Source organism: Pteropus vampyrus, unplaced genomic scaffold (genome assembly GCF_000151845.1).
Source record: "Pteropus vampyrus isolate Shadow unplaced genomic scaffold, Pvam_2.0 Scaffold739, whole genome shotgun sequence".
NCBI lineage: Eukaryota > Metazoa > Chordata > Mammalia > Chiroptera > Pteropodidae > Pteropus > Pteropus vampyrus.
Genome location: NW_011889520.1, coordinates 172090 through 234914, shown reverse-complemented (window position 1 = coordinate 234914; position 62825 = coordinate 172090). Strand labels below are relative to the sequence as shown.

The 62825-nt window shown below is 39.2% G+C and overlaps 3 protein-coding genes, 1 long non-coding RNA gene and 1 other non-coding gene across 20 annotated transcripts; 3 read left to right on the top strand and 2 right to left on the bottom strand.

Annotated features, from left to right (window-relative positions):
• The first annotated feature begins 2392 nt into the window (after nucleotides 1-2392).
• On the top strand, nucleotides 2393-17137 carry ZNF789 (zinc finger protein 789). 2 transcript variants are annotated; one of them, XM_011385598.2, is made up of 5 exons: nucleotides 2393-2534; nucleotides 4838-4915; nucleotides 8921-9047; nucleotides 13503-13616; nucleotides 14756-17137. In XM_011385598.2, the coding sequence occupies exons 1-5, from the start codon at nucleotides 2484-2486 to the stop codon at nucleotides 15766-15768; spliced, it is 1383 nt and encodes a 460-aa protein (XP_011383900.1). In that variant the 5' UTR covers nucleotides 2393-2483; the 3' UTR covers nucleotides 15769-17137. The 2 variants fall into 2 exon arrangements, with proteins under 2 accessions (XP_011383900.1, XP_023381972.1); XM_023526204.1 differs by lacking the exon at nucleotides 4838-4915.
• A 3625-nt stretch (nucleotides 17138-20762) lies between these two features.
• On the top strand, nucleotides 20763-22652 carry LOC111734044. The gene is made up of 2 exons (XR_002778284.1): nucleotides 20763-20819; nucleotides 22509-22652. It is a non-coding gene; the product is annotated as an uncharacterized LOC111734044 (long non-coding RNA).
• Nucleotides 22653-23529: 877 nt separating this feature from the next.
• Nucleotides 23530-32451, bottom strand: ZNF394 (zinc finger protein 394). Its single transcript, XM_011385596.2, has 3 exons — nucleotides 31822-32451; nucleotides 29655-29781; nucleotides 23530-24985 (listed from the first exon to the last, which is right to left on the bottom strand). Exons 1-3 carry the CDS (start codon nucleotides 32251-32253, stop codon nucleotides 24000-24002), a joined length of 1545 nt encoding a protein of 514 aa, XP_011383898.1. The 5' UTR covers nucleotides 32254-32451; the 3' UTR covers nucleotides 23530-23999.
• A 4844-nt stretch (nucleotides 32452-37295) lies between these two features.
• ZKSCAN5 (zinc finger with KRAB and SCAN domains 5) lies at nucleotides 37296-59832 on the top strand. Of its 15 annotated transcripts, none has more exons than XM_023526184.1 (7): nucleotides 37296-37364; nucleotides 38579-39092; nucleotides 42504-42642; nucleotides 46779-46861; nucleotides 47140-47275; nucleotides 51502-52110; nucleotides 57526-59832. In XM_023526184.1, the coding sequence occupies exons 2-7, from the start codon at nucleotides 38679-38681 to the stop codon at nucleotides 58626-58628; spliced, it is 2484 nt and encodes an 827-aa protein (XP_023381952.1). In that variant the 5' UTR covers nucleotides 37296-37364; nucleotides 38579-38678; the 3' UTR covers nucleotides 58629-59832. The 15 variants fall into 15 exon arrangements, with proteins under 15 accessions (XP_023381952.1, XP_023381951.1, XP_011383895.1 ...); XM_023526183.1 differs by having other exon boundaries at nucleotides 37308-37364; nucleotides 38576-39092; XM_011385593.2 differs by having other exon boundaries at nucleotides 37332-37353.
• Nucleotides 48583-48701, bottom strand: LOC111734045. The gene has a single exon (XR_002778285.1). It is a non-coding gene; the product is annotated as a 5S ribosomal RNA (ribosomal RNA).
• Nucleotides 59833-62825: the final 2993 nt, after the last annotated feature.

Below are 62825 nucleotides of genomic sequence, written 5' to 3'. Positions count from 1 at the left end.
GGGAAAGACAGGCCATTTAAACAAATGGTATTTCCACTATTGGATAACCTTTGAGAAAAGGTTAAATTTAAATCCACAACTTTCACCAAATACTAGGTTAAATTCCAAATGGATCAGGGTAGTATATATGAAAGAAGCAGAAGCAGCAGGAGCAGAACTGGAAACAGAAGCAACAAAAGCAGAAGCAGCAGGGGCAGAAGTAGAAGTAGGAGCAGGAGCAGAAGTAGGAGCAGAAGCAGAAGCGGCAGAAGAAGCAGAAGCAGAAGCAGAAGTAGGAGCAGAAGCAGAAGTAGGAGCAGAAGCAGAAGCGGCAGAAGGAGCAGAAGCAGAAGTAGGAGCAGAAGCAGAAGCAGAAGCAGCAGAAGCAGAGCAGAGGAGGAAGTGGAGGAAGAGGAGGAGGTTGGGGGGAGGAGAAGGAGAGGAAGGATAAGGAGGGAGAGGAGGAAGAAGAAGAAGAAGAAAGGACAAAATAAAAGGAAACCAAAAAAAGTACAAATTTATTTTTAATCTGAGAATGGAGAAATATTTCTAATGATGTCCATATAGACAGACTATATGAAGCAAAATGTTTTCAGACCTTGGACAACAGGCAGTGCAGAACTGCGATCCCTGAGAAAAAAGAAACAGATGAGGTAAGGCCTATAATTTTCCTTGCTTTCTAACTGGAAGCACTTTATAGACTATAGTGCAGAGGAGGAGAACTCAAAGAGACCATAGCAGGCTCTCTGAGATGAGGAGATAGATTGCAGTTCAAGGAGGCAGAGGTAGCTGGGAGAACTGAAAGCTACACAGAGAAAGAGTTCTAGAAATCTGCACAAGGGGTCCTCTTGAGGCTGTTCCTGGCTGACTCAATGGCTGGCAAAGACTGAATGGGAAGCTGTAAGTTGAATAATTCTCAGAGCTCACACAGAGCTGGGAGATGTTCATGTCCTGACCAGTCATAATGGAGAATTCTCACTGAACGCCCGAAGAATTCAGTAGAGATCCTAAGGATAACGCCTTAGTAAAAGTACTAAACTAGCCATAGAATACTTCAAGATCTGTTTACGCTTAAGCCAAGATCATACTCTTCTTGGGGCACTCACCCTTACAAAGCTTCAAACAAGCCTTTAAAGAATGAAGCTGATCTGAAAGTAATTTAAACTGTCTGCCAGAGAAAAAATATTTTTTAAAAAATTTATTGTGGTAAAATATACATAACATAAAAGTTAGCTTTTAAGTTATTTTAAGTGTACAGTTGTACAATTCAGGGGCATTCAGTACATTCACATTGTTGGGCAATCATCACCCCTCTCCATCTCCAGAAGTCTCTTTGTCTTCCCCTTCTGAAACTCTGTATGCATTAAATATTCTCCATTTTCCCCTCCCCTCAGCCCCTAGCAACCACCCATCTACTTTCTGAGTCTATGAATTTGACTACTCAAGGTATCTCATACAAGTGGAACCATACCATATTTATCCTTTTGTGTCTGGATTATTTTATTTAGCATAGTGACCTCAAGTTTCAGTCATGTCGTAGCATGTGTCAGAATTTCTTTCTTTGTTGTACAGTCATCTGTCCATGGGCACTTGGGTTGCTTCTACCTTTTGGCTATTGTAAGCAATATTATTATGAACATGGGCGTACATTGCTTTCAGTTTTTTGGAGTATTTATCCAGATATGAAATTTCTGGATCATATAGTTCCATACTTTTTAAAGGAAGACAACAAACTCTTAACACTCAATATAAAGTTTATAGTGTCTAGCAGCCAGTAAAAAAATTAATAGGAATGTAAATAAGCAGAAAAATATAATCCAAAACCAGGAAAATAGTCAATAGGAACATCCAGAAATGACAGAAATTATACAATTAGGAGACAAGGATTTTAAAACAATATGAATGTGTTCAAGGATTTAAAATAAAACAATGAACAGAAAAAATACAAGGTAATAAAAATAAATAAATGGAGCTTCCGGAGATTAAAAAAACCCCAACAATATCTGAAAAGATCAGTGAGCTTAAAGAGTAGCAATAGAAACTTGCTTATAGCAGCGGTTCCTAACCTTTTTGGCCCCAGGGACCCGTGGTCCTATGAGAATCTAATGCCTGATGATCTGAGGCGGAGCTGAGGCAGTGATGCTAGCACTGGGGAGTGGCTGCAAATACAAGCTTCACTGGCTCATTCACTGCTCACCTCCTGCTACCCTGCCCCGGGGTCGTAACAAGACACAGACTATATTAGTCCGTGGCCTGGGCGTTGGGGTCCTCTACTCTAGAGTTCACACCAGGTACCTGTAACGAGGATGAGGCACAACCATAGAGTTGCGAAGCCTCCGTGCTTCCTAGAAGGTACACTGGCGGGGACGCTCTGCTCGTGAGCGCTAGTGGGCGGGGGAAAGGCGGGGGAAACTTCCGTTTTAGCTGCCTAAGGTGGGGGTTGGCAAGGGGCGTAAGCACTCACTCGGGCTGGCTGGGAACCTGGAGAGGGGAGACCAGCCCACATGGTCGCTGCAAGTGGACAGTTAAGACTTCTCGGAGCAGGCGCCAAGCAGGTTTGGGGAGAAAGAAGCTAGTGTGATGAGAGGGGTGCATGCCGTACGGAAGCCACAGTAGCTCCGACACGAAAGGTGTCAGGGCTCGGGAGTCGCCCCCGCGCTTTCTGGCCTTCAGGGGAAGTCACAGGACGTTTACAGAGTGTCTTTCCGAAGACGCCAGCTTTTGAATATGTTACGCGCTGTCACGTCTTCAGCATTAAGGAAGAAGAATCCGATTCTTGATTGCCTGGTTGATACTATTGTTTGGTTTTGTTATAGGAGAAAACGAGATACGATTAAAAATTTGAGGGGTTCACATGATTGTGAAGTGGCATTTTAGATTCTGAGTTCCAGATGTATAGTATTCACAGTAGATAATATACCCGTCCTTTCCTCAATGTTGGGGCCATTATCAGGACGTTTTTTTGGAGCCCTTTCCTGCTTAAGAGGCAGAGTGTCTTTTCACACAATGTTTTTAGGGAACATGAACTGTGTGAGACTTTCTTAAACATGCACTTACAGAAAAAGCAAGGTTCACCGGTAGCCAGAAAAGCACAAGAAAAATTAAAATCATGTGCATCCCATCACGTGTACTCCTGGAGAGTAACAATATTGAATTTATATGTTAAAGAAAAGCTAAATTGGAGGCCACAGTTTGGATATAACCCTAGGCCAACCATTCATAGCTGGGGAACCCGAACTTAAATAGCTAATTTCCAGCAAATACTGACTTGGTCCTGAAATGAAAGTTAAGCTTTCTTGTGTGGTGACCTTGCATCTTCCTAGCCATTCCGCTGCGAAGAAGTAAGCTTGTACAGCACTGCTACTCTAAAGGAATATAAGTCTCTAATAACCAATCACAGTGGAAAAAAGGTGCTTCCTCATTTGTGTGTAAGGGGAAGAAAAATAATTTTCTCTCAACCCTTCTGAGTTCTTCACTAACACCCCTGCAATAGAAGATTAAGAGAAAAATAAGATTATTAACATTTATACCTCATGTATATATGAGAGATAACCAGGGAAAAGTGAGCAACTCCGGGCTTGGCTTAGAATTCAGGCCTAAATACCGTCTTAATAGGGAAAGGGGTGGGAGGGTGTATGCCTCTTAGAGGAGAGTAAAAGACGAAGGGGCCCTTAGAAGAAGAGATAAGAGGTCTGATAGTTTGTGACAAAATTTGGGTGTACTGTTGACTTCTATTCTTATCTCCTGTGACAAGAGTCAATCTTCCCTGGTTGATGAAACTCCCTGGAAGGGACTTAAGACAATTTTTAGTCCTTTTGGAGGATCTGTCTTTAGGCAGATAAGGGGAGTTCATAGAAAGGCTCTTTCTACATTTACTATTTTTCAAGTGCCTGCAGCTCAAAATAATATTCCAAAGGGACATATTTGGGGGTGGTGCATTCTGCTACCCTTCACATACTTTAAACTGCCTAGAGCCAAGCTTCTTAATGCTTATGAGTTTTGAGATCTCCTTGTTTGCAGTTTGTTTTTCACACAATAAAAAATTCATAGCAAGTAAAGCTGAATTTCTTTTGACAATAATTACCTCCTTGTATATAATAGGTAGCCTAAAGTCTCAGATTACTGCCCTAAAATCATTTTTACACTCCCTGAGCTGATTCTGTATGATATAGAAATAAATGAAGACCACCCAAAGAACAAACACTTTCATTCAGAACCTGCTATAAGCAAGGGAGTCAGTTAGCCACCATCACTTGTGTATTGCAGAGTCTCCAAGGGAGGAAAGGGAAAGCTTTATAGTGGTAAAAAGGGAAAGCTGAAATATGCTCAGTTTGGAATTTGTCATCTTGGGAAAGCCGGAGCACATTAGATTAATAGAATCAGAACATCCTAGCTGGTAGGATACTAGGGAGCATGTTTAGCTTTCTCTGTTGGTCCTAAATTGGAGGCTAAATATTAGCGATAAGTTTGCAGTTATTGACCGAGTCCTGATTTAGGGCATATTGCAGCATTGGTTGTAGTTTGAGTTTTGGCCTAGTTGCTTCAGGTTGCAGGTCAGAGTGCTGTTTTTATCTCTTTTTATTCCTTTATGTATTCAGTCTCTCAATGAATACAGAACATAATCTAGGGAGAAGGGGAGAACAAGGCCATAGATTCTTTTAGATATTGCTTTGGAAATTGATCAGCTTCAGAAATTACTAAAAAGACTATTCTAGTGGCTCCTTTCATTTTATCACATAGTCCAGCACCAAACAGCTGAGGTTTGTTGGCCCTGTTGGAATTCCTTGTCCCAGAGTTGCCTAGGGAGTGAGGTTCAACTTTGGTCTGGCCTTACTGGTTATCTTTTTTTTCCCTTCAGCCTAGCCTGGTAGCTGGGATCCTGCCCCATCTCAGAGATCAGGCCATGGAAGCTGTGTTCCTGACAGCCCCTTGGAAGGTGAGCTGGGTTCCTCCTCCACTTCCTCATTATAGCCTCATTAACATGGCTTTAACTCCTTTTTTATGGTTGAGCCATGTTTATCAATTTGGGGATTTTTCCTTCTTGGAAGGTGAGGTAAAGATCTTAAACTCTGGAGTTCAGACAGGTTCAAATCCGTGTTCCGTTTTAGGTGTATTACTTTCAGCAAGTTACATAGGTTCTCTGGGCCAGTTTCCTTATCTGTAAAATAAGATAATAGTAGTACCTATAGCATAGAGTTGTGAGGATTAAATGAAATAATGTACATACATACGTGGAGTACTTTGCTTAGTATCTAGTTACATTTTAATCACTCTGTATATTTAGCTATTGTTACCATAGTTGTTCATTGTTTCTATCAGTAAAAATTACTGTGTACCTGCTGTATACCAGATACCATACTTGGTGCTAGGAGATAAACTCTTAACTGAAGGAATTTACAAGATGTTTGGAGAGGTACATATGTAAGTTCTTTTAACACAGAAAGAAATTCAGATCTATTAGTATTTAAGGGTATAATGGAAACTTAGCTAATGAATTTGTAACATTATGATGGGTAATTATAAGAAGTTGAGTTTGAAAGTAAGGAGACAAGCTGGGACGCCATTGCAACAATTTTGAAAGAACAGTCTTGATCAGGAGGGAGGGAGTTGGAGTTGCAGCAGATGGACCATATTGCTTCGGCGTGTCTGCATGTTATGAAGCTCTGCCTGCCTTCTCGGCTTCATCTCCAGCCTTCCCCCACAGCCAGAGAATGTGCAATGTTATTCCATTCTTCCATTTCTTTATATTTCCTGTTCTCTTCCTCCACAGGCAAACTCACTTATTTATATTTTAAGACTCAACTCAAAAATCATATTCTCTATGAAATCCTCTGACTTCCTACATTAACTACATTACTCTTCCCTGTGTTTCCAACTAGGCCCTCACGGGGGGAGAGGGTGGTGGCTTAAAAGAATGGTTTCAGAGGAGCTATAGAGGCCTAATCCAGGTGCTGAGTTGTGGAGTGATTGGAAGTGAGTGTGCAGTTTTCTTTACAGAAGGTAGTCCAGTAAGGGAACGAGAGAGAGTAGAAACCAGAGGGGAAGGAAGGCACGAGAAACATCTTTTTAACAATAGGAGAGATTTTAGCAGTTTTGCTGGCTAAGGGGAGGGAGTTAGTAGAGGAATGAATGTTTAGGAAAAAACACTCCTGTGTTTCTCTACTTTCACACTTCACTTCACTTCTGATACCAGACGCAGGGTTTTTCCATCTATCAAGTAGTTCATGACACCAGCTAAGTGCCTTGCAATGTAATTCAATTCCGATGCTCTCTGCCTGGACTTAACTTAGGATCCTACAGGTTAGGGCCTCAGTCCCACAAGACTGCCCTTCTTAGATACCAATCACAAGTGTAGTTGGTCACCTGTGCTTCTGAAAGACTGGCTATAAGTTGGAGGTTCCCACGACCCTCTCCTTAGGTTCCATTAATTTGCTGCAGTGGCTCAAAGAACTCAGGAAAACAGTTTACTTACTGGATTATGAGTTTATTATAAAAGGATCTAACTCAGGAACAGTCAGATAGAAGAGATGCATAGGCCAAGATAAGTGGACAGAGATACAGAGCTTCCATTTTCTCTCTAGGCATGCCATTCCCAGCACCTCTGTGCAACCAAGTTTTCAGTTTTTATGGAGGTTCAATGCATAGGTTTGATTGATTAAATCATTGGCCTTGGTGGTAGGTTCCATCTTCAGCTCCTCTCTCTTCCTCTTAGTTGGGGTTGGGAGGGAGCCGAAAGTTCTTACCCTCTAATCTCATGATGGTTCTTCTGGAAGCCAGCTCCCATTTTTATGGACTTTCCAAAGGTCACCTCATTAACGTAAACTCAGATGTTGGAAGAGATTTATTATAGGTAATAAAACATTTCTTCACTTTTATGGCTCTGGAGCTATCTCAGAAACTGAGGACAAAAGACCAGATATTACTAGATAATGCTCATTTTCTGTTATTTAGGAAATTCTAAGGGTTTTAGGAGCTCTGTGCCAGAAACAGGGCAAATATACAAAGACCAGATAAACTTTTTTTTTTTTTTACTGTAAATCACAATATCACAAGGGGAAAGAAGGTAAAGGTATAGAAAAGAAAGACTCATTGGATTCAGACCTTGGAGGAGACAGCAGAGAATGGAATCAAAGGCAGAGGAGGAGGGATTAAAAGAAGGGCATCCTGAGGAAGAAGAAGAAGGATGAGTAAAAATGTAGGTACTGTCTGGAGGAGGTGGTGGGGAGTGTGAGAGGAGTTAAAGGGCATATGCCCAGGGCTATTATCTGGTCATAACTGCCATTGCCTTCTGAAAGGGAAAGTGAGCTACCTGTCTACACAGCCCCCTCTGATTACCTCCCACGGGGCATTGACCACTGGATTGTTACCATGTTGATTTCTCCATCTTCCTCCTATGGACCATTCACTCCCCGAGGCAGGGACCAGAGCTGCTATGGGGTTGTACAGTTGTGCACTTAGCAACTCTAGGAAGCCCTATTCACCCAGCTATGAATGGTTTCCTCAGAGTTGAGCAGTGCACAGCCTGAGTAGCTGTATTGTGTGACCTAAGCAGGAGCTGTAACCTTTATTTTTACTTGCCTATAGCATGAAGGCTAACAACTTATTGGTGCTCAGTAAATGTTTTTTGAAGAAACAAGAGTGATAAAGATGTAGAGTACCACTGGTTAGGAATATGAGAGCAAGAGTTGTTGGGAATCATTACGGACCCAACTGTAAAATTAAATATACAGAGATAACTCCATGGGAGGTTAAACCATTTTGTCCTCTAATGCTTGTTATCCTTTATGTAGATGCAGAGAATGCAGATGGCTAAATTGGTCAGGTTGAGACAGTAAAAGGAGAGATTTTCAGGATGGTGGTGAGAGAGAGGGCTGGAGGAAGGCAGGTTTGGTAGGGAAGAGAGAGAGGCCATGTAATTTGGGAGATTCCAATGTCTACTCCAGAAGGAGCTACAGGAAGCTTCTCAGGATGGGGGTGGGATTCCCTGGTCCCTGGTGCCAAGCACCCTTGTTTTGTAAAAATACTCCCTGAACCCACACAATGCCTTGTAAGAGAAGAGAGTATGCTGGTAGACAACCAGGCCTCTGCTCCAAGGGCTGCAATAGCATATGAATGAGACACCTTCCATTCTCGGCCCGCATGAGGTGAACACACAGTTGCAAATGGAAACTTCTACTGCATACATTGTGATGAACACTTTATCTCTCTGGATATACTCTCTACCTTTCCCCACTTTGGGCTGTGCCCTGGGAGACTGACCTTTACATTTACCATCAGTGGCTGCATTCCTCCAAGGGCCTGCCTCCAGCTTTGTACCCTCTCCAACAACTTTCTGGATTCCAATAACCCTTCCCCCTATCTTCCTCTTCCCCAGCATAGCCAGCCCCTGCATACTTCTGCAGGCCTTGTTGCTTTCCGGGAAGCTTCTCCATTTCTTTGTGACTAGTGGGCATACAAAGCTATCCTCAGTAACCTCATTTGTGTTTGCCACCTCTTCCCTATGAGGACCTGGGCAGAAGAAACATATTATTTATAAAAGTTAGTATTGTATAGAGCAGGGGTCAGCAAGCTGATATTGACCTGATAGTAAAGTTTTATTGGAACACAGCCATACCCATTCTCTTACCTGTCCTCCAATGGCTTTATTTTCTGCTGCAGCAGCAGGGCTGAATAATTGCAGCAGAGACCAAATGGCCTGAGAAGCTTAAAATATGTACCATCTGGCCCTCTAGAGAAAAAATTTGTCAACTCTAGTATAGAAGAAAGAATGTGCCTGCCTCGGGGTGAGAAGACTGGAGTTGATCCCTCCCTGAATCTACTTATTAATTGAATGAGCTTGGCTAAGTCACTTTACCTCATCAAATCTGACCCATAGAATAATGGTAATAGCTTCCAAAGTTATTGTCAGAATTGAAACTATAATTAGTCGCTGTGTTTTCAGGAGATGCTGTCCTTTGAGGATGTGGCTATGTACTTCACCAGAGAAGAGTGGAACAAACTTGACTGGACTCAAAAGGACCTCTACAGAGATGTGATGCTGGAGAATTACAGAAACATGATCTTATTGGGTAATGACTCTGCTTAAAAATTTGACTTTGAGTGCTTTGAGTGTCTAGTCCTTAATCCCTTTTCTGCAATTCCAAAATCAGAAAAAGCTCTGAAAACCAGAAGTGTTTTCATAACTCGTTTGGCTAGAAGACCCATCTGGAAGTCATTGGTGGCAAAACCTGATTTCATCTTACAGGAAACTTATCATCCTTATTTTTCCCATTTGGTCTTCATATTTGTTTTGTTTTGGTTTGGTTTTTTTGCATCAGAAATCTCAGTGTGTTTGATTAAAAGTACAGCTCCAAACCCTGTTGGGTTAGGGGTGGTATATAATAGAAAATGACACACCAAGGCACCTTTCTAAAATCTTGAGAAAATTCTGAATCTTGAAACACATCTGGCCTCAAGGTTTTCAGATAGAGGATTGTGGAGGAGGGATAATTTCCTTTTGTTTTAGAGTTTATTCCTCACCCCCACTGGCCTCTTCCACATCTATAAGACCTCTTGGAGTTGAAAATATTGTGGCTGATTTGGATTCCCAAGGCTAGCTTTTTGTTCTCTTGAAAATCTTATTTGTTTTCTCTGGAAATGGGTTTCTTCTTTGTTTGCAACATCACTAGTTGTGTCTTAACCGACTTCATTTTTGAACCTTCACTGCTTTCGTCTTCCCAGGAGCCAGCCTTTATCTTATTCCAATGCTGTGTCCCACTGTAGGAGTTTCCTGGATAGTTTTCTTTCTAGGACCACATATCAAATATTGTAGACCCCCACACTGCACTGACACTGTTGGCACAAAGTCTGTCATGAGATCGTTGACTTACCTTTGGATTTGTTAATATTTCTTTTCCCATTAAAAATTCTAAGAGCATATTTGAATACATGGAAGGTATTGGAAAGCATGAAGCTTCGGAAGAAGAAAACATTCAAAGGTAACACCGTTGGAATATTTCCTTTTGATTTTTCTTTCCTTATGCTTTTAAAAAAAATGTAGCTGAGCATATTTGTATACTTCTGTAATCCCTTTAAAATTTAATGTTGAGACGGGAAAAAATGGTGTCGATGGCAGAGGCTCTGTTCGTCCCTTTTGCGACCCAATCAAAGTTGTGACAAACACGGAGCAAACAGCAAGAAAAGTCACCTGGGATCAAGATGAACAGAAGCACTACAACTAACGAGAGAAATAAGAAATAACCCTATAACTGTAGAAGGTAGGAGGGGGTGAAGATGCAAGGCGGCCCGGTCCTGAGTGGCTGGTGGGACAGAGTAGGACAGAGGCTATGGCAGCAGCAGCTGACAGCTGCAGACGCCTCTTAAAGGAGCCGTGTCTGTGAGCAGACTTTCTCACTCTGAGCACCAGCGCTGGGTGGGCTGCACTGAGGGCACCAGGGATTTACAGGGGAACACTGAGTTGTCAGAGTGAGGGCCAGAGGCAAGGCTTTCTCTTGTACAGACGTGCCTGAGGTACCCATTATTCCTCTGTTGAGCCCTGCCCCCTACCCAGTGTGCAGACTCAGCACTGCCATAGTAGAGACGTCATCAAACTGGATAACAGAGGTAGCTCTGCCCCGAGGATTCCCTGAAACTCTGCCTCCCCCAACTCACAGACCCACCCAAGCCACATCTAGGTGTGTCCTCAGCAAGTCAGATGCTCCTTGCTGAGCAGAGCCAAGACTCACACTGGTGACAGCTGGCTTCAGTTTCTGGTGTGGTTTCTTGTGGCAACTATAATCACAGCATCTGTGGATTGCTTGCTGAATCTTAACAGGTGGCCCCGGAGGGGCACAGGCTGGGGCTAAACTTGACCTGCAGCTGAACCCCTCTCAGGACTATGCCACTGGACACCTGCTACACAAAGCCACATTAATAAGACTGGGAGACTTAGGAGCTTTGCTTAGTATATAGAAACAGTCACAGAAAGGCAGCCAAAATGGGAAGACAAAGAAGCAGAAACCATAAGAAAGAACGGACCAGAGATCCAGGAAGAATGGAGTCAAGCAATCTAACAGATGCAGAGTTCAAAACACTGGTTATAAAGATGCTCAATGAATTTATTGAAAGTGTAGGTGAATTCGGTGAGAACTTTTAACAGAGATAAAAAACATAAAAATGGAAATTGTAAAAGGGAACTAGTCAGAAATGAAGAACACATTTTCTGAGGTAAAGAGTATATTACAGGGAATAAACACTGGATAAAGAAGAGGATCGAACCACCAATATAGAGGGTGGGGAAGCCAAGGACACTCAATCAGAATGGCAAGATAAAAGAAGCCAAGACTATAAATAATTTAAGGAGCCCATGGGACACAATTAAATGTAAAAATATCTGTGTCATAGAGGTACCCAAAGGAAAACAAGACATTAAAGAGCTATTTAAATAAATAATGATGGATAACTTCCCTAACCTAGTGAAGGAAATAGACATACCCCAGGAAGCTCAGAGAATCCCAAGAAAGAGGAACCCAAAGAGGCCCACACCAAGACACATCATAATTAAAATACCAAAGGTTAAATACAAAGAGAGAATCTTAAAAGCAGCAAGAGAAAAGCAGTTAGTTACCTACAAGGGAGCACCCATAAGACTGGCAGCTAACTTCTCAAAAAAAACTACACAGGACAAAAGGGATTGGCACAAAATATTCGATGTGATGAAAACCCAGGATCTACAACAAAGAATACTTTATCCAGCAAAGCTATCATTTAGAGTCGAAGGACAGATAAAGAGCTTCCCAGACAAAAAAAAAAAAAAAATAGCTAAAGGAATTTATCACCACCAAGCCAGTATTACAGGAAATGTTGGAGGGACTTCTTTAAGAAGAAAAAAACATTTATCAAAAACAAGAATAAAGAATGGTAATAATTACATTCCTATCAACAAGTACCTCAAATGGAAAAGAATTAAGTGCTCTAACCAAAAAGAGTGGCTGAATGGATAAGAAAACAAGACCCCTGCGTGTGCTGCCTACAAGAGACTCACTTCAAGTTAAAAGACACACACAGACTAAAAGGAAGGGGATGGTACAAGATATTGCCTTGATGGACCTGGAAGGTATATGCTGAATGAAATGGATCAGATAGAGAAAGACAAATATTGAATGATTTCACGTACATGTGGAATCTGTAGAACAAAATAACAACAACAACAAAAAAATGGAAAAATGGAAATAAACTCATAGATAACAATTTTGAGGGCTACTAGATGGGAGGGGTGTTTGAAGGGACAGCGAGAAAAGGCAAAGGGATTAAGAAGTACAAATGGATATTTGCAGAATAAACACGGAGATGTAGAGTGTAGCATGGGAAGATGGTTAATAATGTTATAATATGTAAGGACAAAGGGTTACTAGATTTAGTGGGGTGATCACTTTGTGAGTTATATAGATCTCTTATCACTATGCTACATAACTGAAACAAATACGTTATGTATGCCAACTATAATTGAGAAAAAAACTAATTGAATTGTACAATATAAATATGAGCAGCTAATTGTCTATCATATATCAATAAATTTGGAAAAAAAAAATCCTTAATGTTATAGCATCAGCATTTTTCCTGTTATTAAAAGCCCCTATAAATATAGTAAATGATCTTAATGTAATTCTATTGTATGATCCATAATATTTATTCATTTTCTCATTTAAGAATGTTTAGTGGCTTTGTGTTTGTTGGTTTGCTTGTGCATTTATCATTTTCTATATTATGACGTTCTAATGGATATTTCTGACTATAAATCCTTACATGAATTTTCTGATTATTCCCTGAGGTATATTCCCAGGACTGGATTTTGGAGTTAAAGGGTGTGGGCACTCTCGAGTCTCTTAATATATACATATTACTGAATGATTTTTAAATAATAGAGAAGAAAGTAAAAGTCATCTGCAGGCCTATTGCCCAGAAATAATTTCTGTCAACATTTTGGTTTACTTTCTCCTAGTTTTTTCATATATGTATATACTTATGTACATACACATATACATGTAGTTTTAAAAAACAAAACTTGGATCATAATTTATATGAGTTTTGAATCATACTGTATATGAGTTTTGTATTTTGCTTTAAAATATCCAAGGAACATTTTCCTATTTTAATAAATATTCTTTGAACACATGGATTTTTAACATGTGCCTAATACTTTTTCCTTTGTCGGATTAATGTTCTATGCTTTAATTACTCTCCTCTTAACATACAGTTTATATCAGTTTTGCGTTGTTACAACTCTGCTGAACATCTCTGGAACATTAATTTTTGTCCTTATTATTCCTTAGGCTGTATTTCTGAGAGTGAAATTACCACATCCAAGGTGTGAATATCATTCAGGCTGTCAATAAAGATTGCCAAATTTTCACAAAGATTGTGCCAGCGCTTTGATTATCGTCCTTATCTCTGCTTGCTACTGTAGACCCAAAGGTTAAACTGAGCTCTAGGACATCTCTCTGTAACTCACTAACCACCACATCCCATTTACTTCTCATGAGTAGGATTTCAATTTCCCAAACCTGAGGTGATCTGTCAGCTGGAGCAGTGGGAAGACCCATGGATCCTGGATCTACCAAGAGCTGGGACTAGGAAGTCTTCCAGTAGTGCTTGCCCAGGTGGGTGAGAAGACCCAGTCAAGTGGAAATCATAAACAGGAAGGGAAGTCACATTAATGAAGCCCCTTCTGTGGCCCAGATACTGAGCCAGGTGTTTCCCATATCTTCTCCCACTTCATCCCTACTGCCCTCTGAAGGTGGTAGGTTTGACCATCATCCTCATTTTCCAGATGAAGAAACACATAGCTTAAGCTATCTATCACACAGTAGGTTGCTAGTTGGTATTTGATTTCAAGTTACAAAGCTTATCCTCTTTCTACCGCAGTAAAGTACTTCCCTGAAGCAGCCGGTTTGGTGTTTTCTGACTGCTGTTATGCCATCCTAGATACTGCTTTATTCTACTCTCATTACTTACCCTTTCTACTTTCTCTTGTTTCCCTGCATTCCTTTTGTTTTCCACATTCCTCAGTATTTCTTGATGTACCTGTTTTTTTCTACTTACTAAATCCTGTTGCTGCTTCTACCCCTTCCCACATCCCTTTACTCCAAGGTTTCTCAATTGAAGTACTTCAACGTTTTGGGCTGGATAATTCTTTGTTGTGGAGGAACTGTCCTGTGCATTGTAGGATGTTTAGCAACATCCTTGGCCTCTACCCATTAGGTTCCAATAGCACCATCCAGTTGTGACAACCAAAAATGTCCCTTGTCAAATAATGGCCCCCGAGAGGTAAAACTACTGATAGAGAACCAATGTTCTGTTCTGTTAGCTTTTATACCTACTTCCCTCTGATTCCTTTTCTATTCTATCTTACACTTTCTCCATTTTTAAGGAGCTGTTTCTCCCAGAATTATTAAAAACATGCTTATCTAGAAAGTATAAGACGCTACCTCTCCTACATTTATGTGACACTCCTGAATACCCATAGTAAGTTGTTGGGTAAGTTGGGTTCGTTTGGTTCTCATGTTCTCTGACACACTTGTTCATTTTTTAGTTGATTGATATCAAGAACTCTTTCTGTTATGAAAGCTGAGAGTCCTATAAAAAAATCAGAATTTTGGCCTCTTTAGTATGATGATATAACTAAGTAAACATGTCTTAGCTTTATTTGAGTATCTTATATCACAAACAATTGGCTTCTTTTCCCTTTTTTCTTCTGCAGTGGAGAGGTCGGTTATATGTTTCCTTTTTATTTCACTAGGTTCAGAAGCCAGATACCAGATGATAAAGCTGATTCCAAAGCAGAAAATTTCTGAAGATTTAGAGTCATATAAGGTATCAGTGATAAAGCAGAAGATGGCAAAGACGTCTTCAGAAAAATTACTTAAATGTAACAAATTTGTGGACATTTACAGAGTTACACTCCCTACTGTTGGTGATGAATGCAACCAGGACTTCCTTCAAAACCTTTACCTTTTTCAAGATCAGAATGCTCAAACAAGGAAGAAGCAGGGCAAATACGATGGATATGGAAAACCCTTCTATCAGAGATCATTACTTTTGAGGCATAAGCAAATTCTTACAAATGCAAAATTTTATGAATGCAATGAATGTGAAAGAGTCTTTAAGCGTCAGGCAAATTTTGTTCGACATCAGAGAATTCACACTTCAGAAGACCCTTTTGAGTGTGACATATGTGGCCAAGCTTTCAAACAGAAGTCTGCTCTTACTATCCATAAACAGTGTCACCCTCAAGAAAAGCCATATAAATGTCATGACTGTGGAAAATTTTTCCGTCAGATGGCATATCTTGTTGAACATAAGAGGATCCATACCAAAGAAAAACCTTATAAATGCAGTGAATGTGAAAGAAAGTTTAGTCAGAATTCAACGCTTATTCGACATCAGGTAATCCATAGTGGAGCAAAACCCCATAAGTGCCTTGAATGTGGGAAAGCCTTTGTTCGGAATTCAACCCTTAAGAGCCATCAACAAATTCACAGTAAACAAAACACTTACAAATGCAGTGACTGTGGAGAATTCTTTGGTCGGAATATAGATCTCATTCAGCATCAAAGAACCCATACCAAGGGGAAATTATTTGAATGTAGAGAATGTGGAAAAACTTTTAGTTTCAAGTCAAATCTTCGTCGACATGAAGTCATTCACAATGGAGAAAGACCCTATAGATGTGACAAATGTGGGAAATCTTTCAGTTGGCGTACAAGCTTTATTAAGCATCAGGGCACTCACAAAGAGCATATATCTATGTGAGACTAACCAGGAAAGCTACCATTTAAATACCAGAACTTAACCGTCATACAAGTATGTATAGTTTGATTGTTTCATGAAAATTAATAAATAAGAACTGAACTTTTTTCTGTGGGGACCCTCTTTTTGTAGGTAAGCTTGCTGTAATCCAGAATTACTTAATAGACAATATGATAGGCTGTTATGTCCAGTTTCCCTTGAGACCTGTATACCTCAGTTCCCCCAAATCAAGTTAAGGCAGAAAGGAGACATTGTAGCTTTGCTCTGTGGTCCCACAGGCTGGAGACCATTTAATGGATCATGAATGATTTAAGAATGCCTTTCTTGGTTTCATACAGAAAAGATGACCTGGTATTCATAGACTAAAAGTAAATGCCACTCACTAGTAGCTAGTGCGGGAGTAAGAATTACTAAAATTTATTTATAAAATTAAATTAGCATGCTACTACATTCTACTATAGGTCACCAATACAAGAAACCCATTTGAAATTCTAATAACCGAAACATCACTCTAGGTCTGCATTAAAAATTGCTATTTAGACCCTGTCATATCATTCAAATCCCCTCTAGTTTCTTCTTTATATTTATTATTGTTCCCACCAATTCCATTTCTTACCCAGCATATAAAAGTAAAAGAGTTCTATTGAGAATGAGAAGAAAGCAAGTGGCACCCCATAAAATTGAGGACTCTTAAGCCTTGCCGGAGGAAAATATTGATTAGTGTTAGATTGTATATTGGGTTCAAAAATACCAAATCAGTATTTTTGTACTGGTTGTCATGAATTGGCTAGAAGAAAAGACTGCAAAATTGTATTTCCCTAAGCAAAATTAAGAAGTTGAAACTTCTCACTGATGAAGAAATAAGCCATTGAGAGAGAAGTCTCCCTTAACACAGCCTTGGGAGATGGGGACCTATGAAAAGCAGAAGAGGGCTTGAGTACACAGAGGTCTAGCCCAGGCTATTAAATCTATTCTGAAAAAAATAAGTAAGTAAATCTCTCCTATTCCTATAATGCACAAGCTTCCAGCTTTCCAGAATAAAGAAGGCACAACTAAAGGATACATGAAACATGGCTATAATCAGCCACATCTCTCCCAAGAGGAAGAAAAGAGCTGCACTACTCAATATGCTAACCACTAGCCATATGAGGCTATTTTAATTAAATGAATGAATGAATGAATAAATAAATAAATTCCTCAGTCAAACCTCACTTTTCAAGGTCAGCACAGATGTAGAATGTTCCCATCAACAGGAAGGTTTATTGGACAGCACTGTAAAGAGCTCCTAAAGACTTCTTATGGAAACACAGAGAACTTGTATTTGGCTCCACTTCTTTCTCTAAAACTAAATTAAAAGGACTTCTTTTCCCGATATTAATGACCTCTATAAAATATTTGAAAATATTTTTTTCAGTCAAATCTCTGAGACTCAAAGGAGGAAGTAAGGGATGACACGGATCTGAAAGCCTTGCTGAACTAACTTGCTTTGGGAGAAAGGAGCCCCCACCTCAAGAGTGCAAGTGTAGGGAAGGCTTTCTGCCTTCTCTGAAAAGATAAACAGTTGTCAGACCAAGAGTATAGATTAGCAAAGTTGATGTCAGTTTGTTAACAGCAGTAAGGCAAGAGTTCCAAACTAGCCCTCGATAGAAGGTAATGGGGAAGAAATGCACAAGTTTTTGCATTCTTATTTGGCTAATGGGATTGACCCATTGTCCTCCATTCCTTGGTAGACTGAGCAATCAGTCATTCAGTGAAGGTAGGGGGAGTCTGGCATCAACAGTCTAGAATATTCCACTGGATTAGAAAAGGCATATCTTTTCTTGACAAGATCACTGATGCTTTTTTCACTATATTTAAAGCAAGGGGAAAAATAAATACAAATGTTAATTTGCCTACTTTAGCTAAAAATGCTAAACTAGAAATTAAAAAACTATGTTAAAATTTAAATAAGATGAACATTGATAAATGTTTTATTTTCTCATTTTTACATACTCGGGTTACAGTTAAGTAAAATCTCATGTAATGTGGCCATATGTATGACAGTTACGCCACTCACATTCAAGTTTTGACAATACCTGTGTGAGTCTAGACATTGTTCAAACTCATTCTCAGTTGTTGCTTCATCAAGATAGATTCTCCATTTGTCAACATTTCTTAGCTGATGGAAATGAAGAAGAGGGTAAATTGTAAGCAAGTATAAAGCAAAAGTACTACATAAAATTCTAAAATAAGTTTTAAAATAAAGATGACTTCCTGGCAAAATAAATTTTCAGGTAAGACCCTCTTCACCAAAAGTTAACAAACACTATGAGTTTTATGCTAATTATTCCTTCGTATAATGTACACATACAACCTATCTATGTCTAGACACTCTATAACTTAGATTTGATTTTTCTAGAATTTTACATACATGGATCATACTCTTGTTCTTTCACTTCACATGTGTTTTGAGAAACATCTGTATTTCTGTGTAGCTATTGTTCAATCATATTAATTGATACTGAGTATTCCATCACAGGAGTATACCACAATTTATGAATCTACTTTATTGATGAGCTTTTAAGGTGCTTCAGTTTGTGACTATTACGAAACAACATTTCAACGTGCCTCTAAGTTCCCTGTGAAAGACCTAGAAATAAGAGATGCATACATTCAACTTTAAGAACGAATGCCAAACTTTACTATATGTAACAATTTATACATCCAACAGCAATAGATGAGAGTTCCTGCCATTCTATATGTTTATCAATACTTGTTTTGACAGATTTTTAAAGATCTGATAAACCATAAATTATGAAATAGTATCTAATTATGGCTTAATTTGCATTTCTCACTAATGTAATTGAGCATCTTTTCATCATCAAGGGCTGTGCTTCCTGTTTTGTCTTTCCCTAATCTTAATGTAGTTGAATTTATCAATCTTTTATGATAGCGCTTTTTGAGTCTTGTTGCGATTGCTACCAATTTATTAGGAATTTGTTTTTGTTCTTCCTGGGCACAAAGCTAGACCACGTTTCACAGCTTGTCTCGTTCAGTGTGGTTAGGTGACTGAGTTCTAACTAATGAGGTATGAGTGGAGATGATGTGTGCCACTTCTTGGCTTGGCCCATAAAAGCCCTCTCACATTTTCATGCTCTTTTTATTCCCTTCCAGTTGACTAGGTTAGAAAACCCAGGGGATCTTAGAAGCTGTGTATTGAAGATGGCAGGGCTGCCATCAGATTGACTACTTGGAGGAGAGCCACCCTGGCAGTCATGTATATGTGCCTTAAACTGTTACAGGAATGAGATATAAACAACCATACTTTTTGGATCTATTTTTTATCACCAACAATATATGTTTAAGATAGTCTTCATTAATCTGATATCAGAACAATACCTCCTATATTTTTTTCCCAAAAGACTTGAAGTGTTTCAGTAAAAAACTGAATTATTGAACAAATAACTAAGTTTGGTCTTTTAGCAGTTTCCATCTGTTACGGGTTTAGTTGTGTATCCACCCCCCCCCCCCAAAAATGAGTATGTTGAAGTCCTAAACCCCAGTATCTCAGAATTTGACCGTACTTGGAGATAAGACCTTTAAAAAGTTGATTTAAGTTAAAATGAGGTCACTAGGATGGACTGCAATCTAATCTGGTGTCTTTATAAAAAAAAAAATTGGATAAGATTTATACAAAAGGAAAACCATGTGAAGACACAGGGAGAAGATAGCCATCTACAAGCCAAGGAGAGAGGCCTCAGAATGAACCAATTCCAACATCTTGATCTTAGAGTTCTGGCCTGTAGAACCGTGAGAAAATAAATTTCTGTTCTGGATGATTTAGTCCTGGTGAGGACTCTACATGACTAACAGCTGCTATGTCATATGGTCTTTCCTCAGTGAATGTATGGGGAGAGAGAATGTATGAGAAAGCTTGTTTGCTTTCTGGTGTCTCTTCTTAGAAGGACACTAATCCTATTGGATCAAGGCCCCACCTTATGAGCTCATTTAACTTTAATCACTTCTTTAGAGGTCCCATCTCCAAATACAGCAACACAGGGAGTTAGGGCTTCAATATATGAATTTTAGGGGAACATGAATCTTCATAACAAATGTCCACCACTACCTCAACGATATGGATAAATTTCAAAAATTTAAGTGAAATAAATTAGACACAGCAGAATACATGAATGATGCCATTTACATAAAGTACGAAACAGGTAAAACTAACTGATGTTGCTTGAAGACAAAATAATGCCTTTGGTTGGGAGACAGTGATTGGAATGGAGCATGGGGCACAAGGTGGAGGGACTTTTGGGGGCTGGTAATGCTTAGTTTATTGATCTGGATGATGGTTTCATGGGTGTGTTCAGTTTGTGAAAATTCATCTAATTTTTTTATGTTATAAATTGTACTTTATTAAAAGTTTTTTTTTTTTTAAATCCAAAGGGTCTGGTGATACAATGAAGGAGATACTTCCAAAGATCAAGATCTTAAGAAGCCCATCGCCTTTAACTTCAGTACTTTATTTCTTTGTTTATTTATTTTAAATTAAGTTTATTGGGGTAACGTTGGTTAATACAATTACATAATTTTCAGGTGTACATTATAATTTGACATCTATATATTCTATTGTGTTTACCACCCAAAGTCCAGTTTCCTTCAGCTACTATACATTTGATCCCCTTTACCCACTCCACCCTCCCCGTACCTGCCTATATTTGACCCCCTTTAACCATCTACTTCCCCCCTCCTCTCCCACCCCCCTACCTTCTGGTGACCAGTAGTCTATAGTCCATGTCCATGAGTCTCTGTTTGTCCTGTTCCTTTGTTGCTTTTAGGTTTATATCCCACATGTAAGTGATATCATGTGTAACTTCAGTACTTTAGAAGAATCGTAATCATTTCCTAATTCTTCAGGAGTTGCTGTCATTTGAGGAAGTGGCTCTGTATTTCATTAGAGAGAAGTGGGAAGACTTGAACTTGGCTCAGAAGGTTATCTACAGTTGAACTTGGCTCAGAAGGTTATCTACAGAGATGCAATGCTAAAGAATTAAGCAAACAGGTCTTGCTGGGTAAGAACCCTCTTTCCTTACAATTTGGCCTCGTGTGTTTCAGATATATATCCAAAATTTTATGTAAATAAATATATGTATTTATATTTCTAAATATATATAAAAATATCCAAGACCTATATATAAAAAAATATTCACAATCCTTTTATTTCCAATTCCAAAAATCCTAGAAGGTTTGAGGGCAAAAGTGTTTTCTCATAATCTATTTAGTTACCAAACCTGAGCTGACCTGAACTCATCTGGTGGTGAAATTAAAACTACTTATAGTTCCAAATAGCATTTTCATATTTGTACATTTCGTTCCAGAAATATTAACTGTATTGGCCCAATCCCCTATATGGTGTTATGTAAATACCTTACCTTTATAAAAACGGAAAAATTCTGGTTTTTGAAACACATGTGACCCCAAGGCTTTGGATCAAGGATTTTGGACCTGTGCATAGTGGAGATTTTGGAGCTCAGAGTAACATTAACCTGTCCACCCACCTCCACAAGAAAGGGCTTGAGAAGAACGCATGTCACATCAGTAAAAAGTAGCAGCACTATTATTGGATTTACAGTTACCCACTCCAGGGACTTTCTTTCCTCCACTGCCAGATGGAAGCCAGAAAACTCCCTGATAAAGCAAAAAGGGGTAGCTTTTGGTTGTTTGGATAACTAATCTGGAAATCAGCAATCTAGCCTGACAGACTGAATCACAAGTAGTACATTTAGCTATAAGAGAACTAGAGACATGTCCTAAAGGCTATTCTTGCTGTGGCCAGTAGCTAAGCCATATAGTCCAGCAAGTAAGCATTGGGCAGTTACAAATAAACAAAATGGGGAGCCCAATCGTGATAAGCCCTATGCTCACCAAAAGAATCCAACATGGATTCTGAAGGGGACAGGAATGCTAAGATAGATTATCTAGTCCAATTATTCGAAGTGGCAAAGTGGCTCTCTGGAAATTCAAGATGAGTGGCCCACAGAGTTCCCCAAGCCATGCTGTTATTATCCAATGATCCCACATTCCATTATGACACCTGCTGGCCCAACGATGGTTGCCAAAGACTGTTCAGAATCCTGCCAGAAGGTAAGCATGTGGGAAACAGGGACTCACCTGTTCAGCCTCAGCAGGCCCCACTGCATGTGCCTGGTAGACAGCCCTGCCCCACATACCCTCTGGGAACCCAGGGTGCTTAGCAATCCTCTGGTCCCTCCCTTCGGTCAGGCCTCTGTCCCTGCAGTTCCCACCAGGGGGCTTCAGGAGCATCCCTCTTAACTGTGCCACTGTGCCAGAGACCTAGAAGTCCCAAGCAGGGTGCAGGACTTTCCAGAACAGAACTTGAAAATTTCAAAACAAAGACATTAAAAGATAATAGATTTTAATGTTATAACTCTCCCAGCTCGAGTCAGGTCTCTCACCTTGTTAGCAAAAATCTAGATTTACCATTTTGTTGGATGCTGTTCTTGGTGTTATAGGAGCATACAAGTAGTAAGATGGTTTCTCAGTTATGGACTGAATCCTGTCACCCAACACCATGAATTCATACATTTAAGTCCTAAACCCTAATGTTACCGTATTTGGAGACAGGGTCTTTAAGGAGCTAATTAAGGTAAGTGAGGTCATAAGTGTGGGGCCCTCATTGATAGGACTGGTGTCTTTATAAGAGGAGTAGATAACAGTTCTCTTTCTGCTCACCACACAAGAAAAGCCATGTGAGGACACAATGAGAAGGCAGCTGTCTACAGGACAGGAAAAGGCACCAAAAGACACCAATCCTGATGAAACCTTGATCTTGGACTTCCAACCTCCAGAACTGTGAGAAAATAAATATGTTATTTATCCATCCAGTCTGTGGTATTTTGTTAGGCATTAGAGAAGAGTAAGACACCCTTTATAATCTAGGGATCAGAGATGGCATATACACATTTGCTGTATATAGTCACTTGTGAATAATTTGGGGTAGGATAATAGAGAAGTGAAAATTTTAAATTGTTTTACAAGAGTGGACTTTTTCCTTTATTAATTTGGTGATTTAGAAGCTGAGAAAAGGGAGCTGAGATTAAAAGCAGAATTATCTTGACCAAAGATAGATATGTGGGAAATTCAAGTATGTAGGTTACAGTAAATGTCTATAGAAGGTAGAAGAATGGAGGGAAACTAAAAATGGAGAGAGTACAGTCCATTTTAAGTTTGCAGAGTTCCTATAGTAAAAAGAACACTAGGATCAGAACCCCTACCAGGTTATATATATGACTCTGTCATTTACTAACTATCTGACCTTGGGCAAATAACCTTTATAAGCTCGGGGAAAACCAGTGTGATACAGCTCATGGCCTGCTTAAACTTTTTACCATCAATCAGCTCTCTTAAACTTGTTGGGGAGTCAACAATTATACCTGGATTTTTGACTGCATGGAGGGTGTGAGCGCCCTAACCCCCCGATTGTTCAAGGGTCCACTGTAAATAGATCACATAAGGGAATATAGTAATTTTTAATCTCAGCTCCCTTTTCTCAGCTTCTAAATTATTGGATGTTTTCTGAAACATCCTTCTAATGTGCTTATAGCCCCTTAATTTAAAAAAAGGTTCAAAAAGAATTTGGATGTAATACATGTTATCAGCGTACAGAACTAGTAGGAGAGTAAGACAGATTTGAGCTCTAATCCAAGTTTTTAGTTGTGCCTACAGCTTAACCCAACAAGGAAAGAATGCAAAAGAGAGGAATTCTGCAAAATTAATTTTTTTAATTCAAATATATAGAGTGGCTCTTGTATGCACTGAACTATATGAGTTGTTTTGGATGATAAAGTATTTGCAATCCTCTCTGCCATCTAAGTAGAAAGACAATTCTGAGTGACCAAAATTAATTCTTACGGAAGTAACTAGAGTGCGCCAAGATTTGGTTGTTCAAGAGCAGAGGTAGGAGAGTGATGAGACAAGGACAGAATGTCGCATGTCAGCCCTCGCTCTTATCAGAAGTCTCCCCAGAATCATGTTGGAGGGGCTTCCAACTGATAGGGTTCTCCTTCTTTGTAATACTCTTATCAAGTATGTCTTGAGACTTGAGTCAGAATGAATCTATCTTGGGTGTGATGCCCAAGGAAATATAATCCATGATTGACTGAAATACTCCACAAGCCAAAGAATGCAGTATTTGGGCAATGAAAAAACAAAACAGTTCATGCAAAAGTATGTCAAAATGACAGGATTTTATTTCTATGGATCCTTTGGTGTCGGATAAGGTGTGGACTCTGTCTAAAGCTTTCTCCACATTCAAGACATTTATAAGGTTTTTCTCCAGTGTGAGTTCTCTGGTGTGTAATGAGGGTTGCACTCTGACTGAAGCGTTTCCCACACACAGAACATCCATAAGGTTTCTCCCCAGTGTGGATTCTCTGATGTTTACAGAGGTCAGAGCACCGTTTGAAGCTCTTTTCACATTCTTCACATGTATAGGGTCTCTCCCCTTTATGGATTCTCTGATGTCTAAAACGGTTGGAAATACGGCAGGTTTCCCCACATTCATTACATTTATAGTGTTTCTCTCCTATGTGTATTTTTTGATGCCGATTGAGATGTGAGCTCTGTCTGAAGCTGTCCCCACATTTGGGACACGTATATGGTTTTTCCCCTGTATGTGTCCTTTGGTGTTTAATTAGGGCAGCACTCTGACTGAAGCTCTTCCCACATTCTTGGCATTCGTAGGGTTTCTCTCCAGTATGGATTCTCCGGTGTTTAAAGAGGTCAGAACGCTGTTTGAAACTCTTCTCACAGCTTTCACATTTATAAGGTCTTTCTTCACGGAACTGCCTCTGAGTCTCAAAAAGGCCTGAACTATGAATGCAACATTCATCACCATTAACAGATCTCTCTACTGTCAGGCCACGCTGACAAAAAACAAAGTGTGAACTTCTGGCACTATTCCCAAATTCATTATTTTTGGAGTCTCCCTCTTCCGTTGGACCATTCTTGAGATCTGAGATGCTGGTGAGTCCTTGCTCTTCCGGAGAATTTTCAAATTTCAGTGATGAGGGGGTTCCTGACTGCTTTTCTACCCTGTCCTCATGGGAAAACAAGGGAGCCTTCCCCTGGGATGCTTCCTGTAGCTGCCTCTGTGGCTCTACTTCTAGAATTTCTTGCTTTGGAATCAACTCTTTGTTCTCAGTTCTGGTTTCCAAACCTGAAACATTAAAATACAAATTACTGATATTTCATCCTGTGCAAGAGCAAAATAAGCAAGTACTAGCAGAAAAATGCACCCCCAATTTTTGATCTCCATGTAACCACTTCTGAAGTTAAATTGTTTTAGTTAACCTGTCAGATGTGCTCACATTTTCCTGTACAAACCCTGTTTCTTTGCTTTTATACTTGTGTCTGCACCTACCAACCCATCTCTTCTCCCCCACCCTACTCCACTGCTGTATTAAGCACCATATTATGACACATAAATTAGGAAGGGGTGTCAAGAGAGCCAGTATAGCCTTTATCTAATGTCTGAAAGATGGTTTAACAAGGGAAATTCTATTCATGTGATGAGTTACAGTATTAGATATACCAGATGCCCCCAATGTCTGAAGTCAGGGTTCGTGTGGGAGATAAATCTGGGACTTATTGAAAGTCTACAGAGGAACAGTCAAGACAACAGATTATATCCCTTAATCCAGAATTCTTGTAGTTTACTCTCCAGAAAGGCTTAACCAGATAAATTTTGGATCAGGGACATCAGGAACACCTAAGAATAGGGGAGAGTTACTGCTGTCACATCAGTTCAATCAAGGGAAAACTGACACCCTAATTGGTAGAACTTCAATGTACTGTCTTCTCCTCAGGCTCAAACTATTGGTTCCAAGCTTATGTCCTCTAGGCAGAAAGGGCAGAAATTTTTACTGCAGGGATTTCATAGGCTTATTCCCTATTGTATCCCCACCTAGAATAGCACCTGGCTTACTGCAGACACTCAAAATATTTGTTGAATATCTCTCTATGGTAAAATTTACCAGCCCAGGTCAAAAAGACCTAGAGACATGGCACAAGGAAATTCCCACGTATAACAGCACCTGGATGGCCAACCCTATACTGAAGATCACCAGTTTACAAGTCCTGTTCTAACAGAGATTCCAGTCAGAATTCTTATGTTTGACTATTAAATACAAACGAAAAGTGAAAGGTCACCAACATTTCAAAAAAACTTTCAATAGAAATGCCAATGAAACATGCAATGCATGAAATGAGAAAACTTTAATAACGTATAATTAATATTCTCAGATAAATAAGACATTGCATCTAGGAAATAAGGAGGCTATAACAAAAGGAATATTTAAAGAAGAAAAGCTCTTGAAAATATTAATGAGAACAAAAATATTTCAGTGTAAGAGTTAGAAAATAAAGCTAAGGAGATCTATCTTCTAGAAAGTGAAACAAAATATAAAGAAATGGGAAGGTGGTGGAGAGACCTGACAAGATCAGTCCATGAGTTCCAACATGCAACTGAAAGAAATCCCAGAAAGAACACAGTAAAAATGAGATAAAAATAAGTAGATAGATAAAAAATACTATAAAAAATTCCTCACAATTCAAAGATATTGGTGTCTATATTATAAGGCCCACCAACTACTCAGAACAATGAATGAAAAAAAAAAAAAAAACCTCACACTAAACCATATCCATGGTGAAATTTTATACTAGCAGGAATAAACAAAAACTCCTAAGGGCTTCTACACAGAACAAACAGATCATACACCAAGGATAGAATATCACAGTGGCATCAGATTTCTCAATAGCAATATGGCAAGCTAGCTAGAAAATTCACTGTCTTCAAAATTCAAAGGTAAAATTTCTAACGTAGAATGCTATATCCAGCCACACTATGATCCAAATGTGAAGGAAATAAAGACACACTCAAAGTCACAAAAATGTTAGTTCCCAAGTATATGGAACACACTGAAAAATGTTCTCCATTAAATTGAGAGGGTAAAACCAAGGAAGAAAATGGCATGGGATCCAGGAAAGAGAAAAGCAATTCCCATGGTGATAGTGAAGGAAAGTTCTAGTACAATAGCTGAGTACAGGTTTAGAGAAGAAGCCTTTTCACATAATGGCAAGAGGAAGCTTCAAAGGAACTCTCCAAGGGGATATGAAAATGATGGCATATCTGCTATATGTGATGGCACGGAGAGTTTTACATTTCTAACAGCTTGTGGGTAAACTAGTGTGTTCAGTAGTTAGAAAATGAGAAACATGCAAAACAAGGCATTTTTTAAACTTATTAAAATTTTTCCCTTTATTAAGTAATAATTCAATTATATAAAGGTTAGAGAATATTTAACTGATTGTTTCCTTTTGCTCATATTTGGTATGTTTTCTTTTTCTAAATTAAGTTTATTGGGGTAACATTGGTTAATACAATTATATAATTTTCAGGTGTACATTATAATTTGACATCTATGTATTCTATTGTGTGTTTACCACCCAAAGTCCAGTTTCCTTCAGCTACCATATATTTGATCCCCTTTACCCACTTCACCCTCCCCCCTTTTCCCCCTATATTTGAGCCCCTTTACCCCGTCTACCTCGCCCCTCCTCCCCCACACTCTACTCTCTGGTAACCACTAGTCTATAGTCCATATCCATGAGTCTTTGTTAAAACAAGGCATTTTTAATTCAAGAGAAAACTAAAAGCTGTAAAAGAAAAGACATACAATCATGTGTACTATGTGAGTGAATACAGATAATATTTTTATAGGCATAATATTAAAACATTATATTACTGAACAAAAAGACTGATTTAACTATAATGAGAGAATTACAGACTGCTAAATGTATGAACATTGTGGGACAGATTTTTGACTTCCTCATTCGGCAGTCAAGAGATAATAACTGCAGGTGGAAAATCTTATTTAGAAATATGAAAATAAGTACTACTGGAAAGAGTTAAAAAGATTTTAAATCTGCTGTGTCTGCAAAGTTGGAAACAGGATTGAGAAGGAAGGGCCTGATATTTTCTTAAGAAGATTTGAAAAATACAAACCAGTAAAAGATTGATAAAACTGACTATATTAAAAAAATTTAATTCTATATAACAAAAGATGTCATAATGAAAAGACAAGCCACCTACATAACCATTAAAATAACAAAGGATTCATATCAAAAATATAAAGAACAGCCACAAAGCAATTTAAAAAAAGACAATGGAGGAAATAAAGATATAAACAGGCAATTCACAGGAGAGGAAACCAAAATGTCTAAAATATATCTGAAAGATATTTAACCCAGCAGCAATCAGGGTAAAGCAAATTAAAACCACCAGATACCATTAATCTAAATACTATTTATTCAGCATCTGTTCTGTGCCAGGCACTATTCTAGGTACTTGGAATATATTAATGAACAAAACAGTCAAAAATCTTTCTTCTTGTGGAGCTGATATTCTAGATGGGGTGGTCAGACAATATATAAACGTAAAGTAAATTATATAGGATGTTAGAGCCTAGTAATGCTATGGACCAAGTCAAGTAAGGCAAAGGATCAGTCAGCAGTGTGAGAGAAAGACAGATGTAGGCAAACTGCAGTATTAAACATGATGTTCAGGCCTCACTGAAAAGTGAAATTTAAGCAAAAACTTGCAACGAGTCAAGGAGTTTGCATAGTAAAAATCTGAAGGAAGAATATTCCAGGCAGAAGGATCAGTTAGAGCAAAGATCATGATGCAGCAAGGTCAGTGGAGTTGGGGCAGAGTGAATGAAGGCGAGAGTAGGAAATGAATCAGTGAGGTAACAGAGCCATGTCACATTAGGCATCACAGGCTTTTACTCTGTGTGAAGCGAGTATTGCAGGTTCTGAGCACAGGTGTGACATAATCTAATACTTTAAAAGGAACACTTGGACTACTATGTTAGGACACTGTGCCATCAACTGAACACCAAATGTTAACAAGAATGGGAGAAAGAAGAATCCTCATGTATTGCTGGAGTATCCTTTTGGACAGCAAGCCGGTCAAACATCCCTAAGTATATTTTCTTCAGAAACTCCTACATATGACCACAGGAAGAAAGACACAAGAATATTCACTGTAATACTGTTTGTAATGGTGAAAAACTAGAAGCCTTAATGCCCATGGATAGGAGAATGGATAAATGCAATTTGGAATAGTCATGCAATGAAATATATAGGTGTTAAAATGAATAAACCAGAGCTACATGTATCAACATGGATAAATCTCAAATATTTAACGTTGAGAAAAAGGCAAGGTGCATTGGAATCATACACTAATATAATTTATATACCATAAAACATGTGAAAATAGTATATATGTTTGCATGTTTATATACATGTTTACATATACATTTATTTATATGTGTGTATATGTATATGGGGAAAGAAAAGAAGGGAGAAAAAATATGTATGTGGCTACATGAATATGAAGAAAGAATATAAAACACACATGGACATGATATATACAACAGGATATTGGTTACCTCTGGAAAAGGAGCAAGGGCAACAGTTTTCAGGGAGAGTACACAGGGCTTCACCTATAGCTGGAACATATTATTTCTTCAAAAAAAATATGAGGCCAGTATGGACAATATTAAAATTTGATAAACCTGTGTGGTAGATAACACAGGTGCCCATTATATTTTTTTATACTTTTCTGTAGGTATTTTATTAAAAATGAATTAATAAGCTGATTGTCACCTAGCAATATAGAACAGAGAAGTCTTGCTTGGGTCACAAAAAAGACTCTAAGGCTCTCAACTTATACCTGTGAATGGCAGAGTGGCTCAGGGATTGGACTTAAACAAGCCCTTCGCAAATCACAAACAGCTAGAAACAAGCAAAATAACAGCACTTACTTGGTGGGGCTATGTTCCCATAATCCTTTGGTTTGCTCTCCCTGTAGAAGACCCTCTGAACTGGATCCAGATGCTCCCACTCCTCCCAGGTTAGAGAGACAGCCACATCCTTGACATTCACCAAACCCTGAAACAACAGGTGACCTCTCATCAGCACCTGTTGTCCCAGAATACCCTTACCACTAGTCTCAGGATGAGGCCCGACTCCAGAGAGGCATCGGCCAGCATTGAGAATAAAGTAACAACCATGGCTGTTGAGTCTACCAGTGAATCTTATACTGATGGGTCACTTTCAAATTTGGGATAAGAGCAAACATTCACTTAAGTTATATCACTGTGATTTACCAAAAGAGAAATATGAGATAGATTAAAAATGTACAGATAACCAGAGTCCCAAGTTCCAATGCTGGCTCTGAGACAGTTTCCTCATGTACGAAATGGATACAAACGTCTACCTTAAGAAGATGAAGGTGCCTCACCAACAGCAGGTGCTCAGTATAATTTCCTTTCCCTTCCTTGACCATTGCCCAGTAAGATAATTATCCAACAAGATGATCTTTTGAGATGGTTTATTTAAGTGTAAGTTGACCATTCACAGACGGTATAGCCACAGTTCTAAGAAAGGGAAAGTTGTAAAATTGATGCAGGGAAATGGTTTTGTAGGTCCCAGTGATGGCTTGCAAACTGACTCCAAGGATCTCTCACTCAATAACAGAGAAAGGGAATGTATTTTTTTTCCTGTTATGTTTTATTATATTTTGTTATGTTTTCACATCTTAAAAAAAGAAAACCTTTGTGGCTAGGGAGAGCAAATTCTTAGAGAGACAAAGGGCTCAGCTAAGACTGGGTAATCTAGAGTCCTATCTTCATCTGGCCTTTACACCCCAGGAGGTAACATTCCTCAGCCTTAATCATCCCAAGGCCAGGTACCAGGCAACTAGGGACCACTGCTATAATTTGCAACCCACTGAAATTATTCAAACTAGTCGATCCTACTGTTCACCCTGCCCTGCCCTTCCTTTCCCCAGAAACCCCAAAATAGGCTCTGGCCTAAACTTTCCCCTTGCTCCTGTCATCTGCCTGACCGTGCTTCCCATTAGGTTCTGTGTGGCATGTGGTACCTCCTGTCTCTAGGACCTGACTGTAATAAATTTTTTCCTCTTGAACCCCTCTTCTGTCTCTGTGTAAAGGAAAACTGCACTCCTGTGTGTCTCCTCTACTCTCAATACTCTGAATACTTCACTACACTACTTCACCTCCAACACCAGATGTGTTTGTTTCCACACATCAAGCAATTCTGCAACACCAGCTGGGTGCTCAATTCCGATACTACCTACCTGGGGATGGACTCATCCCTCAGATTAAGGGCTCAGTCCTATAAGACTGCTCCCCTCCCCAACTTCTGATGCCAATTGCACGGCCACACAACCTGTTTCTGACCAACCAGCTATAGATCAGAGGTTCCCACAACTCCCTCTTTGGGTTTGATTAATTTGCTACAGTGGTTCCAGAACCCAAGAAAACAGTTTACTTACTAGATTACGAGTTTACCATAAAAAGATAAAACTCAAAAACAGCAAGATGGAAGAGAAGCATAGGGCAAGGTCTCGGAGGGTCCTAAGCTCAGAAGCTTCTGTCTTCATGAAGTTAGGGTGCCCTGCCCTCCCTTTAAGTTGGGAGCTACCAACCTGGAAGCTACCCGAGCCCCATACTACTGGGATCTTTACGGAGCCTTCATCATATAGATATAATCAATTATTAACTCCATTTCCAGCCCCTCTCCCCTCTCTGGAGTACATTCTCAATTGTGAGAGAAGCGAGTCTCCAAAATGTTAAAAAGTAAAAAGGGATCCTCACATTCAAAGTGGTGAGGAATTACTGTTCTAGCATCTGAACTTTCTTTCTCAAATAATGCAGTTAGACAAAAGGATGTCTAACAATGATTAAACGATACTCTTGTGTAGGTTTTGTGCTGAGAGGTCTATAACTGAAGGATCATTTCCTGGATGGATCGTCTATCCATCTTATCTACTTATCTACTGGAAGTTTCATGAACATCCTAAAGTTCGCAAAAAATATAATGAAGAAGGAAAAAACTTCTGAAACTCATAGCATCCCATTCACCTCCATTCCCCCAACTCCCACCATCAGCACACTCACTCCTCACCTGGGGTGAGGGCTCACCCAGTGCCCTCTGAAGAGTCCGCACTACAGCCCCTGCCTCCTTCCCACTCTGGGGGCAGTGCTTCCGCACCCAGGCCTGCAGCTCTGGGGGCAGGATGGCCAGGAACTGTTCTAGTACCAGCAGCTCTAGAATCTGCTCCTTCGAGTGCATCTCAGGCCTCAGCCACCGACGACAAAGTTCCCTGAGCCGGCTCAGTGCCTCTTCTGGACTAGCCACCTCCTGGTAACGGAACCGCCTAAAATGCAGTCGACAAGTTTCGGAATCCTGACAGTCCCCGGGCAAGTCGGACTCCAGACCTCCGAATGAGTCTTCCTCCACTTTCACTATCAAAAGTCCATCACGCAAGGGTGGCGCGGCAACCTTGGCCCCCGCCTCAGCGTCACTGCCTAGACTTGCGGTCAATATCGAACTCATCTTTCTCTGGCACGAGTCGATTTCCCTAGAGTTTTTCCTTCAGGTGAGAGAAGGGCAAACGCTGCAAAAAGCCGCGGAACCCATCGGCCCTCCCCAAGCAGGGGCGCACCCTGCTCGGCTCCCTCCCAGACTTCTCCTACTCGCAGCGGCGCCGCCTAAGGAACCCCTCTTCTCGTGACCAAAAAAAAAAAAGAAGAAGAAGAAAGCTCGTAACCCAGGGCGGAAATGCGACACCGACTCCCTGCGGTGCCCACCGCCTGGGCATTTCCGGGGTCTCTCTAGGCGCACCGGAGGAGCGAAATGCATCTCGGTGGTTTGCCGTTTTCACCCCTTCAAGGGATGCTCTAGTGTGTGCACTTTGCTTTAGGGAGCTTATAATCCTTCAGGTTACTGTTTTAAAAAAGGATACTCTTCATTTAAAACTTGAATGTTATTCAGCCAGGTGGTATTCACTTACACAAGAAAGGTTTGTAGACTATGTTCTACATGTCAAGGCATCATGCTTGACACTATAGATACAAAACTGGAGAAGACACAATCCCTGTCCTCAAGTTGTTCATAGTCTCTTGAGACAGACACTATTCTCACTTCTGAAATCTAAGACCCCATTCCCAGCCTTTTCTCTTTTGTACAAAATGTCATATCTACCCAATGTTACCTCGCTGTCTTTGGAATTTCATGCATGTGTGAATTCCCTGTCTTTGGAATTTCATGCATGTGTGAATTCCCCATGCACATGTATTAAAAACCTGATTTTTATCCTGTTAATCTGTCTCTGTTAATTTGGTTATTAGCCCCTCTGGAACAGCTTAGAAGGTAGGATAAAAGGTATTAATTTTCTTTTTTTTTTAGCCCCCACAGTGTACACATACTCACAGGTGACAAGGCTACATTGGGCTTTGTCTACAGTCAGCATAAGCATTTCCTGGGATCCTGTTAGAAATGTAGAATTTCAAGCCTTACTCCAGACCTAATGAAGCATAATATGCATTTTTAAAAGATCCCCAGGTGATTTGTACATGCACTTAATTTTGAGAAGCAGTGATCAGATGAATCTTTCTGACAGTAAAAAATGTAGGTAACTTTTTGTACATATAGATCATGTGTAGCGTACATAAGACTTATCCACTATCCTTCATTATCTGTATTGCAGTTCCCTGCTATTATTACACATATCCTATGACAATGTAAAGCAGAGTTGTACTCCAGGGGAAATTCCGGAAGCAGTAAGGCTCTACATGTAGGCATCTTGCCTCTGAGCATTTGAAACTAAGCTTTAATTCAGTTTGTAACAGGAGTAAGTGGCAAATTGCAATTTTAGTCATTTATTTTTTTTACTTAAAAATATTTTATGATGATTTGATCTTGACTCTAGGACTCTATTACATGTGACTGTAACTTTTAATTATAAGATGTTTGAACATATATAAAATACCAAAGACTTATTTTAAGTATCATGGAAATAACTGAACCTTTGGATCCCATGTATTCAGAAAAGTCAGAAGCAGATAATAATCGAGCTAATAGTGGAAGATTTTTTTTCTAGTGTTTTTTTCTTGCTTCAAGAAATAGAATATATAAGGAAACTAAAATAAGCATCTTTTGCATGTTTCATATCCACTTATATTCAATAATGTTCAGGAAAACAAATCATGTAATACTATGCATTAATTCAACATTTACATTAAATGAATACTACTCATTAACTTAAAATCTATATTAAATCATCTTCATTTAACAAATGAAGAATTATCAAATTTATGTTATAGTTAAATTCATTTTTAAAATTCATTCGAATGAATAAAATTAATGTTCTGATTTATGAATGCAAAGTCCGAGTGTCAGAATTCCATATGACATCTCTATGGACTAAAGTTTCAAATATAAAAAATGTGCAAAGGCACAGTTAGTCAACCCGTACTTCAGGCTTTAGCAGCTAAGTGATTGTACTAGTTTGTTGTGTACTAGTTTGTTTTGATTAGGCATTAACAGAACATGAAAAGGCAAAGGCAGGGTTTTCAGGATTAATTTTTATGCCAAATCCACTTCTAGAAAAACAAATTCACTACTCTCAAGGCTCAGATTTGCCATTTTAGAAATTTGGAGCAATATGTAATAATTCAATGACATAACTCGTCACGTTTATATCTGATCTCTCCAAGTGGCTTGAAAGTTCCTTAAGGACAGAAACTGCACAAATCTACTTCCTCATCTGTGTGGAGATGCTATCATAATCTGGCAGGAAATCAAAAGTTCTTTTTCCAGTATTGCAGGACAAGGCTTTAGGGATGAGTGAGGGAATTAAAGGGCAGTACAAGCATTTTTCCTCACATCCCAGCAAGAGAAGCTGTGGATTTTGTCTGCTCACCAGCTGATTACCAGTCTGTCTCTGGTTTGGACTGTGCACTCTGATTGTGACATACTGAATTTCTTAGTGCATATCTCCCTTTCTCCTGTAATGTAACTTTTGCCGTCATCCCTAGAATGTCAAGTGCTTTAATTTGCTCTCACTTATATCATTGAATGGTATATTTCTGTGTTCTTAATGCCATTTTTGGTGCTTTGTACACAGAAGTTAATGGAAAAATGCTAGTTGCCTCACTTAAGTGAGGAAATAATTAAGTGAGAAAAGGAAAATAGGGCAGGATAAACAAGATGGAGCCAGGAATAAGATGAGATTACAAATTGCCTACTGTAAGCTCCTGTGTGCTCATAAAAGATAGCCCACAATTAGGCTTTAAAAAGTGTCAGCAGCCAATGCAAGAAAAAAAGATCAGTTACATCATTTGCAGTGTATCTTGGGGAAAAGCAAACTATTAATAGTGGCTTAGGAGAAATCCAGCTATTCTTGGTACCAAGAAGGAAGAGAAATTTTCCTTGAGTGCTCAGAAAAAGAACACTACATGACATAATGTACAATATCTTAACAAGATCTCCCAAGTAAATAAGATTTAAAATTTTTAATGTCCATTTACTGTTAGCTGATGGTAGGTATCAAAGCACAATTCAAAAAAGCTGATTCTGTGAAGGTAGAAGAGTGTAGGTTAAGTACTCAGCTCTCTTAAGTCCTGGTTTAACATAACGACAAAATTCAACGTGCCTAGGGCAAGACTCTTCAGACCTTTTGCCATGCCATTCAGGCTGATGGTTATATGAAAAGTCCATTCCCAGAACTACCTGGATCATTACCCTTTGCTCTCCTCTTAAGATAATATGTCTTATCGTGGTATATTGTAAAAAGGGCCACAAAGGTTTGAAACAAAAAAGATAAAATACCAGGAGAACATTTTGCAGTTCCTCCTGTCAAGAAGTTAACTTTTTCCCCACCTTTTGAATTTGGGCTGGCCTTGTAGCTTGCTTTGACTAACAGAATGTGGCAGAAGTGATATTGTGTGAGTTTTGAACCTAGGTATGAAGAACCCTTGCAACTTCTGCTCTCTTGCTCTTGGAACTTGCCATCAACAAGTGAGCAAATCTGAGATAGCCTGCTGGATGATGGGAGGCAGATGTCTGAGTTGCCACGTGCACTCCAGCTGACCATCAACCAATCCCCTAAAAGCTTAGCTTACCAGTAGCAGACCATAGACAAAAGGAGACCAGCAGAAGAACCACCAAGATAACCCCAGACCAAACTGCCAACTCACAGAGTCATAAGCTAAGTAAATGGTTATTTTTTTAGGTCACTAAGCTTGGGGGTGGCTTGTTATGCAACAAAAGCTAACAGATATACTTTTAAAAACTAGACCAACCCAATTCCAATATTAAAACAAGATAAAATATTTAGAACATAAAAAGACATGTGCAAAACCTATGTGGAGAAATATTTTAAAAGCTTCCAAAGGATCCAAAAGTAGGCTATTTTTCCACAAATGGAAAGACAAACCATGTTCTTGGGTAGAAAAATCAACTTTGTATGGATGTCAATTTTCCCTACATTAAAATGTTAAAAGCGATCTCAAAAAACATTTCATTCTGGAACTAGAAAAAATGAATCGAAAGTTAATTTGGAAAAAATAAAGAAGCAATAATACTTTAAAAAGAAACACAATTGGGAGTATTTGCCCTAAGAGATATTTAAAAACCAGTGATTAATCCTCAATAAATTAAAACAGCATGGTATTATCACATCCGTAGACAAAGAGACCATTGCAATAGGTCTAGAATAGAAAATCTAAACACCACGAAACATACGAATTTACTATGTGATAAAGACAGCACTACAAATCGATGGTGGGGGGGGAGGTATAAAGATAGACCTTTTAAAAATAAATGTTGGGACAACTGGGTAGTGATTTGGAAAAAGATAAAGTTGGATCTACACTTGGTATATCAAAATGATACACCAAGATCATTTTGAATGGATGAAAAGACCCAATGTTTCATTGTGAAACTATGCAAAGTTCTAAATGTAAAAGTGAAACCATACAAATACTACAGCGCACCAAACATACAGCAGTGTCAATTTAAGCCGCTCCCGCTAAAGGTCTCTTTGGAGATAGGGGATTTTCTGCATCGCCTTCTTCCCATTAGGTAAACCACAGCGCTGGCAACAGAGTCTTAAAACTCATCCCTGATTGAAAATTCATCCCATACATTAAAAAACAACTCTCAGGAGTATCCAAAGATGTGTGCCTTCTGATTCAGAGTGGAGTCGGTAAGCCTCATTTTGGCATCGTGTAAAAGAGTGGTGATAGTGACTCTTGTCCTGCCTGTCGAATAGTTTTGTAAACGGATACGAAAACGAGAAATTATTAAGGATGGGATTCCCTTGGCTGGAGAAGCCCAGCATAGACGACTTCGCTCCTCGCAGGAATGCAGGACTACTGCCCTCACTCTACCCAGCAGGGACCGCAACGGGTTTCGCCTGGCACCGGGTTTCGCCACCCATCGCCTTTCAGCAGGAGCCGCGGAGGAAACGCCTCCTTGCCCTCCTGCATTCTGATAGGCCAGCAAGATTGACGTTACAAAGAGAACCGCAGCCCTATTGGTTAGCAGGTACGGTCCGCGCGGGGCTTCCTGGGATATGTAGTCCTGGGATCTGCTGGCTCGGAAGGTTCGCGAGTCTGACGTCGGAGATTTTGGCCCTGAAAGGCGACTGAGGTGGTAAAGAGGTGGGAATGTCTGGAGAAAGGGTGCGGGGAATGGCGAGATTCAGTGAAGAAACTGAGATGGGAGGGTTGCGAGCTCGCAGAAAGGTATAGACCTACTTCGAACCGGGACGCGGAGTGTTGAGGGTGGGGGAGCGCGAGTTCCACGGCCAATCAAATACTAGCAACTGTTGCCTTAGCAACTGCTCCAGACACCTAGGGCCACGCCCCCTGTCCGCACTCCAAGGAAAGGGGAGGAGCCCGGGCTGTTTAAATGGCCTTGGGGTTAGGTGGGGAAGGAGGGTAGCTCTGTTTTCTCCACGGCTCTAGTGTCCTTGTCACTGCGGCTCCGTGGGACGGTTTCGGAAGGTAGGACTGGGATACCAGGCCGGCGCCCCGTCTCCCCGCCGATTGGCCCACAGCCCCTCGGGGGCGGGTCCCGGGGCTGGCACCTCCCGCCTGCTGCGAGGCGAGGACCTCCGGGATTCCTAGAGAGGACTCGGAAGTGCAATCGCAGTTGGGATTTCTAGCTCAGCCCCGTTGGACTGGGAAAGCTTGGACTTGCTTGCTTCCGGCGAGGAAGTGGTGTGAAGTGTCGTCTTCGGTTTTCTCCGTTTGTAAGAAGCAGCCCATTTCCCCCAGCCTTTATTGCGGAAGCTTGGTCTTCCAGGAGAGTTCCCCGGGACTGGAGCCTCGAGGAAAGGGAATGTTCTTTGTGTCCAGACGGTGGTCCTGTCTCTAACCTTGACTGGGCCGGTCTAGGTGTTTACGGGGTCAGAGTCGATTCCGAGGAATCCAGGTCCAAATCTCTACTTATAACCCTGCTTTTCTTTGGGACCAATGAAGTCTACCGTTTGTCTCTCAGGCCCTTTTGGCTTGAAGGACAGGACCAATTTTGACCACTGTAATATTTTTGACCTTTGTTCTGACTTAAGTTTGGCTTATGGTAGAGAGAAGGAACGACTGCTTCTGGACTAGTTAGTAAGTTTTGTCCTATTATTTATATGAAATTTAATGTTCTTCACTAAAATTGTGTTAGGCCAATGTCAGATTTTTATGGCTCTCGTTTACATTTTTTAAATGTTAGAAATATTCTGGGTTTTTTTTGTAATTAGTTTACGAATGGAGTGACAGCTGCCTTGTAGCTCATATTTTTAAGTAAATTGTTGAGTAGTCATTTTTACTGTAGATGACCTCTGTCATCTCTTTGCTAATAATAATTTACAATATATCAGTAGGTTGCACACTAATGAAAGCGCCCTTCAGAAGATAAAGAGCAGAAAACAGATTCGATCAGTGTAACACAGCTAACCTGGAGAGACATCCCTTTGAGTTGGAATGATAATGACAGAATCTGGGGAAGTTACAGACTTGGACCCTCCAACTGAGACTTCGCAAGAACAAGAAGACCTTCTAATAGTGAAGGTGGAAGAAGAAGACTGCACCTGGATGCAAGAGTATAATCCACCAGTATTTGAGACTTTTTACCAGCGCTTCAAGCATTTCCAGTACCATGAGGCATCAGGCCCCCGGGAGGCACTCAGTCAGCTCAGGGTGCTCTGCTGTGAATGGCTGAGGCCGGAGCTGCACACCAAAGAGCAGATCTTGGAGCTACTAGTGCTGGAGCAGTTCCTGACCATCCTGCCTGAAGAGTTCCAGACCTGGGTGAGAGAACATCACCCGGAAAATGGAGAAGAGGCTGTGGCTGTGGTAGAAAATATACAGAAGGAACTAGAGGAACGCAGACAACAGGTGAGTGGAGACATTAGAGCAATGAGAAAGGAGAGGAAGAGAGTTAAGGAGCTGCTAAGCAAGGGTGAGATCCTTAGCACTCTGCTGCTTCATTCATATTCTTTTGTTCTCCTGGGATTAGGTACACTGTGGAGATTTCCTGCCATTCCAGCAAAGAGAAGCAGTATCCAGTGTGTTAGCCTGGAGAAGACAATCTGCGATTTTATTTATTTTTTAAATTATTGTATTTATTTTTTGAATGACATGATACAAAATTCAAAAGGTACATAAGGTTGTAATGAAAAGTAAGTTTCCCTCCCACCCCTAATTCCCCAGCTGCCTAGTTCTTCTCACCAGAGGCAACTGCTGTTACACAATTCATGTATATCCTTACAGAGATCTACCATACTGATATATAAGCATATATGACATGCTTAAAAAAACACAAATGTTTTAAAATCACTGTGCACTTCTGCATCTTGCTTTTTTCTTATATCTTGGTTTATTCCATGTCAGTGCAAATGGAGCGGCCTCACTCTGAAACTATATTATATTCCATTGTATGGATGTTAAGGGCCCTGTTAAGGGCCCTTTAAGTTGTTCTTAGATTGTTTCTGAATTTTTACTGTAACCAACTTTGCTGCAATGAATATCCTTTACATACATCATTAATTTGTAGAATGAATGCTGAGAAGTCCAGTTGTCTCAGAGACCATATGAATTTGTAATTTTGACAGCTGTTGACAGATTATCCTCTGTAGAGGTTATACCGATTTATAGTCTCAACAGCAATTTTTAAGAGAAATTCTTTGTCCACAGCCTGATAACACAGTGTTATCCAACTTTTTGATTATAGCCAATCTGTAAGATGCAATTTTGGTGCAATTTTAACATGCATTTCTCTTATTATGAGTGGGTTTGACCACCGTACATATTAAAAGGGTTATGCCTATACCTTTTTTTGGTAAATTATCTATTTATATTATTTACTTATTAGAAAAATTAAGCACCGTGTCTGTCATTTATGTTGCAAGTGTTATTTTCCTATGTCGCTGTTTTTCTTTGCTTATAGAGATTTTTGCATTGCAGGATATTTAAATTTCTATGCAATCAATTTAAATCTTTTAATTTTTAATTTTTGAGTTTTGTGCCACACTTAGAAAGGTCTTCTCTACTACAGTATCGTTAAGAGGCTTTTCTCATAGTTTCTTTTCTTTTTTAATACTTTTAAATGATTGATAAATCTGGCATTCACTTTGGTTTAGGGTGTTTGGTATGGTTATAACTTTTTTTTTCAGATATTTATCCAGTTTCCCCAGCAACTTGTATAGTAATCCACCATTTTCCTCTTTGATTAAAATGCCATCTTTATTACATACCAAATTCTGCATGTATTTAGGTCCATTTCTGGTCTTTTTATTCCATTTTATTAATCTTACTGTCTGTTCAATATCAATATTTTATTTATTGGAGCTCTGTAAAGTGCTTTGGTTTTTGATAGGGCTACTACCCTTCCAAATTGTTTTTCAATATTTTCTTTCTCTTTTTTTGAATGAACTTTAGAATTACTTATTTAGTTTTTATTACCCAAAAATCTTGTTGGTATTTTTGTTGGTATTGTATTAGATCATATATTAATTCAGGGAGGATCGCTATCTTTATGTCATTATGTCTTCTTGTGCTTTCTTATTCATTTATAACTCGACCCTCTACCTTCTTGTTGCTAGTCTCACACTCTCTTAAACTTGAATTTTCTTTTTATAAAAAAAAACAAAACTCATAGGATCATAGGGCTACAAGAGTTTGAGGCTAGAGAATTTTCATTATTCTTCAGAGCTATTGCACTTTAATGTAAGGTACCAGTCTCATTATTCTTTACTGAGTAAAGAATAAAGTAAAGGGTACTTCAGCATTCTAGAACATCAAGATCCTCAGCTGGTTTAGCTCACTCCATGAGACAAGTGGGCCGTGGAGAGAGTTACTGCTAATCTGTGGCCAGACCCTGCCGCTCTACTGAATGATTGTCCTGCCAAGGGGATGTTCAAACCTTACTATTGCTTCTGTCACAATAGGAAGTAAAGGTTCATGGTGACATCTAGTTGTTCCTTTTTTAAACCTAATTGGGACATTAAGAAACTTTTCCCTATTTTTTATAGTAATAAATATTAAAAAGCATAGTTTAAAATAAAAAAGCATTTTTTAATAGAGGATTTACGGTAGATGTTACACATTTACCTCTCTCAGTGTGATTTGCAGCCCATCTTTGGAAGGGACACATAGTGATGGTCAGAATTTGAGGCCAGAGAGAGGATTTCACACGGGTCTCCACGGCGCACTTTTCCTTTCTCTCTGCCTACCTCCTGTATCCCTGACATTGTTCTTCAACTTTATCTTCAGACATTTCTTGTCTCTGGCAAGCCTTTCTCGGGCCTTATTCTTACCCTTCCTCCTTGGTTTCTCTGTCCTAGTCTCGGGATATCAAAGGCTGCTTTGCTTCTTTGGTGTCTAGGTACCCTTTGACATATTTGGTGTCATTTTAACTCTTGTTCTGAGCAGGTCCACGAGGACACAGACTACCATGCAAAGTGACTTTCACTTTGTGTCCCGACCATCACTGTGTGTTCCTTCCACAACTGTTTTATAGCTGCCTCTTAACTCCTGTACCATATTTTGCCAGAACTAGGAGGATTAAACTCTACAGTGCTTTGAAACATATGGCAATTCTATCACAATGCAGGGTCTTATTACCTGCTAGGATGCTCCTGTGCTAGTACCTTCCAGAATAGACAGGTTGTGGCAGAGTAATTGTGTGTACCCTAGGGTTGAGCAAGAGCCACGAACAGAAAGGAGGACTGTAGCACACCAGACATGCACTAGCTCCTGTCTTGGTGTTGGTCTGCTAGGGAACCAGGTATATCTTCCTGAGTCTTATCATTGATCTTTCCAACTTTCTTTCTTACCTCTCTCCCCACTTCACTGAACTTGACCACGCTGGCCTTCTTACGATTTCTTGACTATACCAAACACCCACTTTCTGCCTGAGAGTCCTTGCTTGTGTTCTTTCTGCCTGCAACACTTTTTACTTTTCTCCTGTCTGGCTTCTTTCATCGTTTAGGTGTTTACTTTAAGTAACACTTTCTTAGAAAAGCCTTTGTTGGCCACTCAGTTTAAAGTAGGTCTCAGCTGTTCTACCTCGTGGCACCACTTTCTTTTCTTTTCTAATATATAATTATATATTTGTGTTGATATGTTTAATGGAAGTCTTCCTCAGCTAGACATTACCCATGTTATTAAGCCACCGTATAATCAGTGCCTGGCTCATATGCACATTAAATATTTGATAAAGGAATGAATGAAAGAATAATGTGAATTTACAGGATTCTTTCATAGCCTTCTTGGTAATGTACTGATTGGTGTGGTTGTGGTTGTTAGATTGTGGCATGTCCTGAAGTCCTTTCTCAGAAGATGGTGCCACCAGGAGCTGTGCAGGAATCCTTCAGTCACCAGCTCCTGTCTCTGAACCCCCAACCTGAACAAGAGCCACAGAAGCCTCATCTCCTGGAGGAAAATGGTGAGGATCTATGATTCAGGAAAACAAATGTGGCTAGAGAGTAGGTGCCATGGGGGAAGCAATGTCAGCAGCATAGACTTTGGGCTGGGCGGTCTCTTTGCAGTCAGGAGGAGCTGGAGGTTGTGAAGGGTTGGGGACCTGGAATTGAGTCCCTGGTTTAAGAAAGAGGTCAGCGTATAGGATGGCTAAGAATTGTACCACAGTTCTATTCAAAAGCAGTAATGCAGATGATGACAACTATATAGATACTGTTAAAAGAGCCACAAAAGTATTTTACAAAAGTATCATAATTGTTTTGTAGGAGTTTTCCAACTCTACCTCATAGATTTTGTTGTTTTAATGCTTATGTAAAAAAAGCTTTCCCATTTCCTAACTACACTCGTTTCTGGCTGCTCATTCGATTAGAAGTCTTATTTCAAACAATGCTTCACAATGACTTTTGGAGCATTTGTTCTCTCTCTCTCCTTGTCTTCTATTAACCTGTATTAGATACATCAAAGAAGAAATATGCACAGCTGAGTGTTTTATTTATGATCTATGTCCACAAGTCTGTAGTCTCTAATCAGAGAAACTCTTACTATCACATGTAATTTAGAATTCAGAATTTTTCAGATTAAATAAGATAATAGGACTTGTATACCATATATTACACTAACAGGATTTGAGGTGGTACTCCATAATCACACACATTAATATTTCGGCAGTAAAATGTATGCATATTTCCAATAAGTGGATTAAATAAAAACTTTGAAAAGCTTCACATATATTTTGGTAAGATTTTGTTGTCAAAGTAGTTCAATGCCTAACTTAAAAAAACCTTTGGTATTTCGAGCTTTGGAATTTCAGAATTGTGGATCAAGAATTGTAAACTTTTGCTTCCTGTTTGGCCTCAAGCTTTATTTTTGGGTGCCCTTCTGGTCAGGTCTTTCACTTGATATGTCCCAAGGCTCTAATCTTTTCCAGCTTTCCTTTCACTGTGGTAATAATAACTAAGTAGCAGCAGCAGCAGCTATTACTTCTTTGGTACTTACTGTGTGTCAGGAGCTGTTCTAAACTTTACTTGTAGGAATTCATTTAATCTTCAGTATACCAGGAAAAATAGTCTGCACTGTTACCATCTGGCGCCAATGGATTCTTTTCAATTATTTTTATAGTTAAGTCATTTTATGCATAATTTACAGTAGAATCAAAGGATAATGAATAATTTTTAAAGAAATTTTAATAAAAATTAAACCTCTTTGTATCAAGTATATTTTGATAATAAAAACATCATAAAAAATAAAAGAATACTGCCATATAATACTTTGCTTTAACAAAATGAATACTGTCCTTGTAGCAAATTGGGATAGTCCAGAATCGTGTTGCAAAATATTATGTGATGAAGTCCTTCCTGTTGCATGACTCACTGGATGAGATGGTCATATTCCTTTTATGAAATTAGAAATATAGTGTTTATTGTTGATTCTTGAGTTTGAGAAAAATTATCTGGGATATTGTCATTTGTAGATTCATACAAAGATTTCCCTTATACTTTCAGTTTCATCATTATCATTAGAGAGCACATTCTCTCTGTCTTCATCATCTTCTCATTCATCTAATAATAGCGAAATGTCTGCAGATTTTTTTCTCTTTGACGATATGGGTGGAAAATGAGAAACTTTGAATTCTCAACTATGTTTAATGAAAGCTAAAAGCAGTGTCAGTAGTCTTATACCTTCTTGAAGATGATGCAGAACTCTGGGCAATGCACTTAATATTTTGGGAATAGTGAAGAATGATGATGTATTTCACTATTGTGTCATCCTAAATATTTCCTTTATTCTCTCATTTTCTTATTTTAGTCTTTTATGCTCTCATTGGAAATAACTAATGAATAATGATAGTAAAAATTAAATAATTCCTAAGATGATGAAATAGAAAAATGTTTAGTGATACAGGAAAAGTAAGATCACTTTGATCTCAAAATCTATTCTAGATTCGTAAAAGGGTCCAGTGGATCCATATAGAAATTATAGGATAGGACGAGTTTTATTCTATTTTTTAATAATCCTAAAGCAAGTGTTCTTTTTGTTCTTCAGAAGGCCTCTAAAGGAATACAAGTCATGTAATTCCAGTCTTTAAAAATAGTTAAAACTTGAAAATAGAAATCGAAAAACCAAACTTGTGTTTAATAACCCTAGTTGGCATTCCAAGGGTTAATGCTCACACTTACCCAGTGGAGTGAATAGGTATTGCTGTTATCCTCATGTTAGAAATTAAGAAGGTAAAGTTCCAGTCAGATGGTGGGACATAAAAATTTTAAGTGGAAAAATGAAAGTATGTCAAATTCAATCATGGAAAAAAAAAAGAAATTAAGAAGCTGAGGTCTAGAAAGGTTAAGTAATTTGTTCAAGGTCACAAAGCTAGTAAATGACAGAGCTGGGATTTTATTTTAACAAAAGCAGTCAAGCTCTGAATCTGCTCTTTTACCTCATTCTGTGCTACCTTTAGCTTGGGAAGGCTCTACCATCAGGCTTTCTCAAGTGCAGAATCTTGTCCTCGAATCATGTCATCTTCCTTCCATTTGCAGAGTCTCATCAGATCAGGCTACTCTTTTCTTCTATTCCTAGGTGCTGCTTCTCTTCTCTGCCCTGTTAGCCAGACCCTAGCCAGTTTCTTTATCCCATCAAAATTAATATTGTTTGTTTGTTACACACGAGGCAGCATTCCTCATGCCTTTGATAGCACTGAGGGCTGGTTTTCTGCTCAGGGGACTAATTTGAGCTTGAGAGGGGCAAAGTCATTTACTTAAAAACTAAAGAAACAATGGGTTTCATGGAAACTTCAGCAAATAAGTGGAATTATTTGGAATGTAATTATAATTAGAATGTAGTCTATACTTAAAATTACTGTTAAGTAGATTACATTTATCCATTTCTTCAAGTCTTCTTTTTACTCCTTAGGGACACTCCTGTTTTCAGATGTTGTCTCTGTTTATGGCTTTTATCCATAACCATTATCTCCTCCTTTTTGTGTCATTGCTCATTACTTCCCATTCCTTGGACACAAGCAAGCTAAATATGCACATACATCTCCAGGACTGGGTGAGCCATAGCAAGGTATAAACCGTCGGGTTAAAGGTTAATACCAGCTGGATTTGTCCAAGCTGGGGCACACATAGACAGTGAGATCTGGATGCACCATGAATCTTGGACAAAGAACAAGCAGAGATGACAGCAGAAGGTCAGATAGTCATTAGCATCTAGAGATCAGACCCTCCAGGCATTGCACATTCACTCTACCTGCAAAGCACCCTTAATTCCTATTCCATTCCACTTCTACTTCCTGTAGAAAGGTTTTTCTGATGCTCCTACCTCCCTCTCTCTATTCTGTAGGCGCCCCTCCCTCTGTGTTCTTTTGGGAACTGGGGTGAACTTCAAGTTAGTACTCTTTACCCTATTCTTGAAGTAAGTAAGATTTACATGCCTGTCTTCCCCATTAGACAGTGAAGTTTTGGAAGGCAAGAATTGTTTTATCTGTCTATTCCTATAACACACAGAGTTGATTTATTAATACTAATTGGCTGACTATAAACCAATCACAGTAATTCCTTGAAGGGAAAGACTGTGGACTAAGAACTTGCTAATCAAAGTGTGACCCAAAGAGCAGCAGCACCAGCATTACCTGGGAGCTTGTTAGAAGTGCAAAATATAGGGGCTACCCCAGACCTATTGAACTAGAGTCTTTCCTGTACCAAGATCCCCAGGCAATTTGTTTGTACATTAAAGCTTGAGAAGCCTTGGGCTCTAGTCAGTGCTTCAGCTCCATGGAAGCTGTGGAACTCTGGTTATTTTGGGGGATGATTAGGTTAGATCTTGGCAGAAGAGAGTACATCCATATATAGGAATATTACAATCTGAAGTCAGCAGCATGGACTTGCCTAACCAAAGCAGGGAGTCTACATTTTTTGGGAAAAGGGTACATATAGGGTAATTGTGGGAGTGGCCAGTAAGTCAAGGGTATTAAAAGCCAAGCAGAAGAATCTGGCTTTGATGTATCAGGACACCATTGTGGATTCTTGAGCAAAAGCATAACATGATGGCAGTTGGAACTGAGTAAAGATATTCTCACTGACACCTCTTTTTCTCACCCCTCAGCCCTTCCTGCTCTACAAGTTTCTTCCCTTCCCCTGAAGGACAGCCAGGAGCTGACAGCCTCACTTCTCTCAGCTGGGTCCCAGGTGAGCTGGCGTCCTTGTGCCTGCAGTGAGGACCCATGTCTATTCTTGGACAAGAAGCTGCCTTAATCCTGAATCTGTATCAGTTCTGTCTCTTTAACTAGAGACCAGGCCCATCTTGGGTTCGTGCTTTAATGTCTTTTTTCATTCTATCCAGTACTCCCCATCCTGTTTGAAGCGTAGACCCTCCCTCTATTTCTTTCCTTAATGCATGAAGTTCTTCCCCTCACTCCAAATTTGAACAAAGGGAATGGGAATTTAGTGGAAATCTCATGTTTCAGAAGTTGGTGAAAATTGAAGATGTGGCTGATGTGGCTGTTTCCTTCATCCTGGAGGAATGGGGACATTTGGACCAGTCCCAGAAGGCCCTCTATAGGGATGACAGGAAGGAGAATTATGAGAGTATTACTTCCATGGGTAAGATTTATTTTGTCTGCGTGGATTAGGACATCTTAATTTTGTAATAAAGAATGTTTCTAGTACAGATTATAAAGCATGTATGTTTCAATTGCTATGACTTTTTTTCTGTGAAAAAGTAAATCAGCCTTTTTTTTCTTAGCTTATTCTGATTATATCTATCATAATAAGATTATGACTGAACACTGATGATGCTTAGGGGATAGTATTTGTGATCCAGCAAATACTGTCTTTTTACCATTTTAATAAAAGAGCTTAAAATAACAGATTTGGATCTTTTCTTTTTAAATTTTAATTAAAATTTTCTTAAATTTTGTGTTTTTTAAAACAGATTTGGATTTTAACAAATTTGTAATAGTTATTGTATTCTATTCCTTGACAAATTGAATTGTTCTTAACTGCATAATTCTCACTTCTGAAAGACTTTTTTGAATAACTGTTTATTATAGTAGTAATTACAATATCTCAAGGGCATTTATTCTCTTCTTCTAAAGCACGAATGGCTAGTTGTTCACACTGTTACCATTCTCAGAACACTAGTACCTATTTTATGATGTTTGCCCTGTTAGCATCTACACTTTACACATCATGTTTTTTCTTGAATTTTGTGCCCCAAAATGAGATTTTGCACCTATTTCTAAGTTACGATCCTGGGAACTGATATTTGATTGTGCTGCTTGGAGCAATTATAAAAATTTCAGCACTGTGGCAAACATTTTAGAACTTACAGCACTTAGCTTCTTTTGAATGAATTCTTTTAGAAGAACCACTATATATATATCAGGCACACTGGTAGACTTTAGATGAAATACATAGATATTGTCAGATTTCTTTTGAAAAGGATTATACCAGTTTACATTGTATAAGGGATTTCGCTCATTCATAGGCTTTTATTTAAAAGTGTAAAAACTGACTCATGCTCTTTTAAAGTTTCTATTTCTTTTATTACTATTGATATGTATATTTGTATTTCCTTTTCATTGATTTATTTGTACATGCCCCCTGTTTATCTGTTGAGATCTAGTGGTCTTTCTTCCCAAGGAATTATTTTTGTAGTGTATTATTTTAATGCAAAAATTTTTTCATTCTCTTCTTTTTAAATTAAATTCTAATACCTCGCTTGTCTAATTTGAGTCTATTAGTATTATTTTCCTTTTCACTTACTTTACAGACATTCGTTGGGTTTCAGAGTTGGAAGTTATTGGCACAGCTCTTTTTTTTTTTTTTTTTAGGCGAGGCAACTCTTGGTTGACCTCACAGATTGCAAGGATCTTGTCATCTTACAATCCCTTATTTTTTATTTTTTATGCCTACAGCACCTGGTCTTCCTAGGTGGTCTCCCATCCAAGTACTAAGCAGGCCCAACCTTGCTTAGCTTCCGAGATCAGATGGGATCGGGCTTGTTCAGGGTGGCATGGCCGTAGAACACAGCTCTTTTCTATACCATTCTCCAAGCAGTTTAAAATTTTTACTTTCTCATTTTTCTTCTCATTATTCATTTCTTTATTAATCTTATACTCAGTATACTCTTCTGCATTAAGAACATGTTCAGAGGTTTCTGCTTCCTTAACTTCTCTGGGAAGAAAATAAATGAATCTTGGAAACAGCTGTTACCAAGGAGTGGCTCGAGATGTTTGGGAACACGAGACAGTTTTGCTGAACATTGCAAAGGAGCAGAAATTTGAGAGAGATCCTATAGATAAGCTTTCAAGAACTTTGTGAAGGGGAAGAGAGGGAAGGCTGGTCACTGAAAGAATACATGGGTTATATGGATGGATTATTTTTGTATGTTCTTATTTTAAATGAGAGAGGTTTTAAGTACACTTACAAGCTACTGGAAAATAACTAGTTGAGAGTAAGTTTGAAATGTTGGGGCAAGGAAGAGCGTGTAATTGATGTAGAGAGGTCCCTGGAAAATAGGATGGCGTGATGAAATCCAGGGTATAGGAGGTAGGATTAACCTTGGCTAGGGAGAGAGACAGCTCCTCCATTGTGAGATGAGAGTAGAATGAAAGAATAAGGCCACCATCAAGTTTATAGTTCTAGTTGCAGGATGTCCAATGAGTTCTTGACTGGATAGCTTTGACCTTCCTAAAATAGGAGACAATAAGTCACCTGTTGAAAGTGAGCAGGTGAATGCAGTAGGCGGTGGAGTAGAGGTGTGAGCACAGTGAACTTTGGTTTTAAAAAGGTCATTCATGCAAATAGTGAAAACAATTTAGATAGTATAAATGGGTATAAAACGAAAAGTGAAAATTTATGTAATTGAATTAACCAATGTTGTTACCCCAATAAACTTAAAAAAATTTTTAAAAAGTAATATATATATATATATATATATATATTTTAAGATCACTAGTGAAGTCCTATGAAATACATCTTTAAAATATAAAAATAAAATAAAAAAGATAAAACGAAAAGTAAGCCACCTACCCCTACTGATATTCAATCTCCTAGTTCCTCACAGAGGCAGTGACTATTACTAGTTTCTTGATTGTATCTCTAGACATATTCTGTGTCTATACAAGTTTGTGCAAAATCATAGCATATCATACACACTATTTTGTTTTTTAAATACAGTGATATATCTTGGAGATCATGACAGAGACATTTTGATGTAGCTAAGAGAAAAAGGAGTGGGGAAACTAGCCAACCTTAGAAACAGAATGCCAGACGGCACCAGTGAGATTGATGAGCATGAATTTATAAAGCACCAAATCTGCCTGATTAGATGTTTTTGTAACACCCCACCCCCACAACACACGCACACTGCATTACTCAGAAGCCAGGTATAGCATTGAACTATGAGTTCAGTTGAGCTATTGAGTTCTCTGTCAAATATACATAATACCTCTGTCAGATAAACCAGAAGAATCAACAGAAAGCTTGTCATATATGTGAAGGAGAGGCAGGGAAAGAGGAAAAAAGCAAATCTGGAAACCAATCAGAATAACAACCTGTATAATCTCCTTCTCTGAAAAAGGGCCATTGTTAATAGTCCCAGAGAGGTGCATTGGGCTAATCTGATTATTTTCAAATTCATCCCCAGAAAAAGAATGTCATGAGCTTGTTTGACTTGTTGAATGGGAGAGAATTATAAGAAGAATAAAATGTGTGAGCATAAGTAGATATGAATAAAAGAAGTATTGTGATAGCTGAGATTACCTGCTTAGTTGAATGGAGTAGGAAAAAACATGTAAAAAGTCTGGTTTTGTGATAGAGTTTTTTTTTTTTTCCTATGTTTGTTTGTCTCCACTATTAAAATGTCTTTTTAGGAAGAGAATTAAGTAAAAACAGTTGGAAGATAAATAAAAATTAAAGTTGTCTTCGTGGTACAAGAATTATAACTTCTCACTCTGTCAAAAAAGGTAATATCTACCTCTAAGGATCATTGTAAGGATTAAATGCCATAAAATTATAAGGCATTTAAAGGCATAGCACCTGATCCACAGTACGCATTCAGCAAATGTTAGTTTTTATTACCATTATTATGTAATATTTGAAAACAACTTTTTCTTTTACAGAAAATTTGATTAGATGTAGTTCTCAAGAGGCCATGATCTCTCTCTCTAGCATTTAAAAAATAATATTCCTTAATTTTTGTTAACTACTGAAGATTTGTCTTTTAAAACTATATTAAATGTCAGTGTTTTGAGTAAAATACATGTTGTTAATCCAGTGTCTTAAACATCTGTATTCGTCATGGACTACTGACAGTAGCTCTTGACAGTAGTAGATCTTTTCTGGGTATAGAAAGAATGACTTTTTTTCCTTTAGAATAATTTATACCATACTGAAATTTTGGGGGAATTGAAAAAGCTAGAAAGATCTTTCTTCTCCAAGCTATGACTAAACAGGAAGAGGAAAGTGAAGATTGGGTTAGCTATAATAACAGATTTAATTAAGAATAGTTAATAATGTTCAGATATTCAAAAAAGGGTACTGTATGTAAGTACCATACCAAGAGAATGTCATCATGATTAAATAGAATAACCGCTCTTCCAGTCTCATCCTTCTGAACCATTCTTGCGAACTCTTTCCTCTTTAATCTGTCTGTTTCCTGCTTAAATATTCTTTATCCCGTCCCTGTATTATAAAATCATAAATGTCTTTACAAAGTCATGTGCTCATGTTGGTTTTGTATAATTATTCTATATCCCTTAGTCATTTCCTTTCTTCTAATGCAGGCAATGGCTGAATTTTTCATTTTCCTTCTGTTATTTCAGATTACGAATCCAGGAATGACAATATGGAACTCATAGTAAAGCAGATTTCTGATGAAGCTGAATCGCACTGGATGACATCAGGAAGCACTGAAAGGAATGTTCCACAGAGTCAAGAATTTGGAGAAGTTAGTGACCTTCATGGCATGGTAGACAGGTGGCAGGTAAACCCCACTGTGGGGAAGTCAAGGCAGAACCCTTCCCAGAAAAGAGATCTTGGTGCCATCACAGACATTAACCGTAAGCAAAAAACAAATGCCGAGAGAGGTCACAAATGTAATGATTGTGGTAAATTTTTCCTTCAAGCCTCAAACTTCATTCAACATCGGCGAATCCACACGGGAGAAAAACCATTTAAGTGTGGTGAATGTGGGAAAAGCTATAATCAGCGTGTGCACCTTACTCAGCATCAACGAGTCCATACTGGTGAGAAACCCTATAAATGTCAGGTGTGCGGAAAAGCCTTCCGTGTGAGCTCCCATCTTGTCCAGCATCACAGTGTGCACAGTGGAGAGAGACCTTATGGATGTACTGAATGCGGGAAAAACTTTGGTCGGCACTCCCATCTGATTGAACACTTGAAGCGCCACTTCAGAGAGAAATCCCAAAGATGTATGTGTGAGGAGTTTGTGTTGGTGAATAAATGGGGGCAAATATTGTTTTATTAGCTTTGAACAATAATAGCACAGATGGATTGTGATAGTGGGAGCAGTAGGAAGGGACATAGATTACAATCTATTTTATTATACTTTAATTGTCAAATTAGGCAAAACCCTATGCCATCTCCCCCATCTCCACAACTTCCCTTTCTCCAGAGATGCCTGCTTTCAGCTCTGTTTCTTCTGGTAATTCCGTATTTTAAATAATTCTGCTATTGCTTTACTCATCAATTTTAGACACTATCTATTGACTTTCTATTGTAAATGAGGATTTTGGCTCTTTTACTTCTTTCCTTCTTTCCCCTATCCCCAATTTAGTTATTTCACTTATTTTGTTTTAAAATGGTACAGGAAGTTTGGAAGTAAGAAATTGGAAGGAAAAAAAATCACCCATAATCCCACTATCCTAACTAATAGAACTATTATTAGGTAGTGTATTTCCTCCTGTCCTTTTTCATAAGCCTATATTTATATAGTTGGAGGGTACAATTAAATATTAGATGTACACATTTTCCCGTGTTGCTCTGCCCTCCTGTTTGTTATTTTTGACAATCTGCTATTGTGTAGAGAGACATCACAATTTACTTGGCTGTTCTCCAGTTGAATTTTTTTTCTTTAATAGTTTTTTTTTATTTTCAATTACAGTGGGCATACACTATTATATTTGTTTCAGGTGTGCAACATGGTGATTTAAATACATCTATATAACTTATAAAGTAATCACCCCAATAAATTTCGTCTCCATCTGACACCACATATAGTTATTACAATATTATTGACTGTATTCCTTACGCTATACTTTACATCTCTATGACTATTTTGAAACTGCCAATTTGTACTTATTAATCTTTTCCCCTTTTTCGCCCAACCTCCAAACCCCCTCCCATCTGGCAACCACCAAAATGTTCTCTCTCTCTATGAGTTTGTTTCTGTTTTTGTTTGTTTTTTGTTCTTTAGGGTCCACATGTAAGTGAAATCATATAGCATTTGTTTTTCTGTGTCTGACTTACTCCACTTAGCACAATAAATACCCTTTAGGTCCATCTGTGTTGTTGCAGATGGCAAGATTTCATTCTTTTTTCAATTTTTTTATGGCTGAGTAATATTCCATCTTATATATACGCCACCTCTTCTTTATCTATTCATCCACTGATGGACACCCAGGTTGCCTCCATGTGTCGGCTGCTGTAAATAATGCTGCAATGAACATATGGATTCACATGTGCTTTTGAAGTAGTGTTTTGGGTTTGTTTGGATAAATACTCAGAAGCAGGATTACTGATTTCTTCTTTGTCTCCTGTTATAGGCTTTATTTTAAAGTCTATTTTGTCTCGTATAAGTATTGCTACTCCAGCTTTTTGTTGGTTTCTTTTTCCATGAAATGTCTTTTTCCATCCCTTTTCTTTCAGTCTGTGTGTGTCTTTCAATCTGATGTGAGTCTCTGCTAGGCAGTATATGTAAGGGTCTTGTTTTCTTATCCATTCATTCACCCTATCTTTTGATTGGAGCATTTAATCCTTTTTCATTTGAAGTCATTGTTGATAAGAAGTTATTGCCATTTATTATTCATATTTTTTATCTCTTTTGTTTTCCTCCTTCTTCTTAAAGAAATCCTCTAACATTTCCTGTAATACTGATTTGGTGTTGAGGAACTTCTTTAGCTTTTTCTTGTCTGGGGAAGCTCTTTATCTGTCCTTCAATTCTGAATGATAGCTTTACTGGGTAGAGTAGTCTTGGTTGTCGGTTCTTGCTTTTCATCACTTTGAATGTTTCCTGCTAATCCCTTCTGGCCTGCAAAGTTTCTATTGAGAAATCAACTGACAGTCTCATGGGGGCTCCCTTGTAGGTAACTAATTGCTTTTCTCTTGCTGCTTTTAATATTTTCTTTTTATCTTTAACCTTTGGCATTTAATTATGATGTTCTTCCTGTGGGCCTCTTTGGGATCATCTTATTTGGGACTCTCTGTGCTTCCTGAGCTTGTATGTCTATTTCCTTAGCCAAATTAATTTTCCATCACTATTTCTTTAAATAGGTTATCAGTTTCTTGCTCACTCTTCTCCTTTTGGTACCCCTATGATGTAAATGTTGGTATTCTTGATATTGTCTCAGAGGTCTGTTAAACTATCCTCATTTTTTTTTGGATTCTTTTGTCTCGTGTTCTGATTGGCTGTTTTCTGCTACCTTATCTTCTAAATCACTGATTCGATCCTCTGCTTTATCTAATCTGCTGTTGATTCCTTTTAATGTATTCTTCATTTCATTTGCTGTATTCATTTCTTACTGGTTCTTTTTTATGTTTTCTATCTCCATTTTTATGTTTTCTGTCTCTTTGTTAAAGCCCTCACTGAGTTCATCTACTCTTCTCCTCAGTTCATTGAGCATTCTTATAACCAGTGTTTTGAACTCTGCATCTAGTAGCTTGTTTGTTTCCATTTTGTTTAGTTCTTTTTCTGGAGCTTTGTTCTGTTTTTTTTTATTTGTGACATCTTTATTTGACTCCCCATTTTGGCTGTCTCCCTGTGTTTGTTGCTATGTATTAGGTAGAACTGCCACTCTTCGTAGAGTGGCCTTATGTAGGTGTCCTATGGGGCTCAGTGGCACAGTCTTCCCTGGTCACTTGAGCCAGGTACTCCAGGTATGTCCCTTGTATGGGTTGTGCGTGCCCTCCTGTGGTAGTTGAGCCTTGGTTGCTGTTTGCACATTAATGGGAGGGATTGACCCTTGGGCTGATTGGTTGTGAGGACTGGCTGGTGAGGGGCTGACTCTGTGGAGCAGGATTCACTTTAGCAGGGCTCTGGTGCCTGCTGAGTCTGTCCTTTGGCTGTGTGGTTCTCAAATACAGTCCCGGGTAGTGCTCTAGCTTAATCTGAAGCTGGCCACTGGACATGCTGGTCCCAGGGCCTCCTGGGAGGGGCTCTAGCCACAGCCTGTGCCCTGACTGGAGCCACCTGACAAGAGTCACCAAGCAGTCCTCAGATGGCCACCAGCCAGTCTGGGCTTATAGGTGCCTCAAGAGGCCAAGTCAGGAACTGAGGCCAGCTGCCACTAGTGCCGGGCTTGGGCTACTCACCAAGAGGTACAGGACACAGTGAGGCCAGATGCTTCTTGTTTGGGTTTTGCAAACCTGTGAAAGACTTTAGGAAAGTCCACAGCATGAACCAAGACAGGCTTTTTGTATGGAAAAGCCACTAGAAACAACTTGGGTGGGCCAGCAAGTTGGATAGGATGAGGCCTCAGAGAATCTCCAGGGCGGGGTGATGGGTATTAGCCTGGCTGACGGACACAGGGTGGAGGAGGGCTCAACAAAGAAACAATGGATTCTGCCAGTACTTCTGTCTGAAAGAAAGCTGCCCCTCCACCTCTCACCTTGAAGCCATTCAATTCAGTTCCTCTCTGTGTGTCCCTGGTGCCTTCCAAGCTGCTGCTCCAGCCCTGGAGCTCAGAGCAAGTGAGTCCATCAGTGAATGAGTCCACTTGTGGGCCCCTTAAGAGAAATGTCTTTGACTCCAGCTGCCCTCCATCTCAATCAGGCACAATCTCTGCTGGTTTTCACAGCCAGAGTTGTGGGGACTTCTCTTCCCAGCACTGGGACCCTGGGCTGGTGAGCCTGGTGTGGGGTTGGGACTCATTGCTCCTCTGGTGGGACCTCCAGAGGATATCCCTCCTGATTCTCAACTGGTACACGTGGGTGTAGGACCAGCCTGTTCAGTGTCTCCGCCCCTCCTACCAGCCTTGAGGTGGCCTCTTTTGTATGTCCACAGTTGTAGGATTTGCTGTTCAGGCTACTCCCAACGATATTTCTGTAGTTTAGTTGTAATTTTGATGTGGTCGTGTGAGGAGGCAAGCACAGTGTCTATGTACTATGCCATCTTGATGGGAACCCCCCAGTTGAACTTCTAATTTTTTCTCTTTTGTCCTGATAACTGTGCTTATGTCTTTTTCTATATTTGGGGTTATTTTCTTATAATAAATGCCCAGAAGTGGGATTAGTGGATGAAAGGCCCAAAACATCTTTATGGCTCTTGATACATATTGCTAAATTGCTTTTTGAAACAATCACACCACGTACGAGAGTATCAGTTTTACTTTCTTTCAGGGTTATCAAAAATTCGTTGTATTCTTTTTCACTAATTTGATTATAAATAAGGTTTAGTGATTTTCCTGTTTGTTTACTTATTTTTTTATCTGTTTAAGTGATATATTTATATAAGATGGCATTACTTTAATTAACCTGTGCTGTGAATTTAACGGCTATTATTAACATTATTCAGAAAACTCTTAAGACTGTCCAAAGTATTTAATTTTAAGTTATACTTTTAATGTCCCCAAACCTAGCCACTTGTCATTCATATTAATAGCCACTGCCACCACTTCCATCATGGAATAAAAGTTTATGTAGTTCATAGTGTCTTGAAAGTTATGGGTTAAGCTGAGCTATTTTCTCAGCTGGTTCTATCCCATTCTACTTGATGACTGTCTCATTGGAGAAATCTGTCTAATAGGACTCTGGACTTGGAAAGCAATTGCTTTAAAATAGTGTCTTTCCTTTTAAATCTTTCCTGCAATTGTTCTTATGACTAATGACTAGTTAATACCTACCTTCCCCCCCCCCTTTTTTTTTTGATCAAAGGAGGGATACTTTTGTGTCCTCATCCAGCCATATTTATTGAGAACCTCTAGGTTAAGTGCTTGGGACACAGCAGTACACAGAACAGATGCTGTTCACGCTCTCAAGCTGATGATCTGGTGGGAGTAGCAGATATTAAAAGTCTATTCAAAACTAGACAGGTTTGAATAGATGAGCATTTCCAAAGGAGAAGTATTGAGTGCTGTGGGAGGGAAACTGAAGGTGGAATGTTGGCTAAGGTTGAAGAGAACAGAGATTCATATATCACCTACCTTTGGTGTTACATCACCAAGCGACAATCAATGTGTGCACCTAACTCAACATCAGCAAGTCTACACTGGTGAAAAACCTTATACCTGTCATTATGTGGGAAAGCGTTTAGAGTGAGGTCTCATCTTGTTCAGCATCAGTGTGCACAGTGGAGAGAGACCTCTTAAGTGTAATGAGTGTGGGAAAGGCTTTGAGAGGCGTTCACACCTTGCTGAGCATCTGAGACTCCACTCTAGAGAAAAATCCCATCAGTATCATAAATTTCATACTGATTCATCTTTCTTTTTTTCCTGTTTCCTTATCAGGTATTCTTCAATTCTATATATGCTTCATAACCCTTTGCTTCCCATTCTTCTAGTTTTTGTCAGTTCACACCATAGTTTTATTTGATTATCCTCTTTTTTCCTGACAGTTTATTTTTCTTCTGTAAAAGAACTGATGACATTTGCATCTCCTCTTTGTTTTTTCAGGCAGTGACAAAAGAAGTAAGAATACAAAATTGAATGTTAAGAAGAAAATTTCAGAATTTTCAGAAGCAGACATGGAACTATCTGGAAGAATCCAAAGAAGTGTTTCTCAAGTTCAAGATTTTGGGGAAGGCAAGTTGGATAGAAAGCAGTGCATTCCCATGAAAGAGATACTAGGACAACCTTCTTCAAAGAGGAGAAATTTCAGTGAAGTTACATATGTTCACAAAAAATCCTCCACAGGAGAGAGACCACATAAATGTAATGAATGTGGAAAAAGCTTTATTCAGAGTGCCCATCTTATTCAACATCAGCGAATACACACTGGGGAGAAACCATTTAAGTGCGATGAGTGTGGGAAAAGCTACAATCAACGTGTGCACCTAACTCAACATCAGCGAGTCCACACTGGTGAAAAACCTTATACCTGTCATTTATGTGGGAAAGCTTTTAGAGTGAGGTCCCATCTTGTTCAGCATCAGAGTGTGCACAGTGGGGAGAGACCCTTTAAGTGTAATGAGTGTGGGAAAGGCTTTGGGAGGCGTTCACACCTTGCTGGGCATCTGAGACTCCACTCTAGAGAAAAATCCCATCAGTGTCATGAATGTGGAGAGATCTTCTTTCAGTATGTTAGCCTCATTGAACATCAGGTGCTCCATATGGGTCAGAAAAATGAAAAAAATGGTATTTGTGAGGAAGCATATAGTTGGAACCTAACAGTGATTGAAGATAAGAAGTTTGAGTTACAAGAGCAGCCTTATAAGTGTGACATATGTGGGAAAGCCTTTAGTTATAGCTCTGATCTTATTCAGCATTACAGAACTCATACAGCAGAGAAAACCTATAAATGTGATATATGTAGAGAAAATGTTGGCCAGTGTTCCCACATAAAACAACATCAAAAAAGCTATTCCAACATGAAATCCCATCAATGTAATGAATGTGGCAGAGGCTTCACTCTGAAGTCACATCTTAATCAACATCAGAGAATCCATACTGGTGAGAAACCCTTCCAATGTAAAGAATGTGGAATGAGTTTCAGTTGGAGTTGTAGTCTCTTCAAACATCTGAGAAGTCATGATAGGACAGATTTCATAAATACCTGAAGTGTGTAGGTGTTTCCATTGTAGCACAGCTCTTATTCAATTTTAGAAAAGTCTTCCTGAAGAAAAACCCTACTGCTATAATGAATGTAATAACAACTTCAAGCAAGTTCTCCAGCTTAACCATCAAACCTACAGATATGTGGAAATCCTTCAGTTAGAATTCAGGAACACTGGAGAATAATAAATAGATACCTGTTCGCTTTTCCCATTGAGAAATACTTTCATTAGCATCTTCATAGTTAAGAGGGTAGGCAAAAGAGAACCCGTGGATAAGGTGGATGAAGGAAAGCCTTCAGATGGCACTTATTCTTCATTCGAATCTCTGAACATTGATACTGAGGAAAGCCTCATAAATGCAATAGAAATAAGCTTATTTGTGGTTTCTGCCTTGTTTGACCGCTTATCTATTCAGGGAAGAGCACAAGTAAAGAGAGAACCCTTTAGCATGATACCCATTTTGGTACCTCAGCAGTGAACCTTTCCTAGAAATGATTATCCCAGTCACTAGAATGCTCCAGTCATTGTTCCCATCTAAGTATTAAACCCCTTGAAAAGAAATCGACTTAAGATATTTATATATTGGCAAAATTGGGGTTCAGAGACTGGATGGTATATGTTCCTGCTGTCATTCAATCTATAACTTCTCCATAAAACACTACTTTTTTGTTTTGTTTGATTCTACTAGCATCAAGGCTAGCTATTAGAGGAGTTAAGTTTGTCAGTTCAGGAGAAACTTGGCTAGTCATCTTGAGAAGAGGGGAGAGGGGCCTTAGCTAAATAGAGAAGAGAAGACAGGCCAAACTGTGGACTGTTTATTTTCTATTACAAGAATGAGGGCAGCTACATCCATAGAAGGAATTGGACCAAGTTGAGTTAGGAATTGTGGCCCAAGCAGTAGGTGTACCAATTCCTAGTTGCTCTGAAGATAGGTCTCCCGTATAGCATAATGACATGTAGAATGAGTTTCAACTTGAGTCGCAGCTGTATTTGAAAGCAAACTAACTGAGAGCAGGGAGGACATGGTCTGGTTAGGCCTGCCTTGTGAGAAGGTCTGGGTAGGAGTTGGGGAAAGAAGATGACATGGATAAAAGGGTTAACCTGAGTCTGTTTTGCTAGAGAGAGTGCTTTGGGGTGCTTTTAAAGTCCTACTTCTACTTACTGCCTAGCGTACAATAAACAATAAATACTTGTTGATTATGTTGTACACTGGTGTCTTGTTCAGATCCCCTTGACCAAGCTGGCATACCCCTCCCCTAGCTGCTATAAGTTTGGACTGCTAAATGCTTACAGCTCTTCACTTCTCCAGAGACTCTGGAGAATTGCCCTCAGTTGGTGAGAGCTGCCTCACCCAGGAGTTATCTTCCCTTCCCACTGCCCAGATAGTGACTGATTAATATAGGGATACAAAAGGCTGATTCGCTTTCCTCAAAACGGGGGATACCATAGTGTACATAGTGTAGTTAATGCTCCAGAACCCATCCTTTGTGGATCAGGCCAAGGCTAGACCTTATGAGACTACATCTGTGCTTGGCTCTTGTTTTTCTCGATCTTGTTTCATTCTCTCCCATAAAGAATTTTTCTGAAGAGTACGCCCTCATCCAATCATGTGGCTCTGAATTCCTGTCTCAGGCTCTGCTTTAGGGAACCTGATTTGGTGCTGTGAGCAGTCCTAGGGGCCTGACTGTAAGAATGAATTATGGAGTTGGCTGCTGACCATGATACAGTGAGGACCTCATTACTGATGGAGTATTGGTAGTCCCTGGCATGTGGTGGCCATTCAGTTGTGTGATATTCACTGGTAAACTGAAATGGTAATACAGGTGGAAAGGGATGTACTGACTTGGGTAAGATTTGGGGGGGGAAACGAAAATATAGAATTTGTGGTTCTTGTTGAAAGTGATTGCTCGAAGAGAAAAAAATGACACACTTGACAAATAACCACTAAATGCAAAGTGTGTCAAAGGCCCTCCTTGGGAGCATTAAGTTTTATTTCCTGCAACTAGAATCACAGAGCTAAATGTCAGATGTAAGACTTGAGAATGACAACTTTAGTGAAGCCTAGTGTTAATGTTTATTGAGCATTTGCCATGTTCTAAATAGGCTAAGTGCTTTCTGTGGATCATCTCACTAATCCTCACAACATTTTGAGGCAGTTTCACTTATTAGCACTCTCATTTTAGAGTTGTGAAAAACTGAGGTTCAGAATAGGTAATTCACTTGCCAAAAGTCATAAGCCCTTGTAGTACAACTAGCATTTGTACCCAGATCACTTTGCCCCAAAGCTAAGCTCTTAAGCACTAAACTATACTGTGTCTTATATTATTACACGTCAAACATTACAGAGTAGTGAAACTCTGTTCATGTTAAAACAATTTTAATACAAGGTATGATTAAAATCATACAATCATAGAATCTTAGAGTTGTAATGGGCCCCATGGGATCATCAAACCCAACCTGCCATCCAATGGAAGAATCCCCATTTGATTTGTAGGCATGTGCATATTAACAAGTGCTTAATAACTATGTTGAGCTGAGGAAAACATTTCCTGGCAACTCATTATCTAGTTTCTGCATGAAACCTTTTCAATGATGGGGAGTTAATTGCCTCCCAAGGCAACTGCCTTTATTGTAAAACAGCTTTGATTTCCAGAAACTTTTTTTCTGAGCTCAAAACTATGTTGATCCTTTAGTCTTGCATCTTCCATTGCTTTTAGTTGCAGAAAAAAGACAGTTTTATGATTTGAACAATTGACTGAAAAGTATTTTGCTGCCATGCAGTCACCACATCCATCACAGCCTTTCCTTCCAAACCTCCAAAAGTAAAGAGAAACAAAATATTAGGGTCACATATTTTGTTTGCTCAAGTTTGGGCAAGTTAGAGCAAGATTTGTTTGCTCAAGACACTACTTACTTTTCCTTTTAAACATGAAAATGTTGGAAAGGACTAAAGGCAAAAAAGGGAAAGAACAGTACAATCTGCATTGCACTTACGTCAGTGAATGAGTTCAGGGAACATGTAGGTTGAATTCTATAGAAATATCTGCTAAGAGATAGGGAGGAAGCCTGTGGCTGATTCTATCAAAAATGTTTATTGTTTTTACAAAAGTATCAGAGCCATCTGGGGCTGACAGGTCCCAGTCATTAGCTTGGGGTCCTTTCCTTGCAGAAGGAACAATTAGAAACAGATCCCAGGCACTAGTTCTCAAAACTTATGACCTCCACCTTTCACCCAGGAGGCTAGATTCTCCATTAGCCCCTTATTTATTTATTATTAGTGAGGAGCTGCTTCTTAATCTTGGTGTTTTCCCGAGACTGAGGAGGAGGTTAAATTACCCTAGATTTATAGAGGAAGGCTCAGGGAACCACTGGGACCCTGAGACCTGCTAGATTCCTAGCAAACGTGGAGCTCTGGGGGAGGGGCTGGGGCTGGGATCACTTCCATCAGGCTTTCTGGGGCTTGTTCTATTTGTCCTTAAGGTCCTGTGTTCTGCTCAGTGTCCCTCTCCAGGCTGACCCCATGGCTCTGAGTTCCCGGCTGCAGGTGGTGGAGGGGATGTGAGCTGCTTGTAGTCACTGCCCACCCTCAACCCGCCCCCACCCCCACTTCCGAATCTGGCCCTAGCAGGATGTTGATAGAAGCGTCTCTCCCACGTTTCCCTCTCCCCATTCCCAGGCCAGCTTTGTGCTTTGACAACCTAAACGATAGCATTCATTAGGAAAGGCGTTGGAGATAAAGCCTAAGACATTAGCATTTTTCTGCCTTTGTACAGAATCATAGGATGACTTTACCATAAAGTGCAACTCTGGTGGTTTGGACCAAAGGAGAAAGAACAGCACCTAGAGCAGGTCCAGAAAAAGGAAAGTATAAAATTTGGAGTGACCACAAATTTGAACGTGCCAAATCACATGTAGTAGAACTAAGAGACATTCCTTGAAATCAGAATGAGATGAGAAAAATTAACAGAAGTACTCTTGCTCCATGGGTAGTAAACTAATAAAGTGCCTGCAGAGATACACAAAATATAGCAGATAAAAAATTACGGAAATTCAAGGATGAGCATCAAAATGGAGGAACTAGTGTGTTTTAGAATTGATGTCAGTGACAATTTTACCTATTCATAACACATCTGTTCCTTGGTACTTCTGACAGAGGCAAAATTATGAGCATGATAAATCATGAGTTTGATGCAATATGGC

Coding starts and splice junctions, on each gene's coding strand:
- ZNF789 (XM_011385598.2), top strand. CDS start 2,484: ATGGTCGCTGCAAGTGGACAGTTAAGACTTCTCGGAGCAGGCGCCAAG. Junction 2,535..4,837: donor TCGGAGCAGGCGCCAAGCAG/GTTTGGGGAGAA, acceptor TTTTCCCTTCAG/CCTAGCCTGGTAGCTGGGAT. Junction 13,617..14,755: donor TTCCAGTAGTGCTTGCCCAG/GTGGGTGAGAAG, acceptor TTATTTCACTAG/GTTCAGAAGCCAGATACCAG.
- ZNF394 (XM_011385596.2), bottom strand. CDS start 32,253: ATGAGTTCGATATTGACCGCAAGTCTAGGCAGTGACGCTGAGGCGGGG. Junction 29,782..31,821: donor TGGGTGAGCCCTCACCCCAG/GTGAGGAGTGAG, acceptor CTGTTGTTTCAG/GGTTTGGTGAATGTCAAGGA. Junction 24,986..29,654: donor TGGGAACATAGCCCCACCAA/GTAAGTGCTGTT, acceptor TTAATGTTTCAG/GTTTGGAAACCAGAACTGAG.
- ZKSCAN5 (XM_023526184.1), top strand. CDS start 38,679: ATGATAATGACAGAATCTGGGGAAGTTACAGACTTGGACCCTCCAACT. Junction 42,643..46,778: donor TCATCTCCTGGAGGAAAATG/GTGAGGATCTAT, acceptor CTCACCCCTCAG/CCCTTCCTGCTCTACAAGTT. Junction 52,111..57,525: donor CAGAGAGAAATCCCAAAGAT/GTATGTGTGAGG, acceptor TTGTTTTTTCAG/GCAGTGACAAAAGAAGTAAG.